Source organism: Limanda limanda, chromosome 11 (genome assembly GCF_963576545.1).
Source record: "Limanda limanda chromosome 11, fLimLim1.1, whole genome shotgun sequence".
Taxonomy (NCBI): domain Eukaryota; kingdom Metazoa; phylum Chordata; class Actinopteri; order Pleuronectiformes; family Pleuronectidae; genus Limanda; species Limanda limanda.
In genome coordinates, this window is record NC_083646.1 from 20,357,450 (window position 1) to 20,428,995 (window position 71,546).

Genomic DNA, 71,546 nt, shown 5'->3' on the forward strand with positions numbered 1-71,546 from the left:
AAAGTGGTGATTTCCAGACAAATTGTGATATATTTCTGTACGTGTGTGTGTGTGGGTGTGTGGATGGGTAAATCAGAACATCAGTCATATTTTCATGCATCCAGGGCTAATGTTAATAGTTACAGTCAATAGGCTCAGTTTTGAAAATGCAGCCTGTCATCCATTTTAGACAAACCTATCAACTGTGTTCACTTTGAATTAAAAGTGACACCTGTTGAGTCCCACGATGCTGCACATGCCTCTCAAAACATTAGAGTGCCCTTGAGCAAGGCACCAAACCCCAACTAAAGTGTGGAGCTGCCTGAGTGGAGGCAGCAGCCAGTGGCACGGAGGCTGATACAGCTGTTGCTCCAGCTGTTCATAAGAATGAACCCTCTTTCTCAGAGTCAGGCCACAGACTGGTCATCTGCTCCTCAAGACGCTGCTTGTCCTCCTGACCAGTTCCTCCAGCAGGGTGGGAGGGGGGGACAGTGGTGACGATGGAAGGGGGCAGGGACCCGTCCAGTTGATCTGGAGAGCTGGCCGAGTTAAGTTATTCATAAAAACCTGGAGTAAATGCGGAAGCCTCTGACTATGCACCTTCAAAATAAAAGTGAGAGGACTTTAATGAATGCCCATCTGTAAGTGAATACAACTCACTGTTTTTATATATATATATATATATATATATATTGCATTAATTATATATAAATATATATATTGCATTAATTATATATAAAGATATGTATATGCATGAATTATATATTAAGATATTTATATGCAGTTATTTTACGTAAAAATATCATTTAAAGTTATTGTCTGTAAGGATATTGATATAAAATAATTTAATATAAAGATAATATAATGTTATAATTATATATCAAAGTACTGATATGCTGTCATTGTATTTAAATGTGTTTACAGTAATTGCATAAAAAGGTATTCCTATGCCATAATTGTAAATAAAGGTATTCATATGCAGTCATTGAATATAAAAGTATTAATATGCAGCAATTGTAAATAAAGATTTATATGTGCAGATAATCCAGATTTATTTTACTCTGTCACTGTTACTGAAGGCCATTTGAAGAGGCACACGTGCAAATGAAAGTCTTAATTTCGAGAGTGACCGGAAGTGTCGTGTGTACTAACGTGTGTGTGGCTTGACTCGGAGCCTGTTCCGTGTCTTGTGTGGAAAACACCCAGGAGCAGGAGCGGCAGGAGCGGGACTGCGAACCCGCCGAGGCGACCGTGCAAGACCCGAGTCCCGGGTTCCCTCTAGGCCGAGGCAGCGGTGGCCCGATGACACCCCCCGTCCCCGGGTCTGTCCCCGCGGAGGAGCCGAAGCGTGGATGGAACGTGACGCTGCACCGTCAGGTAAGCGGACACATCTGCTCGCATCATGTTCACGATTCTCTCAGCATCTGGATGGAAGGGGGGGGGGGGGGGGGGCAAAATGTCAGCTTCCAGCATCCCGACCGGAGAGCAGGGCAGCGGCTGTGGAAACCAGAATCGGTTCTGTGCTCGCAGATGGAATAGGAAGGACATGTCCACAGGTTCGTCTCTGTGTCCCTCTGTCTCTGTGTCCCACTGGGTCTGTGCAGCACACTGGGAGAAAGTGTTTTCACAGCCTATTTTTCTACTGAGCGCAACATGTAGGCCTGCACGAACCGCCTGCCCATGTATGGAGAGACCCCCCCCCCCCCCCCCACAGCAAACCTGCCAATTTGCACTCGCCTCGCTTTATATGTAAAGTGTAAAACCTCCATCACAGACCACTTGTGAATTTATTAAAGCTTTGGTGTCGTTTTTTCAATTCGGTCGTTATAAAACGTTCGACATGGATTTGTGTCATTTGGCCACTCATCTCAGCAGCGGGATATTTTGCATTATGCCAGGAGAACCCCGTTACATTTTTATTAGGAACAAACCACAATGTTCGTATGGATCTGGTGCTGCTGGGTTCTGACAGATGTTGGCCTGTACATTGTCTCCTCAGCTGCAGCAGTCTGTGTTGCTCCTGCCCTGCTCACCAGGTGTTGCTGGATGCTGTAGTGAATGTCTCCCTCCTGTGTGTCCCTCTCTTTCCAGGCCATGTGAGATGCAACCATGGAAGGCAAAAAATCCGAACGCTGCCCCCCCGACCCTGTGGAAACGCCGGACGCAGAGGAAGCCGTAAAAATATCCACATACCTGATGCGGTGCTAATGAATTCAACAGCTCTGACACGGTCCACAGCTGCAGAGAGTACCACGGTGGAAAGGAGCCGGTGCAGCAGTCCCCCATGTGAAGCTGAATGAGGAAACCGAAAGGGCACGTTCTCTGGATCACGTTGCTGAGTAGGCGTGTGCTCGATCGGTGCCTGTGACACGGGACTGAGTGATTCCACTCACAGAGCTGGAAGCAGTGACCGCGGACGCAGCTATGTAAGAAGACATCTGTCCAGCGCAGAGGTCCAGACAATCAACACGCTGCTGTAATTCCTGCCACATATGTGGGCCCTCAGGGGAGCATGGTGGTTACACAGCAGTTGATGCATACGTGAGAGTTTTCTCAGCGTTGGGTCGACTCCCGTGGGACAACAAACCTCTTTTCACTTTTTGATTTGAAAGAAACAAACAAAGGATATAAGCAGGACACAGACGCTGTTTAAATGTTCGCCATGCCTCGGAACCGGGCCTTCTCCGAACCAGAGTACTCGGCGGAGTACTCGGCGGACTGCTCCGTGACCCTGCCGTCCGACCCCGGGCAGGCGGTGGGACGGACACACGAGGTCACGGTCCGGAGCTCAGGATGCTGCCTCTGTCTGCCGCGCTTTATGCGCCTCACCTTCACCCCGGAGTCCCTGGAGAACCTGTACCAGACCTACTTCAGGCGGCAGAGACACGAGACCCTGCTCGTGCTCGTGGTGTTCGCTGCCCTCTTTGACAGCTACATCATCGTCATGTGTGCGGTGGTCTACACCACTGACAAGCTGGCTTCTGTTCTTGTGGCATCAGTGGGACTGGCAGCCGATATCATCCTCTACCTGCTGTGCCGCTTCAGCGTGCTGCCAGACCGCATCTCCAGACGGGTGGTGCCCTACGCCCTGTGGGTGCTCATAGCGGCTCAGATATTCTGCTATCTGGGTTTAAACTATGCTCGCTTCCACCAGGCCAGCGACACGGTGGGCTGGCAGGCTTTCTTCAGCTTCTCCTTTTTCCTGACTCTGCCTCTGAGGCTGACGCCCATCGTGCTCATCACCTCTGTCTCCTGCGGGGTCCACACTCTGGTTCTGGGCGTCACCATTGCCCAGCAGCAGCAGGAGAACATCCAGGCGGCAGCACTGGGCAGACAGGTAAGAGTGAGAAGGATGGAAGAAAGGTGAGGTGAGGGTACATGGTTGTCCTGACATGCATTAACTGCCCAGCGTGTAATATCGTGTAGTCAACCTCCAACTCCTCAAGCTTCCAGAATGCTTGATGACTTTGAACACCAAGGCAGCTACATAGATGATAAGTGGCCCAAACCCCAACCTTTATGGGTTGTCAATGAAACCAATAAGACAACAGTTATTAGTAATGAAAGATGCCAATATCTAACATTTGGAACCAATTATACAGTAGGGTCTAGTTATTTCAGAATGTAGGACCCCACTGTACATTTACAGTAAGAATACAAATGACTTTGTATCAAAGTTTAGAAACGTTTAGAACAAACTTAATTTCAAAACCTAACTGAAATAGCCCAAAGCACATGTTTAAGAGAATGATTCAATATATAGAGCAGATTGCTGGATGTATTGCAGCCTGCTTTCCCCGGCGTTCAAAACCTAATTACTAAGGGTTACTACACTTTATAGTCCAACTTTTTCTAAAAGGCAGTTATAACACTGATGGAGCAGAAAAAACTGAAGCAAAGACATTTAATTCAACAAAAGTAATTTTCATTTAAATAAGATAACAAAAATAGCAAGGTTAACTGATAAGTCTGACAGGAGATAAATGCCACACCAACAAAAAAACAAACAACTCCAAACTTTGTGTGGTGCAGAGGAAGGAGCTCATCAGAGCAATACTCTATTTGAGAGGAATTGGCCACCGTCCACTTCACTCTACCTCCAGCTCCTCCCAAACCAGGAACCTGTAACACAAAACAGGAACCTGTAACACAAAACAGGACACACACGCACACTCAACAACACACACAAGACCTAGCAGATGCCCTCGGGCCATCACGATAATCAGTAGTCCTCTTATCATCTTGTTTTGTTTCATCATCTCCTTTTGATTGTTGTCGTTGTCATTAATACTTGTTGTGATCCATCACTTGAAGAAAGATAAAGATAATTCAAACAAAGGAATCAAAGAATTGGTAGAAATAGTACATTTTTGTCTAAACACCAGCAGCAGTGTTCATTACACACTTCTAGGGACACCAAAATTAGTTTGGTACTAAAAAATACTGTTTTAAGGTGAAATTCCCAACTCTAAGTTATTATTAGTTTTTGAGATTTTCTCAGCAGAGACTGTTTGACAAAAAGAGAAGCTGGATATATCTACTGTAAAAGACGTTTTCTCTGGTTTGAGTCTGATGAGACCAAAGTCTAAACTATACCAGTCCATGATGGAAAAACAACTTTAGTTGAAGCATGCACAGTGTTTTGCAGATCTAATGCTAATAGTTTAAGGCGTAATTCAGTGTTTCATTTTTATTCTGCATAGACGACACTCCTCATAACTTAGCAAGAGTAGAGCATCATGTACTTCCCTGTTTGGCTGCACATGTTTACTCAAGCAAATCAGCATCCGCCTCTGCTGCATAGACTAAGTTATCACATCCTGATCCTCAAAGCACAATTATTATACAGACCAGGCCAGACTGTCACAGACATATCTGTATTTCAGTATTTTACTTTACCAAAGTATGTTATGCATCTGCTTAAATTCATCGCTTCGTTTAAAATCAATGGTCATCAAAACATAGTCTAAGGCAAAGAAACTTCAAATTTCATAATTGGTTAAACAAAATAGCAACAAGAAAGGAAATCACTCAAAAGTCAGTTTTTGAAAAGGTAATTTATTAAATGTAAGTTTTGTTGTCACTTCATGAGGTCCGTTGAGATGAAACTAAGTCCGTCTGCTCCAACAGTCTTTAAGTGCATCCTCTTCATGAAGGATTTTCAGTTCACATGGTGTTCAGACTTTTACCTAAACCTGATTCTAACACTAACCCTAAAAGCAAGTCTTAAAAGTGAGTGCTTCTGTATCAGCAAAGTGGTTAAAGACAACATGTCTTTGTGAACAGATAAGATTAATTTGTTTATTTGAAAGTATTATTCGTTTCTAATTCAGGATGCGCTTTAATGCCAGATGTGAACAAATGTACTTATCACTGTCCATTTGTGATGGGATGGATAGTAATACAAGGTTTGAATATGAATTTGAATAGTAATACCATGGAATATGGTGACTTTAACAAAAATGTAGAACAAAGCCTGAGTTGAAAGGTGCTTTTAGTTGCATCTGTGAAAACAAGGCAATGATGGCACCCGCTCCTGTTCTGATAAGTAAACTTCTGTACCTGTAAATAGATATCACAAGTGTTTATACTGAGCAGAAAGAGAAACAATATGAGTAGAAAAATCAAAAAAATCTGAGCCCTAACATGCCATTCAACAACATACCTGGAGTGGCTCCTGTGTTCAACGACATGCACTCGATTGACATTGACATTTCACGCTGGTTACAGTTGTATCACTCATAGTGTTTGGTGGCAATATGCTTCAGTGTGACACTGCATCACTGAGCTTTTATCCTGGAAAGGCTCTTAAAAAAGGTCAGAGAACCAGTCTAAGTTTTCTGCAATCCGCGGTTCAAACTGACATGCATTCAATACACAGGATACTGTGTAGAAGGTTGGTAATCAGAAAAAAAAATGCCTGTTTTACTTTGTTATGAATGTAAAATAGTTAGATACCTGAGACTCAAAGGTTTGCATGCTGAAATATTGATGGTTTGTAAAAATTAATTAAAATTTGTACAGCAGAAACTTTTTTCCTACGTTTTTGAATGTGGGAAAAGTTTCCAACAAAGCTACACTCTTTAAAACATTCTTTTGGCCCAATCAGCACTAACTATGCTTGTACTATTTTCATATTGAGCCCTAACTGCTGCCTTCTCTTTGCTTTCAAGCTGCTGGCCAACATTGTGATCTATGTTTGTGCCATCACCGTGGGTGTCATGTCGTACTACATGGCTGACCGGAAGCATCGGAAGGCCTTTCTGGAGGCAAGACAGTCACTGGAGGTCAAACTCAACTTGGAGGAGCAGAGCCAACAACAGGTTAGAAGACAAGCAGTCCATTATTCTGGTGTTTATATGTCTAAGTGTAGATAAACATTTAAATTTTTAAGGTAGGTAACAGTATTAGCGCTGAGAGTAATAACAAGATCCATATTAATGTCCAAAGAACACCCACACAATACACTATCATGCGCACCTGAGCCAGTGCGTGGGAATGTGTGTCTAACTGCTGGGAACTGTGGGCTGGTCACAGCAACATGCACAGCGAAGCTAAATTGTAGCAGTGTCCAAAGGATGGTAAAAACTTTGTGGATGTTTTGACTGGGCACCTACATAATGAAAGAGAGATGAGGAGAGAGAGAGGAAACGCACAAAGTGCTGCACACAGAATGGAATCATTATTTTTGTCTCCTCAAAGTAGCACAGGCCACATGTTTTGCGCTGCTAACACAGAATCTCAAGAACCTCTCTGGGGAATCCTTAAAAACTTGGTACAAACATTCACATGAACTCATAGACGAACTGAACTGGTGTGGTCTGTCCTCTTTACTGATGAAGTGAATGCAGTTCACATGAATTGACGGAGGACGGGAATCATTACAAAGCACCGGAAGGCAGTCAGGCTTTACAACAATAACTGTCCCGTGTGCAGGAGCATCGAGCAACGTTCACAAACGCCAACTGCAGCTTGCAATGGTATTGATTTCTGAATGCACAGCCCCTAGTACAATCCTACATTTCCATCAACCTCATATTTTCTTTGTGGTACGCAGAATACACTCTATACCTGCGAGATATCATAAAGTTATCATGTGACTAAGTCTAGCAAACTGAAAAACTAACCAGACTACGACAAGGTTTCCATGGTAACTTGGGTCAGGCCAATTTTACTTGACTTTGAGACAGAATATTCTGAACTTTCTTGAAGAAATAATCCAGATTTTGGCACATGATACATCTGCAGTATACTGAATTTCCATCAGTCAGGGGCCATTATGGAAGCGAGTTAAGACGAGAGTGAAAGTGTAGTGAGACACCAAGTGGACTGATAAAACCATGAGTGTAAGAAACTCCCAGAATACTAAGTGAGAAGCACAGGCTGCTGGGAGATGAGTGCTGTCAACCAATCAAGGAGCTCCGGTCGCTGCTGGTAACCATGGCAACTGGCCTCCTGAGACATTGTCAGCTGTAATCACAGAGCCAAGTCGCTCAGCAGCTTGTTGCATTTCTGTTTCTTACAGGTTTTCGTTTAGAGTATTGAAAACTGCCTCACTGCCATCTGCCCTGCCCCCTCTCCATGTGCGCTTTGAGTTTACGTGACACCCTATAGGAAAATGTTTTCACAGGTCAAGTGTGTGCGTGCGTGATGGAGGCTTTTAGTTTTTTGTTTAGTTCGATACATCACTGTGGCCTGGGTCACTGTGTGCAGAATCTCTCAGCCATGATGACTGAGAGTATAGGACTTTCAGTCAAGTGAAGATTCTTCATCAAGCACATTTAAAAATAGATGGTAAAGATTAACATATAAAGATTAACATATCAAATAAACTTTTCGATTAAAGAACTGGAAAAAGAAGATACCCTCAATAATATTAGCATAGGCTTACTGAAATATACTGGACATTTCAAATCAACTCTATGCTAATGCTTACTAACATGATTGATAAATGGCACTTTTCCTTTCTACAGTACAGTCAGGGGAGGATATAGATACCGGTTATTTTCTAAAAATGTTGACCTACCTAATAAATCCTCAAGTGTCTGTTTGCATATCTCGAGAACCATGTCATGTTATTTTATTTTATATTATGTATTAATGGCCTAGGGCAGGGCAGTGTGGAATTAGGTAAAATTTGGACATGCTGTATGTTCAATATCAATCAAATATAAATAAACAGACGGGCAGCTTTCTCTAGCTCTTTGGTCTGAGCATTGTGTCCATTTCTTAACAGGCCTCTGAAATAGCAGACAGGCAATGTATGAAACGATAACAACAGTAATAAGGCAAACTCTGTTTCATTTTATAAAAAACACTAACTATAAAATCTTCACTGCAGATAAACCAGTCAGGATGAACATTTTCTAACTTCACTCTGCACCAAAGATGGTTTATAAAAAGCTCTGTACGCAACGTCCAGCACACAACGATACAAAAGTTACAATATATGGTAGAACTGTTTGAGGAGGACTCTCTAATAACATGGAATATTTCTGAAGTAGCTCAGGAGCCAAGTTAGTAGTAGTGTGTAGTGTTGTAAACCAGTGAAGTTTTCTCCATAATAGTAATGATACATATATCACAGATGCTGACTGGGGAGATGTATGGTCGCTGTGTGTGATGTCCTCTGTCTCTATGCTTGTCCTCCCCAGGAACGCCTGTTGCTTTCCATCCTCCCAAAGCACATAGCTGACGAGATGCTTCAGGACATGAAGAAAGAGCCCAGTCAGAAAGAGATGCAGCAGTTCAACACTATGTACATGTACAGACATGAAAATGTCAGGTAACCCGGAACCTTTATAAGCTTGTGACATTCTAGGTGCCGTTTGTCCGTCTGACCTGTTAAACCACCGGAACAAGTTGCTTTGTTTGTTACTTTGGTCAACTTTGTCTGTTGATTATAAATGCAGCGAGGCGCTTCCCACAGTGGGGATCAAGTTATGTACATGGATCCTTGCGAGAGTTCCAGAGGCTCTACAGCAAATTTGATGAGTTACAATATGGATAAACTAATCCTAACATAAGAGAACACACTGCTCTGACGTTGTAGACTGGTCACAGCTTCAAACTCAGATTAGTAACAATACGACATGGTGAAACTGTGAACATGTGCATGGAGGATGCTGTGAATGTGACGGATGTCCGTATTAATGCACAGTCTCGTTTCTGTCTCAGTATTCTGTTTGCAGACATCGTGGGCTTCACCCAGCTGTCGTCGTCTTGCAGCGCTCAGGAGCTGGTCAAGCTGCTCAATGAGCTCTTCGCACGCTTTGACAAACTGGCAGCGGTGAGTTTCACACTGTTTTCTAATAACAGTTATTTCATGACCTTTTCATGTTCCACTGTACGTGATTATGCAGTCACATTTACATATAAAGAAATGGTAAAGGGAGCCAGTGGTGCCAAAGCATGCATTTATGGCTTTTTCTGTTATGTATGTTGTGTATTCGTCCTCTTTCCCATATCTGATGCCATAACCATGAAATCCTGTATCAAGATAGATCCCATGTCAGACCTCTCTATTTCAACACAAATGTAACATCTGTAAACCTCTGCATTGAAGTGGTTAAGACACATTTGTCTATGTTTGAAGGAAACACAAGGATGGGCGAAGGGAGATGATTAGCCTAGCTTAGCACAAGGCCTATCACGACATTAAAAAATACAGCCCCCTCCTTCATTTGAATGTAATGCTTTTATAGCTTCATCTGCTCCTGCAACTGGACTTCCTGGATCATAAATTATTCCTCACCATCACATGTAGCAGTAAACTTCTACAACATAGCCTGTGAGCTCAGAAATCCCAGGCCGGATTCCAGTCGGAGCACCTGCTAAACTGCACTTAATGTGAAGCTTGTGAAGGAAGCGATGACTTGCAGAAGCAATTAAACACATCAACATTATTTCATCCACTAAAACCATCGTCAGATCAGATTTGTTCACAACATCTACAAATACTCTGCATTTTAGGCGAGAGGAGGAGCAGCCGGGTGCAGCAGGCAGACAGGAGACTGCGAAGTCTCAATCAGACATTTGTGTTCACATGTCACCTCCTCTGGAGAAAATACAGTTCCTGTCTGGAAGCAGCTCAAGTGTCTCTCTGACTTTACCTTGTCTACTCAGAAATATCACCAGCTGAGGATCAAGATCCTGGGAGACTGCTACTACTGTATCTGTGGACTGCCAGACTACAGGGAGGACCACGCTGCCTGCTCCATCATGATGGGCCTGGCCATGGTGGAGGCCATCTCGTGAGTACAGGGACGAGGCGGTCAGGGATTGGAGAAATATGCTTGTGTTATGGTTTTCTCTGATTTTATAGATCTATCAGTGTGAGCTCCGTTTTTTATGTGAAGCAGTGGAGCGATTCACTGATTCAATTTGTCTTTCCACTTACCCACATATTCATACAGTGCATTTATATGCAGCACATCCTCTTTCACATAGCATTCATACATTGCCGGCATAGCTTTCAGAGACAATTAAGGGTTCAGTGTCATGCCCAAGGAAACTTTGTCACTCGAATTGGGGATGCAGGGATGAAACCGCCAAACTTCTTTTTGGTGGACGGCCCGCTCTAGAGTCCCTTGTTGCTCTAAATGAGATATATCAGAGAGGGTGAGAATGTGTTTGTGGTGTCATGGTAGTCGAGGGTTTGAAACTCCTGCTTTTTATTAATTTTTCTTGCTTTTCAAAACAACCGCAGGTATGTCCGAGAGAAAACCCAGACAGATGTTGACATGCGGGTGGGCTTGCACAGTGGCACGGTCTTGGGAGGAGTGCTGGGTCAGAAACGCTGGCAGTACGACGTCTGGTCCACAGATGTCACTGTGGCCAACAAAATGGAGGCAGGAGGGATACCGGGGTAAGAACAGGCATTTACTCACATCAGATTTTCAAAAGAAATTTCCTTCAATCCTCTGTTAGTCAAATGTATAGCTTTAGAGTGTCTTTTAAATTCGGACTTTAATTTATTTTGTTCTATGTTGTTAAGATAATACGATTGCTTGATAAGGGCCTTAATCATTTTATATATGCCAATACTTACAATATCAATATATAACAATATCATGAGCATGAATGTCCTTCACAGGGAAATACACAAATGAAAATATAAAGTTGTATTAAATAGTGTTTTCCAGAGCTTCAGTCTGTCTGAGTGTAAACTGCTACATTATACCTAATTTTCAAATGGTTAGTACTAGGGATGGGGGAAAAAAATCGATTCTGTTACTAATCGCTATTCTTGTGAATGACGATTTTAAATCGATATGCTGCCTCCCAAATCGATTTTAAAAAAACAAACATATTTATTGGTTTATACCGGGGGGATATATGGGGGGAGCAACATCACCCCAGAGCATGTTGACGAGCTCTTGTTTTTGCACAAGAATCTAAACATACCCAAGCACTAGCTTTGTATCGCCTACATGCAAACAACAATAGCCTACTTTTTGTTTATTTCAAAGTTTATATTTTAAGTAAACTTTTATTCATTCTATTTAATTTACCTTTTATTAAATGTTTAAAAGTAGCCTAAGTGGCATACATTTCTTAATCTGTCAGTTTGTGTGCAGTTGACAGGGGCTATACAATAATAGGGCACATCTTATTTATTTTCTTTATTGGCTGCCCGGCAGTCATTAAGTTAATGTTAATATTTGAAATAAAACTGGTAAAGCACTAATTGAATTTGACTGTGTTGTATTTGAAGGTATGATTCAACATTTTTCCATGGTCCAGTATCTAAAAAAAAAAAATAACCAAAAGAAATCCCAGGAAATCGTAATATCGAATCGCAATACTTACAGAATCGCAATACCCACAGAAATCGCAATACATATCGTATCGCCACCTAAGTATCATGATAGTATCGTATCGGGAGGTCCCTGCCGATTCCCGTCCCTAGTTAGTACTCGAGTCATCATGCCTCCATGACGTCCTTTACTTGACCTGTCTAGTCTAAACCCCTTTCTCTGTGTGGACCAGTCGTGTCCACATCTCACAGAGCACCATGGAGTGTCTTCACGGGGAGTTTGATGTGGAGCCAGGGAACGGAGGGGACCGCTGCGACTACCTGAGGGAGAAGGGCATCGAGACCTACTTGGTGGTTCTTCCTAAAGGAGCTGTGGGAAAGAGTGGCATCAATGGTGTCGTGAGTCAAACCCGCCGCTCAATCACACTGCAGATGTTTGGATATTCCAATGTTTGTCTCATACTCAATCATTTCAAATGATTTTTTTTCTTTAAAATATCATTTGCTAAAGTAAAATATGTTCAGGAATGTGAAACGGAGTAAAAGAAAAGTCTGTTACCCTTTAATAAGCACTCAGTACTTTCTGTCTGCTTGTTCCACATCAGAAGCTGTCTGTTACCTCCTCCAATGGAAACTCGCCGCTGTTAATCAACACCACAGAGTGCAACGGCAATGCTAACACGGCCTGCACCACCCCGGAGGAACCAGAAGAGCTGGACGCAAGGGTAACCAACGACTTAGGCTTCATTCAGACCTGTTGTTAACCTGTGTCTCTGAGTGGCTTCAGAATGTGTCTGTGACCACGTGTGATCAGATCTCACTTCACCACTCTATAGGCAAATGTGTGTGTGTGTTTCGATTGGGCTGAGTGAATCAATGCATTTATTAGCTTTACAAAGAAATACGATTTTACTCATTTGGACCCATGTGTTGAGTAGCGTGTTGTTGCGTCAAATAAACTGATGTATGTGAAACACTGAGAAGTGTAAACAATTGCTAGAAGACGTCAGCTGAGAAAGCGCTTCTTTTACACTCGTAAAAGTTTGTGGCCACATGCTTCCCTGACAACCTCTCAATGTGGTCTTCATGGTCAGATCTTAATTGCGTCTTCAATGCATCTTGGGAAATTTCTTTCTGTGTTTTTTTTCCGGGGCTTCAGGTGGTGAATCCGTCATTCCCAAACCCACGGAGAAGGCTGCGGCTGCGGGACCTGGCTGAGAGGGTGATTGATGCTCAGGAGAATGAACAGGAGCTCAACAAACTACTAAACGAAGCCCTGCTGGAGAGAGAGACAGTGCAGGCGTAAGTGAACCCCCCCCCCCCCCCCCCTCAGCCTGAAGGTGGTCAGAGGAGCTGACACACTGACCCAGGATCATTCATTTGGCCTGTCTGATGTGACCTATAGACACTAATAGAGGCAAAAAGTTAAGAGTTACATATTTTGAATAAGATTGTCATTACATATTTGAGAAAAGTGCTATATAAATAGAGCTGTTGTTATATTATTATTATTTTTACTCTTTGGCTGCTGCTAGGAGTCAAACTGCTGCTCTGCCAGTTTCAGTATTTTATAGTTTTTGTTACCTGATCACATTAAGGGGATATTTTGCTTCGTACCAATACAACTTTCAAAATATATCAGTGTCGCAGTTGACTCCCATATTTGACTTGTTTGCACAACACACTGTTAGGAGTAGTTATGTCTTCCAGTCTGTGATTCAACCGCTGCAAAACTGCAACAATATTCATCAGATGTCAGATGAAGTATAGATGAAGAAATGCAAATATTTCAGATATGATGTAAGTGCTGAGGTGTCCTTGTGTTGTCAGTTTGAAGGGGAAGCACACCAACCGGCTCTCCCTGAGGTTTGTGGATCCAGAGCTGGAGACTCGATACTCTGTGGAGAAGGAGAAACAGAGCGGAGCTGCCTTCTGCTGCTCCTGTGTGGTGCTGCTCTTCACTGCGGGCATGGAGGCCCTCATAGACCCCTGGTCAGTTCACAAGGCCTGCACCAATCTCCTCACACCTCATCCTTCACAAAGTGGACATGTTTGATTGATGCTGAGTGAGACAACCACCCAAAAGAGAACAAGATTAAGCCAATAGAAACTAATTATAAAACTGCAAAATTGTCTTATTGATCCTATTTATTATTTACTCCTCCATGCATTTTTTTTGTCCATTACTGCTGCAATTTTAATAGTTTGTGCAGCCCAACTCATTTGAGTGCTCCCTGCCACCGTGTTTCCTGCTTGCAGTTGTTAATGACACAGACACACAAATGTTACATAGTCTGAATGAACATAGCATCTGCTGCTGTATATTTCTCTCAAGGTCTGCCTCTGTTCATGTGTTGTGTGAAACAGGCTCATTGCAAACTACATCACCTTTGCAGTGGGAGAGGTCCTGCTGCTCATCCTGACAATCTGCTCTTTGGCTGCCATCTTCCCTAGAGTGAGTCACAACAAATCTTTATCCTATTACATTTTGGTGTTTAGCACTTACTGCAGGTATTGCGACCGCCGAGGAATGTCAGGTCAGTGTGTTGGAGTTTCAGGAAGAATGACCCAACACACCTGGTATTAACATCTGGTTTTTGTAGGGTTGGGTATCGTTTGAATTGTATCGATTCCGATTGAGATTCTTTAAAGTAAGGGGTCAAAACTTTTCACATGCTTATTTTACAGACCTTCACAGACCTAAACAAGTCATGTTCATTATTCACAACTGACTTCAGTGCAAGGAACCTGGAAATGTATTTCAAGCATTTCAAGCTCTTATTAGATGATATGATTCAATAATAATTAGTTTTCATTCAAAGCAGTCTAACTGTAATACTGAAACCCACTGAAATGACAACACAGCGACAGTCGATTAATTTACAGTTTAGAGGGCTGCAGCATGTGGGTGTTGATGAGAGAGACGTAGGAGCGTCTGTGTGTGGTGCTGGTGCAAATGCTACTAAACCAAATAAGGACAAGACAAATGTTACTTAATGTTCACTTACCTGATTGTGACGAGGGGCTGGCCGTTGGCTGAGGGGTTGACTGAGGAGGACGACTGGGTTTATGAGGGAGAGGGAGACCGGTGCAACAAGTTCGAAAACGGTACACTTGTTAATTTGTATACCGTGCAGGCGAAGGTGTTTAGTCATGTTAGTTGTGCACGAGTTTGGCACTGGTATTGCACTGTGCAGACACCCCACTGTGTTATTGACGAAAATGAAATGCGACAGCCTAGTCACGCTGTTGTGACGCAGGCGGTCGTCAAATGCAGCCTCTGAGGAATGCGGCCCCTAAATTGAGACACAGCTTATCTGCTCTTAAGCCTAAACAAAGGATAAGAGTTGAACTTATGTTTTGAGTCGCACAAATGTACCTCAGGACGTGTCCTCAGATAGCTAAAGTGGCGATGTGTTTAGCCTAGCGTAGCTTAAAGAATATATTTTAGGGGAAACAGTTAGCTTGTCCTATGTTTCACCCCATCATGGAAATTTTGCTGTATTGATTTCCATCAGTTAGGCCAGTATTGACTTCTACTGTCACAGGCTCCGCTCAGTCCGGATCTGACTACACGCACACGGTCAGCCAATCAATCACCTGGACTGAGAGAATGCAGACTCAGTGTAAATACTGCTCAGGGCTCTTCAGTCCTCATATCAGTATGTCTCTGTGATGTGACCTTCCTATCCTGATAGAGGTCATCTCTTAGCCAGCTCACTAAAAATGTTACTCGTTACTCAAACCCTTTATTTTATTTTATTTGTTGATCAGCTAAATTTCCAGAGGTAAAAATTTACGTAATTGTTAAAAGTAATTACCTTTTCCATCCATAGATTTAGTATGGCTTTTCAATTTGAGCTGACTTCTAGCATTGACTTTTTAAATGGTCTGATCAGCTTCATAGATCTGAATCAGGAGGACAGCAGCGTTCTTGGTGATTTAAATGTGTAAGAGAGACGGGATTAGATAAGTTAATTTGATACTGGATGTTAAAACTGAGCCCTTCCTTATAAACTGGCAGACAGCTTTAGAGTGAAATGGTTTGGTTAATCGGTTGTACTAATGTGAATCCTTTGATGTTTGTGTCAGGTCTTTCCCAACAAGCTGGTGTCTTTTTCCACCTGGATTGACCACACCCGCTGGGCTCGCAACACCTGGGCCATGGCAGCCATCTTTATCCTGACCATGGCAGACATCGTGGACATGGTGAGCGGCTCTCTGCTCTGTCATACAGCCAGGCTAAACTAGTGTGGCGTCTACGAAGAGGGAAGGAAGTGCTGCATGACTCAGGCTCATCCGACAGGTGTTCTTTATTGAGGCAGTAAGAGATACAAGGAATGAGGAGCCTTGGCTGTTGAATAATGCAGACAGCTATGGAAAGAAATACTTAAGCTATGTTCACTCTGCAAGCATTAGGGCTCAATCCAGTTTTTTTTTCTTGATCCATTTTCTTAAAAAAAAAAGGAGGGGAAGTCGGGGAAAAGGTGTTTGTTTAGGGTTTCATTTTTCTCTCAAATGCTTTCAAACACAGACCAATTAGGATTCGATACAACACCTCAAGTTTTGCTTGTACAGACCTAGAGTGACGTAAAATATTATGGTGTATCCAGTGTATTCACCAGAGAAAGAGCAGATCAAAGAAACTGGTTGTCACGGGTATGGTGAGGACCCAAATGCAGCACAGGCAGACGAGATCTTAATTGGTAATGAACTTTATTTTTCACTGCAGTCTAAAACAGTTCTTAACAGTGGCAGGGTGAAAAGTCTTTGTTCCCAGTGATCTTCAGCGAGATCCGGCAAGGAGTGAGTCTGGTGTTGCTGAGTGGAGGCAAGGTCCACAGCAGGAGGATTACCTAGATGCAGACAGGTTCAGTGGTGAGCTGTGTAGCAGGCCGGAGCAGGTAGCAAGCAGGTAGCAAGCAGGTGGCAGGCAGGTAGCAGGCAGATAGCAGGCAGATAGCAGGCAGATAGCAGGTAGCAGGCCGGAGCAGGTAGCAGGCAGGTAGCAGGCAGATAGCAGGTAGCAGGCCGGAGCAGGTAGCAGGCAGGTAGCAGGCAGGTAGCAGGCCGGAGCAGGTAGATAACAGGTAGCAGGCCGGAGAGAGAAATGCTGGAGGTCAGGCATTTACGCAAGACAATCTGGCACTGAAGCAGAGACAGGAGCAGGCTTGTATGCAGCCAGGGCTGTCACAGGTGTGGAGAGTTGGCCTGATGAGGGGGCGTGGCTAACAGGTAGAGTGGAGCAGAGACAGAGGAGTGGAAAAATACCAGCAGACAGGAGATGAGCAGACTGTGACACTGGTCATAAAATCAGCTAACTTGAGGATGTTGCAGTTGAAGGACAGAGAGACCGTAGAGTGCAGATTTAGAAATAATGGTAATTACAATAATAAAGGTGCAGATACAAGTAGTTAAAATTAGCTCTTGCAGAAGGATGGCTGACTTTAGCCTTAGATAGAGTGAGGAGAGTGAGCACATCTGGAGGGAGCATCTGGAGGGAGCTCGGAGTAGACCCACTGCTCCTTTGTGTTGAAAGGAGCCTGATGAAGCAATGTCAGTTTTATTTATATAGCACATTTAAAACAACTTGGTTGACCTAAGTGGTTAAAAAATGAAAAGGTACAGCAAGAAGACAGCAACACTCAATACATCAACAATCCAAGCAGAAGCAGGGCATCTGAGTAGGGATGCCTCCAAGGTACTTTTCTTTGGAGGTCGGAGGAGACCCTCATTTGTCTGATGCTTCAATATCCTCCAGGGGGAGCTTGAAATCTGTGAGGAAGGACATTTTGAATACCTTCCTTTGCCCTGCTGCCTCTGTGGGCCGACCTCTGATATGCAGAAGAGGATGATTGCATAGATGAATGATTGACTGAATGAATGATCTATAGATTGGATGTTCATGACTTTGTCTCTCCACTGTGTAGCTGAGTTGTCTGCCTCAAGTCCCAGACTCAGGCGGCACCACAATGGCTCCCTCCTCCTCCTCCCCTTCCTCCTCCTCCACTTGGTCTGGGCCTCATGGATGCCTGAAAAACCCCAAATATTACAGCTACATTGCTGTGCTGGCACTGATGGCTACCACCATGCTGGTTCAGGTCAGTCACATGGTCAAGCTCACACTGATGCTGCTCATCACTGTGTCCACTGGCATCGTGAACATCTACAGCTGGAGGGACATCTTCGACCGCTACGACTCGGCCCGCTTCCAGGACTACAGGTCAGCCAGTATCATCTGTGTAAAGCACCACTCTTCACAACTCTGTGTAGTGGTACAAAAAGACAGCAACCTGCCTGGGTGTGTGTGTTTACACAAGTCTGTGTCCGAAATCCCACACTCAATCCCTACTTTACTATATAGGGTCTTCTTTGTAGAGGATATAGGGAGGTCATTAGCACAACTCAACACATTTTCTTTTCCCAGTTATTACGTCATTGTTGCAGGATTATGAAGTACAACAACAACAGCGTTGGTCAGTGGAAAATCAGACAATACATTTTAAATGATTATTTTACACTTAGTATTGATACTTTTAGGTAAAACACATGTTGAATGACCGTCTTTAAATGTAGAAAAACACTTGTTTATCTCAGTTTGTGCTATGATGCGCTGCTCTGCTCTCTACCGCGAGCGCAATGCATGATGTTAGATATCGCTTTGTTAGTAACAAACGATTCTATATGATTGAATGCATAGGGTAAAACAAATTCTGTAAAATAAAACATTCGGGCAGCACTACGAAATGGTGAATCCGCTATTTAGTGGACTACATGGGGATAAGTGAGTTATTTCAGACACAGCCTTAGTTTCACGTCATCATGTGGTCAATACTTTAACATACAATAATTCCAATGTTGGGGGTTTTAAAACACTTATTGTCTAGTAGCACAAATTACCAATATGCCAATGTTCTTCTCTGCAGGTCATACCTGGTGCCTTCCAAGTTCACAATGACAACTATGATCTTCATTATGATGGTCAGCTTCTATTATTTCTCCAGACATGTAAGTAAATGCCTGCTGCGTTCACTATACTCTAGCAGAATGAACACACAACACTTTGAGTAGTTTGTTTTAATGGTGTTAGAGGAGCCAAAACATTCATTCTGCTGCCAACATTGTCATCAGAGCAGCTTTGCGTGTCTTCACTATCCATCTGTAGTATAACAACTAAAGACCCAGGAACACCTCAGGCCAAAGTTTACACCTGGTGCAAAGAAGCCCATGTTTGTCTTAAAATGAAGTCATGCGATTGATTAATGCATTACTATCTTGAGGCAGTGGAAAACGATTGACCAATAAAAACCTGATCTAAAGTCAGTGGTACAGCTTCTTAATGTTTTTTTTTTACCATAAACAAAGTAATATGCACCTACAAAGGGCAGGTGCACAACAAGCATATACTAGAAAAACCTTTTCATTTGCAGTAAAGTGTTCACTCCCATTCCTTCATTCAATTCCAGCATCATGATATTAATCCACCAAGGTGGAAGCTCACCTGTCTTTTAAAGGGAATGGCAGTCTGACTGGTTTATTGTATGTTACACCCAAATAACTTTTCCATCCTCCTTCCTTAACATTATGCAAGAATAACTCAACGGAATTTCCTAAAACTTGGTTCAAATATTAACTTGTAATCCAGGAGAACCTCCAGACATTGTGTCTGAAAATGGCTTTAATGAGACAAATCCTCCATGCAGCATACAATACAAAATAAAGAATAATGAAAAGAGAAGCAGCATGCATTATACCTGTCTTGGTGATTTTTGTGAAAGCACTCGAAGAAACCCTAGGGGTGGGAGGCTGATTGGGAGAGGCCATTAAGAGAAATGGTGCCATATGGAAGGAGTCGTATGTGTATATGTTCATAGACATTTTTTAATTTTTTTGCATGTGCCACATTCTTTGGCATTTATAAATGAGATGCTCTTCTTAAAGCTTTTCACAAAATACCAACAAACATTTCATTGGTTTCTGCTCTCAAATTCATATACTGCTCAAATGCTAACACCAGTCCCTGTTGCTGTGTGAAGGTGGAGAAGCTTGCCCGCACCCTGTTCCTGTGGAAGATTGAGGTCCATGAGCAGAAAGAGAAAGTATATGAGATGAGGCGCTGGAATGAAGCACTGGTGACTAACATGCTGCCTGAACACGTGGCTCGACACTTCCTGGGCTCCAAGAAAAGGGACGAGGTAAGATCCTCGTGTATGTGTGTGTTACCTTTCCCTCAAGTTGTGGTACTATCATACAGAAGCTACGCATTTAGCTTAACTTAATTAACGGCTTATAGTAATCATTTTGGCCCGGGACAAACATCACACTAAAAGCGGTTTTCACTGTATTAGCAAACTCTGTGTGTTTATCTGCAGTAATCAGCCCATAACTGTATCATATAAAACCATATTGATGGATTTTGTTTAATTTCATAAACATTCAGTTTGGGTTCATCACTTCCTCAAGTATTCTGACCACCTTTTTGATGTGACCTGTTGCAGGAGTTGTACAGCCAGTCCTACGACGAGATTGGAGTCATGTTTGCCTCAATCCCCAACTTCTCTGACTTCTACACAGAGGAGAGCATCAACAATGGAGGGATCGAATGCTTACGCTTCCTCAACGAGATCATCTCAGATTTTGACAGTGTAAGTTGCTTTCCTCATTCTGTGTCTGTCCGACTGCAGGACCAAACATCCCACATTTAACAGTTTAACAACAATTTAATTGAGCAAGTTTAAATTTCTACTGGAGGTCAGCATCCTCCTGTTGAAAAGATTTTATTCATCCAAATGCCCGGAGAGGCTGTGTTTTACAATTCTCTTCCATTTTTCTATTTATATAACCAATGCATGCTGCCTTGGATGAACTTACATATCTTAGGTACAGGTTGAAGTGTGGTAAAGTGAATTAGCAGAGTAGGAGACTAGACCGGTCCAGGTGCATTATAGGCATATAAAAGTCCAGGTGACCCCTTACAATGACAATACAATAAAAGTTAAACATGCAAGAACCATGTTTTTTTCCTGGTTTGAATAAAGTCTTGGATCTTTCTAGTTTTACTAAATTTTATTGATTGTCTCATAAACCATGTTAGGTTTTATCAGTGTGGATCATCTCTCGACAAATGTTTGAATTTAAAAGCTTTTAATTATTAAGTTCTTGTTCTAACGCCTCTTTTCTCAGTTATACCTGTCTATCTCATTTTATACAAATCTCCCGAGACATATAGACATTATCTCTCACCTTAAACTCACTGTGCTGTGGAGATTTTGCTTATCCACAGTGTAATAGGTTTCATCGCCCTCTGCTGCTCATGATAATTAAAGTTACCATCCTTCCTTGTGTAACAAAACTTTTTAAATACAGCTTCCATACAACCAGTCTTAAAAGAACCGGGTCTAGACCCGTAACCCATTTATCTGGGACAGTGTTTAAGTGGTTCATCTCCTACTCGTCCAATTGTAAATGTTTTTTTGGGGTGGCAATTGGCATGACAAACTGGCTGTCTGTTAACTTTCTTCCCTCTGTTAAATCTAAATACACATTCTTTCACCTGTCTCCATGTCAGCTGCTGGATGAAACTCAATTCCGCTGCATTACCAAAATCAAGACCATCGGCAGCACCTACATGGCAGCATCAGGCGTCACCCCGGATGTCAGCAATGGCTACACTTGCATTAAGGTCAGCTTGGTCAAACCACTTTTGCAGGCCTCTCTGTCCTGGATTAACTCTGATTTTCACTGCTGTAAATTAGAACAGAAAGTGATAATGTGCTGATGGTTTCACCAGTTACGATTAGTGGTGGTGTGATGGTGTAGTCTGAGCTCTTTGGTTTTTGTCAGACAGAAGGAGGAGCAGTCTGACAGAGAGCGCTGGCAGCACCTGGCAGACCTGGCTGACTTCGCCCTGGCTATGAAGGTCACACTCATGAACATCAACTACCAGTCATTCAACAACTTCATGCTACGCATCGGTATGCATCTCTCTCTGTACTGTTGTACTTCTGTCAAAATGTTTTACAAGGCATTACATTCCTTTATCAGAATTGTGTTACCAAGAGCTGTTGAGATGTAGTGTTAAAAGATGCGCCTATCACCCTGGGCAAAGGAAATCCCCTCTTCAGGAGTTGGGTTCTAGAGCCCACGCTGTGCGGTGAGGTGAGCCCAACTATATCTAGCTGGTATTGCTCTACCTCTCGCACCAGCTCAGGCTCCTTCCCCGCCAGAGAGGTGACATTCCACTTCCTTAGAGCGAGTCTGTGATGCCGAGGGTCTGCACATCCAGGCTTCTGCCCCTGCCAGCTACCAGGCTTACACAGCACCGTTCCCTTATGCTCTTCCCCATGTTGTTGTTTTGGGCTGGGCCAGACAAGGCCCCATGAGTCAAGGCCCTCCCAGGCAGGGCTCCCCTCTCAGGTCTGGCCCCAGAAGTTGACCCTGGTTTCCCTATTTGAAAGACATGTTACTCCACTGTTTTGTTGTTTTGTGTCATCTTTTATAACTGCAGAAACTATTATGAGATATTTAATTTGTATTTATAAATAATTTCACTGGCCATATTCAGCCTGGTGGCCAGAGGTCCCTACCCCTGGTTTATGCGTTTTTACCCTGGAATTACGTTAGAAATACAATGGATTCAAAATATTGATTCACAGATTAACATTTTTTTGTGATTTATTTAACATTCATCTGTGGATTTGTAAGGAATTCAACTACAAACAATGTTTTGGGTTTTTTTAAGACTCATTTTCATGTGCATCCATCGATTGAAAGTCAGATCATCCTAACAGTCTTAATCTTACAACATTCTCCTTCAGGTCTGAACAAGGGTGGAGTGCTAGCAGGAGTGATTGGTGCCCGCAAACCCCATTATGATATCTGGGGCAACACTGTGAATGTGGCCAGTCGCATGGAGTCCACAGGGGTGATGGGAAACATCCAGGTACGGCACTGAGCGTTACTGCCAGCATCTGGATTAGTCAACACTTTCAGAATGTTGAAGATTAACCATGTTTCAATACAGGCTTATCATGGCTCATTTATCCCAGTTTAAGTTGTTCCTTAATCTGTGAGTGTATTCCTGTAATGATTAGAAAGAAACCCCTAACTACACACCACAAGAAATATGTGTCGGCACTTACCACACTGGCAGAAAACAAATCTTTTTGCTTAACATTACATTTTATAAGACATTCATATGGCCAGTCGTCACTTTTATTTACACAACGAATGATGTAAATGTGTCACATTTTGATTGTGTGTGTGTGTGTTGCCCCCAGGTGGTGGAGGACTGCTACAACATCTTGAAGGAGTACGGCTTCCGCTTTGTGAGGAGGGGGCCCATCTTTGTGAAGGGAAAAGGGGAGTTGCTCACTTATTTTCTGAAGGGAAGAGACAAACAAGGCTCATTTATCAACGGCTCCTCTGTCACTCTGCCACACCAGGTGGTGGACAGCTAAGGACCACACTCACACACAGCACATACTTGGCAGCCATCCACCGTGTGGTTAATGCAGAGAGGTGCCAGAGGACTTGGCCTGACCTGAACTTCTGTTTACAGCTTAAATATAAATACTACTCACTCACACACACACACACACACACACCAGTCATTACTGAACACATACATGATCACTGTCAGTGGAAAGATAAATGTGCCGGTAGAGATTGTATTTGAATTTATGTCATTTTCAAGTTGAACCACAGAAGTCCCAATATGGATCATTTGAAAGAATGAACTGAAAAGAAAACACATTAAAAGATAGGAGCACCAGATGTATAGATATGATATAAGATTAAACGCATACAAATTAAGAATAATATAAAGTGACCACTGGGGATAGGCTGTAACCTGCAACCTAGTCCAGTGATGGCCACATCTTTTCATTCATGTGCAGTTGCTCATAAATCCCAAAAAATGTATAATAAGCACCTTCGCAGAAATAAAACCTGGATATCCACTCGATAGTGATAATACAAATAGACCTAATGAAATGGCTTCAATTAATGTGGAGTAAGTTGGAAGCCTGTAGCATGTTTTCACATTCTGCTGTGATCAGCTTCTCCAATGCTCTATACCCCGCTGAGTGTTTCCTCTCAATTCAAAGCAAACGTCTGTCCTGAGTGATATGGTCACTGGTTGACAGCTCAGTCCCGGTGTTAACTAACCCGAGACACATTAAGAACCAAGATCCAAACTCTCAAACAACATTCTTACTGCTGTGTAAACGAGCTCTGTCCCACGTTTCATAATTAATCAAAAGTATTTTTACACTTCTCAGTGTTCTCCATACATTGATTTATTTGTGACCAGATCTTGATTTTCTACTTAGTTTATTTTCTTCAAATGGGTTAAATCTTATTCCATGGAAAGCTCTATTCTGGTTTGTCAGGCTTTCTAAAAACATCATTTGGTCTTTAAGAATATAAATGGAGTGCGTATGTATTTTAAGGGAAGTGAGATCGGTTCAGACACAAGTGGAGACTCACTAATGCCAGGTGTGAGCTGACAAACTCGGAGCAATCCACCTGTGGTTGGATAACTTGAAACACATGTATACCAGTACCAATACCTGTTGGAACACGGCCCAGTCCCACCCACACACACACACACTCACACTCAAACACACACATACACAGATGCAGCCTTTTGCTTTCAACTGTGCAGCAGAAAACCAGCCTCCAGTGTTCTCCTGTGCAGACTGAGTCCTTGACACAGACGGCATTTTTCTAAATGGGATTTCTTGTGAAATCACTAAACGTTAACACGATTTTGTTTCTTGTGGAATTTGCTCCTGTGCTTTGGTCACAACATTTTAACATAAGGACTAATTTGAAATCATATAATTTGAATTACAATGATGGGCTTCATCACTTTCCATAGATGCCTCTGAGACAAACACACACACACACACACACACATAGAGGCCCAACAATCTAAATTTAGGAGACCATTTCACATTTGTGAACTACTTCGGGATGCGTGACAGACAGATGTGAGTTCTGATGTTCTGTCTGTGATGAGGAGGAGGATTTTGAAGGGGATGATGTGCTGATACCGAGTGATCTCTCTCCTGCTGCTGCCTCGTTGTGGAAATCGTGCGCGTTAAATTGTGTGCATGGATTTTTTTCCACGGTGGTGGTTCAGATCTGTGAGTATTGTGAGACGATTGTGTGCCTTGAAGTTGTGTAACATGAAAGACAGCATATGTAAATGGGCTGTATTTATATAGAGCTTTTTTAGCCTTGACCACTCAAAGCGCTTTACGGTGCAGTTTTGCCATTCACCCATTCACACACACACATTCATACTGTGCATCTATGTGCAGCACTTTCTCTTTCATACAACAATTACACACACACCTCCTGAGCCACAGATGTCCCTCCTCTCCGTTTTGGGAGAGGGACAGATGACAGGTGGCAGATATATTTTCACAGTAGAATGATGGAAGTGCCTATCACAGCTGTGATCACCATCTTTTTACTCATTGAACTAATTGCACGGCCATCTACAGGCAGGGGAGAGGATACAGGTCCTCAGTGTGTGAAAAGGAACATTCTGGTTTATTACAACTTGGGTTTTATGGTTAATGATAACAGTGTAGAGTTGAAAGGTGAGATCGTGGTAACGTTGACATCACCACAAAACAGTCCAGGTTAGCAGTTTAACTGAAAAAAAAAGACAATGAAAGGTCACTTCCTGCTTCTGTCGTAGTCACTGCAGTGAGGGATTATTGGCAACATTCCAGATGAACCCTCTTTCAGTTTGACACCAAATAAAGGGTCTAAATTAATCTTGATAAAGGTCGTTCAAGTTTCTTTACCTATCTGAGCAATTTTAGTGATGTCACTGGAATATCTCATCTCAGTCATGAATGTGGCGTGTACAGTGTCAGAGAGGCCACGTAGGATACACCCTGTAATAAATTATAACCTTCTTTTGACTAGATGATGGTCATAATGTCGGGAATAACAGCAGCCACATGTACAGGGATGTAACCAGAATGTGATCCAGGCTCTGTGTGCTTTTACACCATTTACCCCTGCATTAAGATGTGTCAAAGATCCACATAAGGTATTCAGATACAGATCTCATGTTTACATCAGGTAGAATGTGGTCTCACCTATTTGTCACTAATCTAGTGAGTTCTGGCCGGAAGTTGTCTGTTGTCTGTTTCCTTTTAGATCCCATTCAGACCTGGTATTAACACCCGTCCTGAAATATCCCATGACAAGTGCAAAGCTCTATGTGCAAGTGGGATCACACCCCGATGTGTCCTCAATGTGTCCTGAGATGACCACATTAAAGGTTGTCTGGGACACATTCTTTTAGCTGTGTAGATACAAATGCATCCAGGCCACATTGAAGTGCCGTCTTGTCATGTGACGTTCTCCAACCCACTACGGGCTCCTAATGAACCAAAATAATTTTTACGCTTCTCAGTGCCAATATGTTTATTTGTTTGTGGCCAGCACAAACTATGATGTAAAATAATGCATGCAGCACATTAATTCCTTCCTGACTCTCTCCTGCTCTTCACACACTGACACAGATACACTGACAATGGACACGTCTTTAAAAACAGCATCATTCGGTCTTTACAAACAGACGTGATGTATGTGTGTATTTGCTTATAAAGCAGGGAGTTCAGATCTGATCACAATTGACAGGACACATTCAGGACAGATTTCAATACCAGGCCTGAACAGGGCCTTTGTCTCTCCTGGCTTATGTAAAGGGACAAAATAGACATGAGCGCGTACAGCAGGCATGCACATGGTCGGGCAAATGCTTAGTTCAAGCGTTTGCGGTTGGTAGATTGTGATGATGAAAACATCTATTCAAACCATGTGTCTATGTGGACACGGATAATTTAATCCACTCTCAAGAGGACACATCCTCTCACATGTTCAGCAGGTCCGACCTCTAATTTAATTATCTGGCTCCCGATTCTCGAGGTGGAAAGCCTTGCCACCCAAATCAGCAGGCACACTTGAAGAGACTGACTTGTCATTTGAAGCTTACAAAGCTGAAAGATAGTTAAATGGGTCTGATCATGATATTTTGGTCAAGTTGCAGGCAGCGATTTGCTAGTGACAATGCGACAGATTTAATTGCATTAGAGGAACTTCATACATTATTCCCTGAAAAGTTTGTATTTCAGATGTAGGAGGCATCAATGCCACAGCCGTGACAAACCCACGGCTGTGGGCAGCAGCTGCACTGTACATTAGTTTTGGCGAGAAGGATTTAAGGAGCCACTGCTTTTTTCCTCTGCTGATTGTAAAACTCATGAGTGTCTCTGTAGAATGGGATGAAAGTGCAATAGTTTCTTCTACAATCCTGATTCTCTCCTCTCTTTAGGAAAGTGTCAATCATTCCTACCCCTTTAATTCATATTTTTATAATGTAATGTTTTGTTCGGTTCAAAGAAAGGGAAAGAGGACAGAACGTCCTTATTGTACATAGAGTTTAGACTCCGTTTATTGGTCAGATTTATTTATTAGAAATGACAGGGATATTGACTTTTTTCTTACACAGATGTGAAAGTGCCAATGATAAAGGAATGGCTTTAGATGTAAAAGCCACAACATGGACCACGGCTGTTTCCTTATTTGTATTTTAAAAGAATCTCAGGCTTGGGAACAAAATAGCACATTGGATAATGTGTCAAATCTGTATATGATTCCAGGGTTCGGTTGCAACAGAAGTATTGAGCTAAGTACAAACACAAGAACACTTGCGTGCCATCCGAAGAGCCCACGCCAGCAGGGCCAGCCAATGGCGTCAAAAGGAATCAACATTCACTGCTGTGCTTGTAGTTGTTACTGCTCAGATTCTGCCAGGTTTTAAAACAGAAATTTGATTTCTCCCCACAACTTTGTGGGCTGAATGAGATGGACTGTGACTCTACTTAGCCTGCTCTGAGCTGCTGATCCCAGTCCTGGATTTTTTGTTGAAGAATTTCTCAGTCAGTGTGCTGTCTTTCATTTCAGTTGTTTGTCATCATGCGGCGAGTTGATTAAAGAAATCTAATAAAAACAAGAATACGTGTCGTGATTACTACAGAGGTATTGGGAAAACTGCAACACACTGATCATGGAAGAACTCCTCAGCTCACATCTCTGCAGGGTGCCTGAAAACAAACAGATGGACAGGAGCAGCCACAGTAAAGACTTGAGCTCTGACATCAGAGCTACTGCTCCTGTGTGATTGATTTTATCATTAATTGGAATAAATTGAACTTGTCATCTACAACGAAATAGGGGACCTTCAAGAGACACACAGAAACCTTTTTTTTAACGTATCGTATAAAATTTTACTGTTATATGTTGCATAGCAAACAACAGAAGGACACTTGCAAAGATCATAAATACAGGTATGCAGCACAATATGAATACATGAAGACAAAGGCGTCACATAATAGTATTATACGAAAAAAGGGGTCTAAAAGTGAAGTAAACAAAAGCAGATGAGCAGAAAAATCTAATCAAATGCTATTTTTTTCCTATAAAGAGATAAGCACCGACATCTAACCATAAAGTTCAACAAATGACTTGTTTTAATCGGTAGGCATCAACCATTCACTCCACAGCATTACACCATACTGAACTATGCTAAATTCTGGTGTACTGCTGTTTGTGTCCTCTGTGACCACATGATTGTGTGTAAGTACAATGTCAATGTTCTCAGACACCTTCAATACATATATGAAGATATAATAGATTCTTGTTGCTGACCATGTTCATCCCTTTATAGCCACAGTTTGCAATCTTCTATCAGATACATACATATATATACATACATATAGCAGGAGTCTCAAAGACGAACAAAGACCGTTTGAGAGCAGAGAAAGAAACAACCCAGTGTTAGTGGGCTGTTCCTAAAAAAGTGAGCATATACCTGCTTCATTCAGGGCGTTACTATGACATCATAATTAAAAAGGATACCACAATGTTATTAAGATTTTCTAAATAACCTAACTTTGTTTTGAATGAACAGGTTACATAGTAATTAAAGTCTGTCCTCACATTTATTTACAAGTCTGTGTGTGTGTGCGTGTATGTGTGTGTTCCTGTACTCATATGGTTTTTTTGACTTTTTTAATCATAGACTCTACAGAGTGAGGACATTTTTGGAAAGTGAAGACATTTTGACATTCCCCACTTTTTCAATGGGCTGTTTGAGGGTTAAGACTTTGCTTTAGGGTTAGAATTAGATTTAGGTTAGGCATTTAGTTTGGATGGTTGAGGTTGGGGTTAGTCTAATTATGTCAATGAGTGTGCTCACTAAGTTGCACAAACGTGTGTGCGTGCGTGCGTGCGTGCGTGCATGTTTGTGTGCGTGCACGTGTGTTTTAATGATTGCAGTGAGCAATAAAAACAGAGAGCTGGCGCGCTGTCGCCCCCTGTCGGCGACGCAGAGCTCACGCAAAGCGACGTGAAGGAATTTCAGTGTACGTCAGCACGTCGGTCCATAACAGGGCAGCTCTGCAGCTGTCTCAGAGCAACAATAACAAGCTGCACTGACAACTTCCCCGCGACACTACCGCCTCCTGACAGCGCCGCTCGACGCCGAATCTCACACAATGACGCCGTCTACATAACTCCGGCCTCCGTGTCTTCGACCTCCGAGCCGGAAACCGGGTTGTCCTCGCCGCTGCCGCCGCGACACGAGCACGGAGAGTCGGCCGCAGGGGCAGCAGGGCAGGTCGGGGCTGCATCTGGGTCAGTGGGCCTGTCGGCGGACCAACGGCTGCCTGTCTTCCCCCCGCAGTGTCCCCGCGGCGGTCCTCGCTCTTCCGTCCACACGTCGTGTCCCCTCTGTACCCGCCACGGTAACATGCAGGCCAACGGGGCAGGACAGGACCGAGACTCCGAGCTGTCCTGCCGAAACGGAGCTGCACAGAACGGGGAGTCCTCTTCCTCCTCCGCCGCCGACGGGGGGGCTCACTCCAACGGACTGGTGTCAGGTACCAACAATGGGAACACTGTCAGCAACAACAACAAACGGAGTGTCCGAGGAGCCCGCGGCCGACGACGACGACTGCAACACGCCGGACATGAAGAGGAAGACGCGTCTGTCGCAGTCCGAGGAGGACGTCATCCGGCTGATAGGACAACACCTCCACGACCTGGGGCTCAAGTAAGTGAAGCGTCTGAGCAGCTGTCAGGGGGAGTCTCTCTCTCTCTCTTTCTCTCTCTCTACAGATCCGTCCTCTGCTCTCTATGGAGAAAACAAACCAGTGCTGCACATCCTGGTTCACTGGGAGGAAGCTGGAGGCCTCTCCTCTGCTGTACACAACACAGCTGTGTTTGGAACGGGGGGTTTAAACTGTAAAATACCAAAGAACACACACAACACATACAGAATGCCGTCATCTTTTATGTAGAAGTTGTAATTATTACACGAGTATCAAACTTCTTGTCCATTACTTTTCTGTCATATGAATCATCAGCTGGTTGGCGAATGGCTTCAAACAGTGAGAGTCTTGCGTCTGTGCTCATCCCACCAGTTTCCCCTCATCTCCATTTCACCGCTCACAGAAAGAAATCAGAGAACAGTGAACAAAGAGTGGCCTGAGTCCCACAATGCATGGTGTCAGACACGCATGTTATTAATCAGTAGCTCACATGACAACACTGAAGATGCCTCAGTTCCAGGCATCATTTCAGAGATTTCTACATTCCCAGGTCAGATAATATGATGTTGATTTATTTCGGTCTCTGTTCTGTCTCGTGTACGTTGTTGCAGTCAGACGGTGGACCTCCTGATGCAGGAGTCTGGCTGCAGACTGGAGCACCCCTCTGCCACCAGGTTTCGCAATCATGTCATGGAAGGAGAGTGGGACAAGGTGGGATATTGTTTGGAGTCTAGTTAACAGTAATCTGTAATCTGTATCTAATACCTGTTTTTGTGCTCTTTCTGTCAACCTAACGTAACACAACCTCCCTCTCGTACCTTGCCCCTTTCTTTATGCAGGCGGAGAGTGACCTAAATGAGCTGAAGGGAATGATGCATTCTCCCAGTGCTATAGTGGTAAGTGGCCAGTCTAGCAGTCCTCAAGACACAGGCAGACCTTTTTGTCTCTGGAGCTGTGTTGTCGGTCTACTTGTTAAGTTGCACAACAGCCAGGATCACATGTCTCTGAATATAGGGACCAATTCAAAGGAAGCAGCAGAAGGTTGCACTGATCAATTCAAACATTTGTGTCAGTACCACAGATTAAAACATTCAACCCTTTAGCAGTTTCACATGACAGCCAGTGAAAAGAGTACAACTAAAACCTGATGTTTTGCTCGTGGCAATGCAGCAAATTTTGATTGCATCTGATAGACATTCATCATTCATTATTCCCCGTAAAGTTTGTTTCGATCTAGGAGGCATACGACAACATTACTTGACTTAAATTCTGACCTGACCTGTGAGTTCTTTATACCTATAGGGAGAAGAAAATATATTGAACATGCCAAGACTACTGATAAATTGACTAATAACGCATCCTGAGATCAATGATCTGCTTCAGTGCTTTCAGTTTGTTCATTGTCTACACTCTGTTTGAGATGAGAATAGCAGGTCGGATATACAAAACACATAATGAGCCTCAATCAGAACTGAGAGAGGCCTCACTTGTAAGGAGTCCAAAATGAAATGCTGGCGCCATTAAACTTTAGAACCATAAGAAAGGAAATTGGTTTTCAAAATGATGGAGAATTTGACAAGTGGGAGAAGGTACATATTGACTAGAAGTGGTTCTAACACTGAACCCTGGGGAATGCCATGTGTAAGTGGTGCTGATCAAGACTGAACATTTTTTCTATGTACAAATTGTCTACTGTCAAATAGGTATGATGTGAACCAGAGGAGTGCAGAGCCATTGACCCCAATACGTATACTTATATTTATACTAGTCAGGTGCCCCACTAGTATTGAATTGGAGATGTTATCAAAATCTGCACTGAGGTTGATGAAGATGGTGAGGAGGCCTTCATCTGCTGTCAGGAGGATTTGTCATTTTCTGTTCTATGTTTTGGTCGGAAACTGGACTGAAATGGCAAAAAAAGTATTCCTATGCAGATGTGCCTACAGCTGACCTGCCACAGTCTGTTCTAGATTTAAGTTTAATAATAATAGTGTGTGTCCCTCTCTTCGAGGTTAATAGTAGAGGTTAAATCATTCTTATGAGTTTAGATGATTCAGATGAATTAGTTGGTAAGAAGCCAGTCTAGTCTTCTTTGACCATTTTAAATGTGACTATGCAGGTTTTCAGGTGGAGCCAAGGAGTCTAGTGCACAAAGTAACTTATCATTATAGTGATCTACCCACTCAGTAGTAGGGAAGGAGGCGGATGATTAAGTTTAATAGAGGTGTTTAGTCTGTCAAATTCCAAGTATAATGTTTTTAACATTGTGGAACCATATAGAGCATTTGTAAATTTTTTACTTTTGTTTTTAACAGTGACATGAAAACAGAACTGAGGTTATGTGGTGATGACTCCAGCACAGCAAACTAAAATCTGGCCTTTGTAAGGGGTTACAAAATTCTCATTATCCAAGGCAGAGATAAAATCTTAAGTCTGTGTGGCTGTGGGTTTATTTAGTTGAATATTTAAATCATCAGTCAGAATAACATCAGGGGACTTAGCACAGAGATCAGCAACGATGGATGTCAGTTCAGCAATAATAATGGGAGTACGAACGATGGTCACAATGAGGGAAGGGGTAGAACCAATAAGCTGAACAGTCAGGATCTCAAAAGATGATGGTTCTGTCACTGTGACCTTCAGATGTTATGTGTATCTTGGACACCGGGGGTTGTCCCGATAAAATAGTAAACTGATCGGGAGCAGGTGGATTTCCTCAGCTGTTTCTCAGTCATGGTAGGACAGATATGATGGTCGAGAGCAGGATAATTAAAAACAGCAGCTTGACAATCCACATGATAGAACTCCAACAACATTGAGTCTGAATGACATTGGCTGTGAGGCACTCCACATGGCAGGCTATCCAATTCCTGTGGTCCATTAGCGACACGAGAAGTTCCTCAGAGGCTGGGAGTTGGTCAAAAACACTGACCACGTGACAGTTCATTCATAAGCATGTTCCAAATGTACTGAACACAATCGATGTTTCAAGCGTATAAAACGAAACACTCAATTCATTCACATGAAACTTTCTATCTTGATGTCGTATGAATGTTGCAGAACACACAGCCTGCAGACATTGTGATGACTACAGTCCCTTTGTGTTATTTTTGGCCTTGTCCTCACCCTGTCCTTCTTTACAGCGGATGAAGTTCCTGCTGCTGCAGCAGAAGTACCTGGAGTATCTGGAGGATGGAAAGGTCTTGGAGGCCCTGCAAGTCCTCAGAGCTGAGCTCACTCCTCTCAAGTACAACACGGAGCGTATCCACGTCCTGAGCGGGTAAACACAGCAGCCGACATGGGAACCGTCAATCAAAAGCAGAGTTGGGATTTACACAATTTCCCTTAACTTACAGTGTCAAATGTTGCTCTTTGCTTTTATGTTAAAGTAAAGCGTTTTCCATGTTGCAGTAGAACATGTATGTAATCCCTTGCAGGTACAGTAGTATTAATAGCAGTGATTAAAACATGCACTTTGATTGATAGGGCCATTGTGACTGTAAAAAAAAAAAATTGTCAGTCATTCACTTACAATTTAATAAACTTTGTGTGTGTGTGTACCACCTGTCAGCTTTTTTAATTATCCTTATTGTGACTGTAGACCTCATTCAGCGAGTGAGACAAAGAACAGTGCAGTATATTTAAAAAACATTTTTATTTGATTTTAACAAATGCCATTCGAAAAAGAAAAGTTTTCAGAATTGAAACAGACCCATCAGATCAAAAATGCATTTTGACCTTAAACTGGGAATTTTTGAATTCAACAAACAGGAGCTGAAACAGCTACTGCAAGCTTATTTTTGATGTAGTGGTTGTGAAGGAGGAGTCTTTACAGAACACACACAGATCACCAGATGAAGTGAATCATCTTTGTGAACTCAGTTTGAAATAAGCCACGTGCGTGTCTGACAGAAGCTGAGAAATGTGTTTCATGTGTTTTGAAGGTACCTGATGTGCAGTCACGCAGAGGACCTGCGAGCCAAAGCAGAGTGGGAAGGCAAAGGCACGGCGTCTCGAACAAAGCTGCTGGATCGCCTCCAGAGTGAGTGCAGGCTGACTTCTTCTTTATAACATCAACACCCCCCTAGTGTTGTCATCGCCATATACTTTATTCTATTTACGCAGGAGTGGTTTATTCTCATGCATAGTACGTGATGACAACTGTGCTTTACTTCACTCTGACATCCTGCAGCTGTCTATTACATGACACTTGTTGGTTCAGATAAGATTAAATTGGATTATATGCGCACGTTGTGATAATAAGAATATCACTTTGTTCAATATAAATAGTTTGCATGAAAAGAAATTCTCAGTAGGGTGTCCAAGTGTCCAGCTCTAGGAAGAGTCGTTCCAAACTACAAATTACATTTGACATTGTCTTATTGATGTCTATGTTTTTACGAATGGTCAGCTGTGATAGACTTATCATAGAAATGTTTTTATATATATATAGAGGGAGAGGGAGAGGGAGAGGGAGAGAGAGAGAAATATGTAGACTATAGTGTGTGCTAAATAATACACTGTACAGCGGCAGTTTATATATTCTAAATACGTGTGTGTTTCTGTGTGTGATTGTGTGAGCGCAGCCTATCTGCCTCCCTCAGTGATGCTGCCCCCCCGCCGCCTGCAGACTCTGCTGAAGCAGGCCGTTGAGCTGCAGAGGGAGCGCTGCCTTTATCACAACACCAAGCTAGACAGTGGACTCGACTCTGTGTCCCTGCTCCTGGACCACGCCTGTAGCCGGTAAGGATCCACATGCTCTGTACCACAACAGGGCTTGAGCCCAGGGTCCTCTTCTCCAGTGTCTCTTGGGAGGGGAAATGAAGATACAATCAGGGATCGATTGAAATAAATATGAGAACAGAAATGAAAATAAGGCACTTTTTTTTTAACATCTAAACCAGAATTTGTTGATTTTTTTTTCCTACCCCTCAATTATTACCCAGTCCAGAACTGAGAATACAGCTGACTGACAGCACCATACCATCATTTTGTTTCCGTGCAAACATAGTGACTGAAAAAACAGTTGTCTTTGTGTCAGTTTGCATTACATCAAATAGTGGGACCTCACAGTTAGTCACCTGAACGGTGTTTTGTGTGATGTAGTGTAACAGTAGATCAGACAAATGTCGTGAGATTCTGAACTGGATCAGTTCGTCACACAAATCGGCAGATATCCTCAGATCAGATCTTTTAAGCCCTGCATAATACAGACCAGATCTGTTTTGTAGGTTGCCTCATTCAGGACTCGTTGACAAAGTCCCAAATATATACAGAAACAGTTCCTAAGCACATAAATGCACAGCATATTTGTGTTAATGCAAATAAACATTTACACTTAAACATTGTTTAATACTGACGAACATAATGCGCACAAGTGCTGGGAAAGCTTCTAATTGTTAAAAACAAAAACAAATTATAGTATGCAGAATGAAATGTGATCTGCCTGATGTGTTTGTGTGTGTGTGTGTGTGTGTGTGTGTGTGTGTGTGTGTGTTTCTAATCTTTAGGAAACAGTTCCCCTGCTACACCCAGCAGATTCTTACTGAACACTGCAACGAAGTCTGGTTCTGCAAATTCTCCAACGACGGCACAAAACTGGCAACCGGGTCCAAAGACACCACAGTCATCGTGTGGCAAGTTGACATGGTAATCATTCATTCTCATCAGTTCCACTTTGCTGCAGGAACAAATCCCTCAAAAGATCTGCGTGAGAGCTGATATAACTGGATTAATGAGCGGTCTGTCTGTTGGTCAACAGGAAACCCAGCAGCTGAAATTGTTAAAGACTCTGGAAGGTCATGCTTACGGTGTGTCATACCTGGCATGGAGCCCTGATGATACCTATCTGATAGCCTGTGGTCCTGATGACTGCTCCGAGCTGTGGCTGTGGAATGTGCAGGTACAGCATTTCTTACACAGTTGCAAAGTGAACATGCATGTCAGCTGCTGACTGCAGTGCAGAGAGTCACACAAAGAGGGAACCATGCACTAAGAAGAAAGTCATTTTGGAAGCTAAACATTTGATCAATGTAATTCAGACTACTGGAGACTCATAAGGGCCTTGGCTGAATTTCAGATGTCATAAACAGAAGAGGACCCATCTCTTACACTATAGTTTCATTCACTGCCAGTGTAAACAGCAGGAGTGATTTCTGTGACCCACATTGTTCAATATTTTACTGTAGCTGTAGAGTATTGTATCAATACAGACACAAAACTATACTTTATATCATAATAGAGGGATTTATCACTCATCTTTGTAGCTCTACCCCTCATTTCAATCAGTGTGATTAAAATTTTGCCACCACTGGGTTTTAAACTTTTATTTTATGTCATTTTACCCCATCCAAGTGCGATTGTTATGACTGTATAGTGTGTTTACTTTGTACACGTGACCATGGTCCTGAGTCTGTAAAGAAAGAGAAAAGAAAGAGCTGTCACTGAAACCTGCTGCTGCTGCTGCTAGGAACCGGATTGACCACAATGTGTTGTTTTAACCCTATGAACTATAATTGGTTGCTTTGTATCTACTTATGAGTCATTTCTCATTGAATTTAAAACGTAAAGCAACAATGATCAGACAATGAATTAGTGAAGCTTTAAACAAGCCCAGCTCAGTGTCTTACCAGGGCAGAGTGGCTGCTGATGATCAATCTAGTCCCCTTTGTGTAAGAGGCACCTGGACCCTGTGGATGCTGACACACTTTAGTCCCATCCCAATTAATCTTTCCGAAACCCTTTCAAACCTAAAGGTCGAACAATGTTGTACAGTGTGTTAATACTTTTCAGTGATGTTCTTCCCTCCTCTCTGCTCCGCTGTGTAGACGGGGGAGTTGCGGACAAAGATGAGTCAGTCTCATGAAGATAGCCTGACTAGTGTGGCCTGGAATCCAGATGGCAAACGCTTCGTCACTGGCGGTCAGAGAGGCCAGTTCTACCAGTGTGTGAGTATCTTTCACAGCACACAGTTTCCTGTCAGCGCCCACAAGCGCTGAGCATTACACACAATGTATTTAAATCACTGTCATTGATTCTTTAAACACATTTAATAGAGGTGCACAAGCCAGTGGCCTACTGCTCCAGCTCATCGTTTACTTGATACTGATACTGTAATTACATGCAATTAAAACATCTTATGTAGTTGTCCTGTCTTTTGCTGAAATCCTAATTGGTCGTTAACAAAAGCACTTTCAATATGTAATTAAAATGACATCAGCTTCTTGAGCTGAAACCAACTGGGCTGGTATGTAAAGGATAAATATAAAAAAGGGTCTGTTGTGATCCTCATGTGGTGTATCAGGACTCTAAATGTTTGTTATGTGTGTGTGTGTATGTACACTATGTGAATATGCATTTATGACTGAGGGGTTCAGTACAAAAAAGAAAAAACTGCGCTCAAATCAGTTATGGAAGGATCTTGAAATACACTGCAGCCTTGAGCTTTTGATGGTGTTCCTGAATTCACTTCATGTTCTCCTGACCCCTAGGACTTGGATGGAAACCTGCTGGACTCATGGGAGGGAGTTCGGGTGCAGTGCCTGTGGTGTCTGAATGACGGCCGGACCGTACTTGCATCCGACACCCACCAACGCATCCGAGGATACAACTTTGAAGACCTGACAGACAGAAACATGTACGTCACTTCCTGACTGGGCTGAGTAGCCTCACCCACTTTCCTGCTCCTTTTGTAGATGCCTGCACAAAAGTCAAAACTATGTCATTTTTATTTAACATAGGAAATTGATTCCTTTATATTTCCTAAATGGTTCACATGACAATGAATACACGTATGTGTGTGTGTTTAATATTTAACCTCTATGTGACGCAGTGGGCCTCTCTTTACAGCAGTATTTACTGTGTCTGTGGATCATGCTGTTTGTCATCTCATTCCAGAGTGCAGGAGGACCATCCCATCATGTCTTTCACTGTTTCTAAAAATGGAAGGTTAGCTCTGCTCAATGTTGCTACCCAGGTGAGCAGCTGGTTTGTTTCTCACTTTTCACACCTCTACTCTTTCATTTGAATTGCGACAGTAGCAGTTCTGTGGAGTGTTGATTTTGAAATGTGTCCCAGTAAAATGTGTTCATTCCTAGGGAGTGCACCTATGGGACTTGCAGGACCGGGTGCTGGTGAGGAAGTACCAAGGGGTCACCCAGGGCTTCTACACCATCCACTCCTGCCTGGGAGGTCACAATGAAGACTTCATCGCCAGTGGTAGTGAAGGTAAGACAACATCACGTTTAGCAGAAAACTATAGAAAAATAGAATGTGATTGTTGTTTGTTCAGATGTTTAGAAACCCAACTGAGTCTGTACCTAATAACAACAACCCCCCCTCCTCCTCTGGTGACTTTCAAACATTTTTGTAGCAGCTAACAGTCTCTCTGCTCATCAATGATACACAGTAGGGCTCTCGTGCAGTGGATTTTAAGGTCTGCTTTGGATCATTATCTTGTTGTCAGAACCTTTGTCACTTTCACTTTCCTGTTCGACTGCAGAACCTTTGCCTCCAGAATCTGTGATAAAATCTCTTCCTACAGCAGAAACCTCTCGTATATATATTCCCAGCCCTAATGCTGAACAGTTTGCGAGGTCCTAAGCTCCCTTTTCTCTCCAATTACACCTGCTGTTTTAAACTTTTTCTGAGAACTGAATAGAAACATTTTCCTCAAACCCATACAGAGAGTGGTATTATTGGTAACCCTTGATCACTAAACGTCCTTAGTCCCAACAAAATGTCATGACGACGCACGTCAGGCAAGTCAAAAGCAAATGTTAAAAAAGTAAACAAGGTGTACTGTGCAGTTACAATAAAGCACCAGGTTCACCTGTTCCCCTACATGCACCCTGGTCCAATCTGACACATGATTGTAAAAAGGTCTTTATTTGTAAAATCTGTGGAGTTGCCCTTTGAATTTGGCAGCAGCTGATGAAGTCTCCTGTCTCCTGTCAGACCACAAAGTTTACATCTGGCACCGGCGTAGTGAGCTGCCCATTGCAGAGCTCACTGGTCACACCCGCACGGTCAACTGTGTGAGCTGGAACCCCATCCTGCCTGGACTACTGGCCAGCGCATCCGATGATGGAACCGTCCGAATCTGGGGGCCCGCCCCTTTCCTGGATGTCCAAGATGCAGAAGGGCTCAATGGTATGAACGTGTAAACTAGCATGAATGGTTGTCAGAGTCCTAGTGCTGAAGGATGCACATTGCAAACTGCTGTCTTCAGGGTACACAACACCCGAGTACACCACCAGAGATTGAAATAAAGCCATCAATATATATTTAAGTGTATAAATTCAACTGAAATTCAAGGGAATAAACATAAATCTCACATTTACTGTTTAAAATTTACAACCATTGTTATACATTCAAAAGTAACTGGACAAATTAATATACGAATAAATATAATTCTGTAATTATGGAGTTTCTTACATCTGCCTTCACGTAATACTTGATAGTGTTTTCTGCTTTCGGTTCCGTCTTTGAGAAATGAAAAGCTGCTCATTTCAGTTTAGGTCAGATGACTTGGTCATGTCAGAGCTACAGAAAGAGATTTCTGGAATTATTAGATCAACTCTCTGGCTCCGATGGAGTTGAAAAATGGTCCAGTTTTCAATTCTAGACGTTATAAAATGATCAGAACTTGATGAGTGTGTATTTAGGCTCCATGATGTCAGTCAAAGAACATATCTCTGAAATATACATGATTCATGGTTCAAAAGTTGGAGGCTTCAAAAACTATACCTGAATGGTTCGTGGCTCTAAGAAAATCTGCAGCCATTGAGTTTCTCTGAGTCTGTTTGGACCAACAGCCAACATTCAGTCGAGTGTGTTGTGTTGTGATGAGTGTGTGTGTAAGCACAGCAGCAAAGCTCTGAGATGATGTGATATCTGTCTTCTTTTCTTACCCTGTCAGAATGCTGCAGTATGGACAGCTGATGATCTTCTGGTGCTCTGAACCCAAGGAGCGCTAAGACTCTGTAGACACTTGAATGGATGAAGTGGGGGGAAGCTTTATGATTGGACAGCTGCCTCCTGGAGGCGGAGCTGCTTGTGCTCCATGTCAGGATGTCACAACTCGTCAGCTATCGGACTCCGTCACATTATTGAGAGCAGATCCGTTCTAGTAATAGCTGGGCTCGAGAACATCCAGAATCTGACCCATCACCCCTTCCTCCTCCTGTATGGACCCATTCCCTCAGCACCATCCAGGACCACCTGGAGCAACCTGCTCTTATTTATTATCAGCTACATTATTTAATTTATTCATGAGTAGTGCTAGGCTGTGACGTAGCAGCACCAGGTGGAGGGTGAGTGTTCTTCTTTCGGTCCTCAGTCTGAGCTCCTCACATTAAGAATTTTCAGCTCTTTCCCCCTCCCACCTCCTGAACCCATGAAGAAATTTAACCTGCAGGAACATTTGAAGGCTGAACTAACCACTTGAAGAGAAGGATTTTTTTAAATGCAAAATTCTACGTTAACTTGTCTTTTTTTTAATGAGGAACACATTGTTTTTTTCCCTCTGGCTTTCCCACGGTTAGAATAGAAAGAATAGTCTTTGACTAGCATGTTACACAGGACTGCACATGACACCATGATCAATGGCAACTTCATGCAGTGTCAGTGGATGGCTGCATACAGCTGCTGATGTGTTGAGACCTACAGTATAGCGTTAGAAGGATGATCTGTCAACCCTTACCTCTGCATATGGATTATCTGAGTGTTGTCTCCTGTTGCTCTGCGTGGATTTCTTCTTGATTTTTGATTCTGGCTTCACTTCCATTTCTGTTTCTGCTTCCTGTACACAAACCGCACTCATTATATCAATTTATTTGCATTTGGTTTAGTTGTCACTTGTTCCAAGTTTCATTTACCACACCGTGTTTGTGTTTTTATTTACTGTATGTGGAGCTATAACATGTAGGAAGACACTACCTGATTTATTTATGATCCCAGTGGAGCCCCAAATCCCAGTTCAACTGTTTCAAAAGATAAGGCTGGTGTTATTCTCTGTATTCTATTGACAAATAATTCTGTAAAAATAGACCAGAAGCAACCATATGTTTCTCAAAACCTGACATCTTCCTCCCTCTGTCTGTGGCTCTCCAAGCCAACTTGTTTCTCCTGTCGATGTGAACTTTTTAGAAACACCTCAAAAACATCTGCTTGCTAGTTATTTTCAAACAAAGTTTGCTAGGGTCAGAATGATCATTACATCTTCAGAATCCACATGGACTCATCTGCAGGATGGTCTGTGTGACTCAAAATAAACTAGTCTGTGACAGTGTGTACGTGGTGATGTAACAGTGTGGCTCACTGATGTGTTTTAACAGTTGTTGGAAACAACGGCGCTCTGTGGTTCAGAGAAGTAACTATCAGGTCATAGAACACACACACACACAGATTCAGTGACTTGTGGTCTGCACCTGACATTTTCTTTCGGGATGAAACAACAAAGAAAGCAAGAACATTTGAGCCTCATCCTCTGAGGTCAACACATCACAGTGAGCTGAGAGGACGATATCAAATTCCTGTTTAATCACACAGTCGGTGTCTAACACATTTGTACACAAGTGTAACATAAAGTTATTATGTACTTCTACAAAGTGTTTCAGAGAATCAAAAGAAAAAACTTGCTTGATACAATATTCAATGTAATATGTGCTGTATATTTGTATGTTATGGCATGTATTATGAGACTGTGTACAATGGCAGACAGGATGACGTGTTTTTCAGGGTTCCCGCACCTGCTGTTGTTTTTTTTAAGAATCCAGCTGCTCTTCATCAGCAGTATTTTTCATCAGATTTTCTTAAATGTACGACTGTTGTAATATAAAGCACTGACTTCACATTTACACCTGTACACCAACTAACACAGGTGTTTTGACTTTCATAAACCAGAGTGCACATTCACATTTCAGTCTGCTCATGTTCCCAAGATGTCCCCAAAAGACTTGTTTTTCCTCCCAGTCCTGGATGATACCTGCAGGATGGAGAGGACTGAGGGGAGCCTGTTTATCTGCCCAGGCACCATCACAGCCAGCACCAGCTTCTACTCTAACACAGAACATGCACACACAGTGGCCCTCAACAATAGATGTCACACACACATACACACACTTACATTTGGGTGAATCACAGTTGTGGTGTTCTAGCTTCTGCTTCTGCTACTTTCTTGAGTTGGTTTATTCTTAGTATTTCAGGCGTCTCTTCTTTTCTCTTTTTGCTGCAAGAAGCCAAAGTAGTAACTTTTTGCTTGCAGGCAGTTTCTGCCAGGAACCATTTTACATTTTAAATGTGTTATTACAAAAGGTGATTGAACTGTTCTGTATTGTTCTGTAGGAGACATGCTACGTATGCATATTTTAAATAAAGCATTCAGGGTTTTAAAATGTGTTTTACTTCATGTCCTTTAAGGACACTAAGTCAAGACACTAACAGAAAAAAATAGGATATCATATACTGTATATTATGGAATAGAATGGAATAATAAAACTTGGATCGGACTTTGGGCATGTCTAGGCCCTGAAAAAGCCCAAAAAAGGGAAATAGAAAACCATCGAAATACAATAGGGCCTCCCACCGTAGGTGCTCGGGCCCTAATAAGTGCATTCAACCATGAGGGTACAAACCCAGAACAAGAATCAAGAAATAACTATTTTTTTTAGGAAAGCCAAACCATAATGTGCTATAAGTAAGTGCCATTTAAGTGGTACCACATTTTTTTGTTTAAACTGAAGTTTTTTGTTTTATTGTGTTTTTTTTATTCAAGGTGTAGTCGGAAGAGATGCGTTTTTAGTTTGCGGTGGAAGATGTATTGACTTTCTGCTGTCCTGATGTCGTAGGGGAGCTCACTCCACCATTTATGAGCCAGGACAGCAAACAGTCGTCAGAAATATTGAGAAAATCCTGTTCTATTATAGCAAAAATACAAATTATTTTCATTTCTCGTTTATGTAGGATCATATCATTCGAGGGTAGAACCAATTGTTCTACGAAATAAATATTCCTTCAGCGCTCTTAGAACATGGAGTGAAAAGTGACTTTTTATTAACTGCTGTTTTAATTCTCATATTTCTTTAGGTCACTGAAAAACTTAGGACACCTCTGGCTGGATGTTTATTTCCCTAAATGAAAAACGTTGTTCCCCACACTGCACCTAACAGGAATCCTGTTTTTACTTCTTCTGCATCATGAATTGATTGTATCCGTTCGGTTTTATGATCCAGTGAAGTGTGGGAATGGTTTCTTTACATTGGTTAAGACTCTGTGCAGGATGTATTCAAGTGTTCATACTTAACAAATCATCTCACAATTACAGTATCATTCAGCAGCAGTATTATGCTGTTTTACAAAATAATGGAAACGGAGTTATTTAAAAATATTTTTCCCTTAATCTTTAATCTGATACTGTCGATAATTCTTCTGCTGCAACTCTTTTTTTATCTTCTGACAATAAATAAACTGTGTTTATCTTCTCTCCCCCTCCGCTACCATTTTGGCAAAATCACTCAAATTACGCACAACAAATGTGTGATATGTATTATGAGGACGTCTTAATTTAGATTATAAATACTACTTTTTACATTAATGCTGGTTGTCAGTCTCCAATCACAATGAGGACTGTATTTCTGCTATTTGCAAGGAGAATGTATTATTTTTCAGAGCTGTAAACAGTGATATGAAATATTTATCAAAAGATGTGTCACATAGGCAGCAATAGGGTTGTCCACTAACCGGGTCTGTGGTTCGATCTCTCGCATCTCTAGTCTGCATTCAAAAATGTCCTGAACCACAGATTACACCTGAAGGTTGTAACTGGTGATGAAAAAGCACAGAATAGATTGTGGATGCTACTTACTACACCATAAAGGACTGACATTAATACAATCAAACAACCACAAACAACTTGTCTTTAATGTTTATTTATGAAACAAATTTCCCTCCCAAAAAGACATTGATGAGACATGAAGTCATTGAAGTGCAGTTCCCCAGGATCCCTGCACCAGTAGCTCACACTACAGCCTCTCATAGTTCAGAACAGTCATGACAGAGCAGTGCACACGCCCATCAGCCGAGTGAAGAACTGAGACACCTGCTCACCCACGGAATGTCACATTGTCAGTATAAAAGTTGTTCAGTAAATACTGCTTTGGTGCGTGACTGAAGTTGAATCCAAACTGCCACTCTCAGTTCAGACAGCATTCAGCCGAGATGTGACGTTTGTCAGATACAACAGAAGAGGAGTGCATGGCTAGTGTGATTGTCTTTCACTCTGCCCAGAGTTGTGTGTGAGTGGGTGTGTGTCGGTGGGGAGAATAGTGGTGTGTTGGTGATCAGTGATGGAGTGTGATGCTGGAGGTCATAGAAAGGCTAAGAATAGGATCAGGCAGGAATCCACGGTTTGATCATTGCCCGTGTTGTCACAATAACAGAGTTTTCACAAAACCTTTGATCAGAACTTTTGTGCAAGCTTCAAGTCCGTAGTGTTACAGTAAACTGGGAGAATGTTGGAACTGTGGGAGTTTAGAGAAATGCAGGAGCAACAAAAGCATTGGATAAGACCGACGAGTACATACACAACACAAAGACAAATGCAGAGGCTACCCAATCGTTCAGAGTCCTCAAACCAATGTAATCAATGTTTGACTGTTTCTGTTGAAATGATTCACTGCTGCAGATAAAAGCTGAAGAAAATTAACTGACGAGCGTATTCCCTAACAACAGAATTTTGTAATGATGGCACTGAAGTGCTAAATGGTTCAATATCAAGTTATTATCGTGTCAAAGTGAACACACTGGGATTGTGACAACACAGATGACAGCATGAAGCTCAGTGCAACTGCAGATACTGTAAACTTGTTCTGGAACAGTTGATGCATACAGTGGAGGATGTGAGGGGTAAAACAGAACAACCTGACGTTTGGAATTTGACGGCTTTGGAATCTGAGAGCTCGCCGAGCGCTTCAGTCGTTGATCAGAGCCAAGATCATGCTGGAAAAAGAAGGTGGGAAAGTGTTAATACAAAACTGCCAATGTGCAAACAGACTATTATCATACAGGCAGTGTGCTGACGCCAGCCTGTCATTCTATGTCAGTGTGTCTGCAGTGCTGACGCTCCCACCTGTACAAATAGATGAAGAAGCAGAGCAGGTGGTAACCCAGTTTGATCATGGCCTCCTTCATGTGGGACTTGAGCTGACCTCGGTTGTGGATCTCAGTTGGGTCAAACACACCCATGTTTCCCAGCGGAACCTTCACGTGCCTGCAGGGACGGGAAGAGCATTCACCAAGGAGCCTCACTGCACCATGAACCCTGGCCTCTTAGCTACAGTAAACCAAATGTGTGTGATGCTCTTTTTCATCCTGAGATAGCTGTTTTCTATTTTGTGTTTTTCATTTTGTTGACTTTTTACCAGGGGGCTATCCGGAGAAACTCTGCAGAAAGTCTGGAGGCTTGAACGCTGAAATTTACATTCACATATCCAGCCCCTCCAGAGAATGTCCAGAGATGAGTGCATGTCTGGAAGCAGCTTTGGATCAAATAAAACCTTCACTCTCTATGTCATGTGTGTGTTGCAGAATCAAGCCCTGCTCAGAGCTTTCAATGGCCCATTTCAGCACGAGATAATGAATGAGTTCCTATGGTAAAAAACAAGATGACCATCTCATGACTGTCTCACACTGTACTTTTGTTTTTCATATTAACCAAAAGCTGCAGGAGAGTCTCTGTTATAACAGCACGTGTGGAAACAGACCTGTAAATGTTCCAGACTGCTACAGGCAGGTTGAGGAGGAAGATGAACCAGTGCATGGACACCAACATCAGCATCGTGGAGAGACACTGGCTGACCATCTCCGGAATTACCCACTGGAAACACAACATATCAAACACACAAACATACATACAACAGCTACATCAGAATGATACAGCCAAATAGTAATATTCTGCAGCTGTTGAAAAAGATGTGATAATAAGGCACAACAAAAGGCAGCATACATGTATAATTATAGATTTAATTGTGTTTGTGTTTGAGTGTGAGTGCGAGTGTGTGTGTGTGTGTGTATCAGTGATGATCCAGAGTACCATGACTTACTTTGTTCAGCTTGGAACAGCAGGCTCTAGCGTTGATGTAGTCACATTCTAGATCAGACAGGGTGATAATCTGAGCTTTCAGTCAAGGTCAAACACAATGTAGCTTTTCATTCTGTTTCTATAGGCTCCGACCAACCGAACAAAACAAACGGATTTGAGACATCACAACAAATGACACAAGCAGGCGTGGGCACAGGGGACGACCAACTTCTTCACGTGCTGCTGGTTACGGGTTTTGGTCGAGTGCACACAACAGTTTGATGCCTGAGAAAGTCTTTGACTTCAGAAGCTGACACAAGAGAAGGATGCTCCTTCCAAATGCTTCCAGAGTTTACAGTCTCTATGTTATTATTAAGATGCCTTCATCCCATTCTCAACTCTAACTTCCATCTCGAGAAACGCTGCTTTTGCATCGGTGGCTCTTTGCCAAAAGCATTTGATAAGGCCAGTGCTGTGAATGATCAAAGTTCCGTAGTCAATAAAGGTGTAAAAGGCAAACACACCCAACCTTTGAAGTAAGGTGGAGACTTTCCAAAGTTTAGGAGAAACCCAACGGTTCACACGACAAGCAGTACTTCCTGTTAAACTCCCTTTAAACAGGAAGGAACCTCTAGAGTCAGTGTGGGCGAACATCTGCCTCAACCGGTTTGGGAGGAGAGAGGTTTATAGAGTTATGACGTTAATAATGAACACCAGTTATTATAATTATTAACCATGATAACGACAAGCAGCTCTGGAGTCAAAGAAAGAGAGAGAAGAGAGAGGGAGAGTGCATGAGAAAGATAGAGACAGAAGAAAAGCTAGACAGAGGTAGAGAGAGACAGATGGAGAGAAATACAGAGAAAGAGAGATATTTAGAGATAGATAGAAAGAGAGATAGAGACAAAGGTAGCGAGTGACAGAGACAGAAATATTGAAAGAGAAGACAGACAGAGAGAGAGAGAGAGAGAGATAGTAAGATAGATACTTAGATGGATAGACATACAGACAGACTGATAGATAGAAAGAGGGAGAGATATATAGTTAGTTAGATAGATAGATAGATAGATAGATAGATAGATAGATAGATAGATAGATAGATAGATAGATAGATAGATAGATAGATAGATAGATAGATAGATAGATAGATAGATAGATGGGGGTTGATAGACAGATAGATAGTGGAAGAGAGAGAGCGAGAGCAGGAGAGAGAGAGATAGTTAGAGATAGGTAGATAGACATACAGACAGGCTGAAAGATAGAGGGAGAGATACATAGCTAGAGAGATAGATAAAGACAGATAGGCATAAAGGGGGAGGGGGTAGATAGACATATAGATAGTGGGAGAGAGAGAGCAGGAGAGAGAGACAGTTAGAGATAGGTAGATAGACATACAGACAGGCTGAAAGATAGAGGGAGAGATACATAGCTAGAGAGATAGATATAGACAGATAGACATAAAGGGGGAGGGGGGTAGATATACATATAGATAGTGAAAGAGAGAGAGAGCAGGGGAGAGAGAGATAGTTACACAGACAGACAGGTTGGTGAATCTGTATCTGTGCTGACTCACTGTCCTCCTGACCTGTAGGACCGTGTTGTTGTGAGTACACCTCCACCTCCACCTCCACCACCGGGAACACTTCATCACTCCACCCCGGGCTCACCGACCCCCGGCCCGCGGCTCCACCCGGGCCCGCTCCGCACCCCCCCCCCCCCCCAGCAGCGCACAGACAGGAAGGATACAAAGTAAACCGAGAGGAAAATCAGGGCACAGCAGTCCACGAGCGACAGAATGAACACTGCCGCCTCCATTTTCTTCTTCCGTCACTAACTCGCTGAGTCCAGTGGGCCCGTCACTCTGAGTTCTTCCGGGCGGTGCTGCCCCCTGGTGGACGGAGAGGAACAGAGTCACTGCTTAATCATAGACCGTGTATAAAAAGTAAAATAGAACCACACCTCTCCTTTACTAACATGACGGTTCAGGTGGGAGAGCAGATGATTGGATGATTGGGAATCAGTGAGCTGGCCAAAGCGGACAGATTTAATAGACACACCAAATCTCTCGCTTCCGGTCCGAGCCTAAGACATAAACACCTGCCGTACAGCTGCGTCTTCATGACCAGTGGTCCCCAACCCCCGGGCCTTGGGTCATTTGGTACCGGGCCGCACAGAAGGAATAAACAATTTACATGTTTTCTGTTCTATCTATTATCCGGTCATTTTTCAAAATAAACTGGTGTTTTATTTCGGTCACGTAACTTTTTCGCTGAACACAAACCAACACGGTATTTGTCGGACCCATTTGTCAACAAACCAGGTGAACCAGCATGTCTGTTTAACCCTTTGATACACAACATGGGTCAAAAGTGACCTGATGGAGTTTTAATTGTAAATATCTTTGCAATAAATTTATTTCATCATTCAGAATCCCATGAATTCCTCAATTAACCTGTTTTTGATCATCACAAATTCTTATTTTCATTTGTCCTTTTTTACTTTTTTAATAAAAAATCATTTTTGTATCACTACCCTTCTAAGGCACAACATGGGTCAAAAATATCCCGTATTCATTTCATATGTTATTTCATGCATGGGTGTGCTTCTTTGCTATATCTTTTAAAATCTATTTATTTAATCATTTACTATAACAAAGTATTTATCAAAATATCTTGTTTTTGATTACCAAAAATCATTATTTTCCCTTTCTCTGTCTTAATTTTTTAACTAAAATAGTTTTAATATTACTACATCAAGTTTACACACATGGGTCAAAAAAGCCCCATGTATGCAAGTGTGAATTTGATAGGAACCTTTGATTTGAAAATGTTTGTAGGAACATGTTTACTGTGGACAACTTTTCACATGACACACTTGTCAGAACTACTTGTCAGAACTAAACGGGCTACTTTTTCACATCTGATTCATGTTAGTCTTATTTTACAATTGTTTTACCTAAGAAAATATTTGATATCATGTGAAAAGATAACTGCACATAACATTTGAACATTACTTCCCTCTACTGGTGGGAAAGAGAAATATGTCCAATATTATTAGCTAGCTGTTAACATATTCTCTTTTAGCTAGCTAATGTTAGCTTATGTAAGCTAGGTCAATTCTAGCTAACGATAGCTAGGTCAACATGACATTCTCTAGCTAATGTTAGCTAATGTCAGCTAAGTCAACAAAATACAACTTGAAATAGAACAGTATACTGTACTGTATACTTTATCAACTGATAGTTGAAAATATTATTTTGATTTTCTTTATCCACAGTGTTAGTATGGCTCGTCACAGTCATTCCAGATTTACAGCTGAACAGGTAAGAGCTGCTAAATGAAGAACAGGATGAAGATGAAGCAATTCTTAATCCTGATTCTGAGTCTGACATCTCTGATGCTGATGACCTAGACTATGTGCCACAGGGTCAAGCTGGAGTTGTGGGCGTGAATAGAATTCAAGCTCTCCTAGATATGTTTTCATGCCGCTTTTTAACGGCAGAAAAGTTGTCCGTTTTCATGCCTCTTTTTAACGGCAGAAAAGTTGTCCGTTTCATGCCTCTTTTTAACGGCAGAAAACTTGTCCGTTTTCATGCCGCTTTTTAACGGCAGAAAACTTGTCCGTTTTCATGCCTCTTTTTAACGGCAGAAAACTTGTCCTTTTTCATGACACTTTTTAACAGCAGAAAAGTTGTCCGTTTTCATGCCCATTTTTGACGGCAGAAAAGTTGTCAGTTTTCATGCCACTTTTTAACTGCAGAAAAGTTGTCAGTTTTCATGCCGTTTTTTGTCCGAAGATGTGCCGCTTTTTAACGGCAGAAAAGTTGTCCGAACATGTGGGTTAAGAAAAATAAACGCTGCCACCACCCAGTCACAGGAGGACATCAGACAGGAGGGCCAAGTGAAGAGGAAGAGGTGCAAGATCTTCCCAGCTGCCTTCCGTAGTGAGGCTCCGTAGCCACACCTTAACGGCCGGTCCGTGAAAATATTGTCTGACATCCAACCTTGTCTTCTTGTCTGCAAGTGTTCATTTTTCACTAAAGAAAGTAGCGCGAGTAACAAACTCATTTAAATTTCATTAATTGTAACTGCGATACTTGATTTAAAAAAATACTTTGTTACATGCTTGTTACCGCCAAAAGTAGTGGAAGTAGTGGAAGTGTTGGGAGTAATGCGTTACTTTGTTCAACAGTTACTTTGTAACGCGTTACTCCCGACACTTCTCGTACCTAACTACATTTTGGAACTTTTGACCTCATACGTGCCCGGTCGTAACCCTGAGGTCCTCAGTGAAGACCCTGCTCACCATCCCACAGACCAGGCTGAGGACCAGAGGAGACTGGGCCTTTTCTGTTAGGGATCCCACTCTGTGGAAGAATCTCCCTGAGAAGATGTGTCTGATAAACTCCTTATTCTCTGTTAAATCTCTACTAAAGACAAAGACAATACATTAACAAAACAGAACAGCTGAAATAACTGGAACAGTGAGAACAGGCCAGTTAACAGTATGGAATGACAAGAGTGTGTGCGTGCATGTGTGGTTGTGGTTGTGGTTGTGTGTTTGTGCGTGTGTGTGTGTGTTTGTGTGTGTTTTATATAGAGATTGAATTCTGTAATTTGAGTAATCATTGGGTAATGTGGGACAACTAAACTTCAGTATGTCTACTTCCTTTTCTAAAGAAAACTTGTCAATGGGACTTTTACGATAAGTTATCATGGATATCATGCAACTGAAATCACATGACTTTATTGGTTAATGTCACAGAAAGGGGAGGGACAAGTGATTCAGAAAAGATTAATGTAAAGGATATAGATGTCTTTAAATTGATAATGTTCCCAATTCTTATCAAATTTGTGATGTATTCAAGCAATAAAATAAGCAAAATAAGTTTAAAATATGTTTTGGTTTGTTTTGTTTTTTTTCAAACAATTGTAGTTGTCCCACTTGCATGCTTTGGGTAATCTGGGACAGTCACTTACGTTCTTTAAATAGTGAAATGGGCATTGAGGGATTTCATGAAGTAAAAAATTAAAAGTACAGAGGTGTTGTCAGACAGGAGTTGATGGTAAATACAGTTTGCCTGAGATAATTATATCAGAAAACTTTTATTTTTATTTGATCTTTTCTAATTTTTTTATTCTTCAACAGTCAGTGCTCTAGTGTCGGTGATCTTCAAACTGCTTTAACAATTGTTTTCATTGTTGTTACGACCCTGACTAGGGGTAAAACAGTCGCAACATGATCAAAGAGTCCCCCCCCCCCTCCTTCCACTCTCCCAAGAAACCAGCCACAAACAATTATCAGCCCGTTAGTGTTTATTAAAAACACCTTCTCCTTCAGGGTGGGCTAGTAGCCAAAACAATAAACAGAAAACTACCCTAAGGCGAAACAACCTAAACTTCCCTACTCAAAATAAAGGAAAACAAAAGACAGGTTACTGACCTAATTCCTCAAGTAAGCAAAACAGGAGAAAACATGGATCAAACAAAAAGGCTACCCACCCCTACCATGAACAGGCTGGTACAAAAAAAAGAACAGTTTGATAAAGTGCTGCACAAGCTGAGTGCAGCTGGACGTCCGGCTGGCAGTGGCAAGGAGAGAGACAGAGAGACATACACCCCGAGAGAGAGAGAGGGAGAGAAGGAGAGGGAGCCACACAACCTCAGGGTTGTAACATTGTTTACTTAAAAATGTTCATTGTTAACTTGTGAAGCACCTTGAAACTGTGTTTTGAAAGGTGCTATATAAAATATAAATTCTTCCAAGTACTACTTCTTCTAAGTAAACTTTTAACTGTTCATCACCCTCAACAGTAATTGTAATGATGGATTCATTTGTCCAGTTGAAGCTCCTCTAACGTGGGGGTTTAATCTTTTTCTGTGGTATATGATGTAAACGGATGCATTTAGTTTATTGCACAACACAACATTTGAAAATGTGCTGTGGGCTGCGACATGCGTAGGGACAAGAGCAGATATGAGTAAGCTGCAGAACAATGACTCCCTCACTGTCAGTCATGAAGTGGGCAGGGCTGCAGGACAGAATGTGAGAAGACATAAGTGTGAATGAGGAAGCAAGAGAGAGTTTTCTTTTAGCCTTGGGAAGATGCTTAAAAAGGAGAGTCTCACTCTGCCAGAGGTGAAAAACCAGCGACAGCTCAGACAGCAAACACAGAGGATAGTGATATGGCCTGGGCTGTTCCTATAATCTACTTCCATGTCACAGTTTTCCTTATTATTATGGATACAGGACATGCCACTGAAAATTATACCAGGAGGATGGAAGCTACAGCTGCAGGTGATATCGTCATCGCAGGACTCTTTCCCATTCATGAGGATGTAGAAGAAAAAAAAACCTCTTTCACACTACAACCACCACAGCCATGTATCAGGTATTTCATCCAGATAAATGAAATCAATTATCCAAACGTTTGTTTCTCAAAGATGTTATCAGAGACTTGAAGTAGTAACAGGATATTTTCAAACGTGCAATAATAAATATGTGTAACAATCATGAACTCAAAGTGATCCTCCAAATGTAGTCAAAGTCTAAAAGTACTAAAGTTGTCAATGTGTATATTTAAATATTGATAATAATATTGATAGCACTTAAATGTGAATTATTATCAGAAACAGCTACACAGTTACAATATACTGTACCAAACTTTGGGGTCAGGGTTAAATTCATATTTTTGTTAATTAACTATTTGCATAGTACTTGCGAGTTGTTGCTCTCATATAAATGTGGTGGAATAAAAAGTTATATTTCCCTCTAAAAAGTCGTGTAAAAAAAGAAAGAAGAACATGTATTATGACATGGTAATACTCAACTGAAGTAAGGCAACAAATTCATATTAGGAAACGTACAACAATTTTGTCACTGATACTTCAAGATGTGATTTTGTTCACAGAGTCGAGTCAACTTTTCCTTCTTATTGTGTGGATTAGACTCATTTGATGAAGAACACACCCTGCAGAGACTGGGCGTTAGATAATTCATATGAAGAGATTTCAAGTAAAAGAAATATATTTTTTAGTTTTAGAATAATTTTATTTGTCACACAGTTATTTGTTCTCTGTCTTCTTGTCCCTCACAGTCTCGATTCTATCACATACATCCTGTATTTATTATTGGAATAACAAATGTATTGTTCTCACAGGTTTGACGAAAGAAGCCTGATTTTGGCTCTGGCTATGATCAATGCTATCGAGGTCATGAATAAGTCGCCTCTGCTCAAGGCTGTGAACCTCACTCTGGGTTACCTAATCGTGGACTCTTGCGCTGATCCCAGCACAGCTCTAAGAGTCACAGGAGACAGGTTTTCAGTGGTAGCTGATGAACATCAGCAGCCGAACCTTTTATGATCAAAGTGAGGAGCCACAGATAAAGCAGCATCCTCTGTTGACGGAGATCTTGAAACTCCTCCATAAACCAGACCATATAATTTCAATTTAGTCTCCACACGGACCTCCTCTTTCGTGGTCCCCATGTGTCCTCCGTAAGATGCAGCCCCTGAATTGAGACACATATGCATCTTAACCTGTTTGCTGGGAAAGTTACAAGTGAAGCAGTTTTGTGCGTTACCAAACAAAACTATGACCAAACTAAAAAGTTTGAAACTTACACATAGGAACAGTCGCAAAGACTTTATTAGAGGTTGTTTACTCAGATCTACTCAAGATCTCAGTAGATACATATTACAATAGATAACATATCATTTATGTGACGCTTTTATCAAAAGTGACTTCCAATAAGTGTATGCATTTAACCCTGAAGTCACATCTTTAAAAATGATATCATCTGTTTTTTTCTCCAGATCAGTTATTCATCAACTGCTGTCATTCTGAGTGATAAGAGCCGCTTCTCTTCGTTTTTGAGGACTGTTCCTAATGATGAACATCAGACAGCTGCCATGGTCAGACTTCTCCACACCTACGGCTGGAACTGGGTGGGAGTAGTTACCACAGATGGAGATTATGGCCGAGCAGCTCTGGAAAGCTTTGTGTCCCAGGCCTCTGAAAAGGGGATCTGTGTGGCTTTCAAATCGATTCTACCTCAATCTGTGACCAGTCATGATGCCTACTCTGAAATCCGGGCCGCTGCAACAACCATCCTCAACAATCCCAAGGTGCAGGTCATTGTGTCATTTGCCAAGTCGACTCACATGAGGTATCTTTTCCAGGAGCTGAAGCATAAGGTACTGAGAACAGGACAAAGCATGGAGTCAATGAGAAGAGTTTGGGTGGCCAGTGACAGCTGGTCCTCCAGCAACTCTGTGAAAGTAAACGCGACTCTGAGGGACATAGGACATGTTGTGGGCTTCACCTTCAAGAGTGGAGACAAGTCATCAATTGAGGACTACCTGAGCAGGCTGAAGGCAGCTGGCCATGAATTTACAAGGAATTACCCCTTCATGAAGGAGTTCTATTTGCAGCTAAATGCCAGTAAAGGTTTTGAAGACACTAAGCTTATTTCAGAAGCTGTGAAAAATCTCAGGAAACACACTCATGCCGCCACTATCCTTAGTGTTGAGATGGCTGTCAGCGCCATTACTCAGACTGTGGCTTCTGTCTGCAAGAGCAGAGACTGCAAAACACCAGGCACGATGCAACCCTGGGAGGTAATTACACACATATGTGTGTGTGTGTGCTCTTGTTTTGCATTACAGGGTCCACGTGGGTTAATTTCAGTCGCAGAATGAGGGTTTAGATCTGTAGGAAGGAAGGATTTGGGGTAAAATAAAATACCTATAACAGCTAAGGATTTATTTTTGGCTGCGGAGACAGATCCTTGCCTCACTAAAAACGATATCTAGATAAACTAACCAGAATTCCAGGGTTGAGACTATTTACAACCTGTTCCTCCAATGAATTTTACTGAAGGCTGAATGCAAATGTATGCATTCAAGGTGTCCAGAAGGTGTATAGAAAACAAGGCTGTGGAGGAACCCAGAGGTCTCTGGCTCCGGTGCTTTTCACCAACTTGGCAAGAGGCCTGAGTTGAGCTGAAGTGCAACAAGTGAGCAGCAGACCCCACAGCCAAAGGGAAAAGAGATGGATATATGGATTATATGCACAGTGATATTTATCATTGTCACATCATTTTAATATTTTCCAAGGTACTGAGCTGATAATGAAATGTCTTCTATCCTGTAGCTGCTGAAACCTCTGTTATTCCAAGAGTTTGAACTTAGAGGAAAAACATATACGTTTGACAGCAGCGGTGACATCAACCTGGGCTACGAACTGAAAATGTGGTGCTCAGAAGGAGGAAATAATCATTTCACTGAGGTTGTGGCTGAATACCACCCATCCACCAACGACTTCACTTACACCAATGTGAGCACCAAGCACCTCCAGGACTTTCAGGTAGGCCCTAATCCTGCTGCTCTTAGGAACATTACACACGCACAGACACACATGCAATACTGCAAAATGTGTTTACTGAAAACATGCAGACCATTAAAGCTGAAAACACTAATTCCAATTCTACTTTTTGTATATATGTATATACAAAAAGTACAATTCAGGAAAAATCGAATAGATTTGTTACAAGAAATATAATACGAAATACGAAAAAGAATAATGACATGAGGGGTGTTGAATGTATCTCTCTGATTTCTGCAGTACATCATCTCCAAGTGCTCCAACAGCTGCGTCCCTGGAGAGTTCAAAAAAACAGCTGAAGGTCAACACACTTGTTGTTATGAGTGCATCAACTGTACTGAGAACTACTACTCGAATAAAACAGGTACGTCACCCCTGAACACATTGGATTCACTGGACACATTCACTGCATGTGCACAGTAAATAAAAGCTGTCATTTAGGGGTGTGTACCGTGTACTTATAAATACATAAACCCAGGTGTTATCACATCCAAGGAGCAAAGAGGAAGGATGTCAATAATATTAATGATTAACTTTATTTATATATCACTTGCTTCAATAGCAAATCAAGAAATGTAAATGAAAACTTATACACATAAAAGCAGTAATATGACAATAAAAATGAACAAGTAACATAAAATGTATAATGAAAACGAAAAAAAAGCACCGTAAAACCTAACATCACATGAAAGCAAGTCTATAACATTGGGTTTTAAGATGTGTAGTTTATCAGTTTATCAACAATCTAGTGTGGCATTAGAATGTAACTGCATCTACCTTCTTCTGCCTTTGTCTTCAGAGTAAAAGCACATTCCCTGCTTAATTTACAACAGATTAATATTCTTAACATTAATCTTGTCAGAATCCGATTTCATTGAGCTTGTCATGCAATTACAAGGGGGAGCCTCGGATTAAAACTGGCCCTGCCCCTTTCTATTACCCCACATGAAGTCACATGATCTCAGTAACATGATGTCCATGGTAACCTATGATAAAAGTCCTGTTGACTAGATTTTGTTAGAACAGGAAATGAACAGACTGAAGCTTAGGTCTCCCACATTACCCAATGTCCCAGATTACCTGAATTCACCCTATTTGCAGACACACATTGCAGTATAAACAGAACATTAGTGTGTCTGGTTTCTGTATCCGTACTGGAGTGTATCCAGTACGTCCCTGTGTCAATGATCTTGTGTCAGCATCATACTGCATGACAACAAACCATGGAACAAGATGTCAGGTTAGTCCCCTAGCCATTAGAGAGTGTAGTGACCTGCAGAGCAGAGACTTTCAGGAAGCAGGAACCAGGATTGCTGGACTTTATTTACACCCAGTTTCCTCTGGTTCTAATGCAAGTGCCCTGAATAGACAAATCTCTCAACATAATCAGTTTTTTAATTAAGTAACCACAATGGAAAAGTTCTGTTCCTAATTTTTCAACAAGCATACCAGTTCACAACAATATACTTACAAAAAACCTTAATTAATTAAGTAAAACCTTGTCCCTTAAAGAAATACCAAGAACCACAAAGTGTGAGCTGGTGTTACACTTGTTATTGTAGAAACTGATGTTCCTTCCCAGTCACGCTTCATGTGACGACAATTAACTGCCAACAACGTGATAAAGATCTGAATGCCTGGGAACTTCCTGCTCGGCAGTAGAAGTGATGTAAACTGAAAAACATCTTTTAAAATAAACTAAGCACTTCTCACTTACCTGGTTATGCTTATCGTGCTTATGTTTACCCAGAGCCAAGTTAGCTTAATCACCAGGATGGGTGTGGGATTCTGTTGAGTCAGATAGGATCTTTTATTGTTTTAATCCGCACCTGTGCTTGTAATCCTCCATCCCTGCAGATATGGATCAGTGTCTGAGCTGTAACATAAGCAGAGAGTGGTCGGCAGAGGGCAGCTCCAGCTGCACCCCCAAAGTCGTGCTCTTCTTCTCCTGGCAGGACAGATTTGCTGTGGCGCTCCTCACCTTTTCTGCCCTGGGCATCCTCCTGGCTGTGATGGTGTCAGCTCTGTTTTTACATCAGCGCGACACTCCTGTAGTGAAGGCTGCCGGAGGGCCACTGAGCCAGGTCATCCTATTCTCTCTGGTCATCAGTTACATCAGCGCCGTGCTGTTTGTCGGTCGGCCCAACAGTTTCCAGTGTAAGGCACGACAGGTGCTCTTCGGTATCAGCTTCACTCTGTGCGTCTCCTGTATCCTGGTCAAGACCCTGCAGATCCTGCTGGCCTTCCAGTTCAACCCTGCACTGCAGGTGGTTCTGCGGAGGCTCTTCAAGCCTTACGTCATGGCCAGCTTCTGTGTGGCCTTGCAGGTGATTGCTTGTATCTGCTGGCTAGTCCTCAAGAGCCCATCTCTCCAAATCGTCATGCAACCAACCACTTTGCTGGAGAAGTGTCACGAGGGCTCATATTTGGCCTTGGGGGTGATGTTGGGCTACATAGCTTTCCTAGCGTTGGTGTGTTTCATCTGTGCCTTCAAAGGCCGCAAACTTCCACAGTTCTACAATGAGGCAAAGTTCATCACCTTCAGTATGCTGCTCTACCTGATCTCCTGGATGCTCTTTGTTCCTGTCTACGTTTCCACCTCAGGAGTTTACCTTTCGGCTGTGGAGATGGTGGTCATTCTCATTTCCAACTACGGCATCCTCAGCTGTCATTTCATACCAAAGTGCTACTTTATCATTTTCAAGAAGGAACAAAACACCACAACTGCTTTCAGGAACAATGTGTATCTATATTCCAGCAAAACCTCTGAATCTATCTCCGTATCTGGGAGTTCAGTGTCAGAGAAACAGTCTATTGGTCAGGACTTCATCTGTGCTCTGCCACCCTCTCTACCTGCAACTGGTTACCTTGAATATGGAGTAGTGACAACGGGAACGAGCAGCACAAGTTTACACAGAGGTCCAGCAACACAACACTTCCTTAGAAGAAGCAGCATATAACTGTCATTATTTAAAGTGGGTTGTGAGGAGGGACGCAGCTATTTGACTTTTACATTTTTCTGTCCCGATAGTGAAACTGAGGCCTGGCCTTTGGGTAGGGGCCAATAAACATTAAAGATGTTTAATTAATCCTGTATACGTAATTGTGTGAAAGACACTGGAGCAGTCTTCATGTGTAATGCAACATCAGGCGTGGCTTGAACATTGCTTTCCTAACTTTGTAAAACAAAATGTAGGGTGAAATCTGTTTTTCACATCAGACCAACAAATTATACCTTTCTGTAAAGCTTAATATGTTTTCTAACCACATCAGAATAAATCACGGAGATATCATACTCAGAGGAGACATTGGACACATTTTTAACTGCTGTTAAAAAATTAAATTCTGCCGGAATTTGATCATGTGGGAGGGGTCACTTTGTAATGGGACACTTATATCAGGCTTTTGTCACCATGCGTTATGCTTGTCAAGCTCAATATGATCTATTTTAAAAAGCAATATTAAAAAAATGGAAAACAAAATAAGAAAATGTATATTTTTATAACATGTAAACATTTTCATAAAGAACCCTAGCCTAAAAAAGGCATTATAACATGTATTTAAAGCGTTCTATTTAAGGTGTATCACATTTTTATAAAATCAATCAAAATTTAATCAACAGCAAGTAACAATAAAGGATTATTTTTCAGTAATTTGTCATTCAATTTGGGCGACTCAGGGAACAGACAGTCCTGGCAGGTGAGAGACTCATCATCATCGATCATCCCATTGTCTTCTCCACATTTTTGGTGAAACCAGTGGCTGCAGAACACAGGACGGACTCTTTTTGGATCCTCACTGTTCTGACTGATAATGGTCTAGTTTGTTAACCAGACAATCAGTTTAAACAGACAGGGACAAACTGTATTTACTATTAACTCCAGTCTGACAACTGCTAAAATTACGCTACACCTCTACACCGACTTTATCATGTTTGATAAAGTGGGTCAACTACAAAATGTTTGAAAAAAAGGGAACTTAAAAAACATTTTTGACAATGCATATTTTGTTGCTTGAATGCATCACAAACATAATTTCATAACTTTCAGGAACATTGTCTTATTTATATCCTTAACATGAACCATGGTCTGAAGTTCTATTCAATACGACTTAAGTAAATAAATAGAGTTCATACATAATACTTAACTGTCAATAGTTTTTCCAGTTAAAGGCTCATCATGTTAATTTGGGGCTCTAAACAGGTCATTTGTAACTCACCATCTCGATATCTAATTTATGACTGCTTCTGCTAGTAATGCTAAACTGGTGACTTGGTCAAAGTAGTGGTGGAATGAAACAGACTGTGGTTAACAACAAAGGACGGAGAATGTGAATAACAAAGACTTTTGCTTTTTTTTTTCAACCAATCTTTTCCCCACAAATTTAAATGTCTTTAAATACACATTACCATGCATCCAACATGTTGTGAGGCTGATATGACCTTCTGCCTGACAATCTCCATCTGTCCAAGGTTAGATAAGTTGTGTGCTACCCATCAGCGTCAGACATCTCACTAATGTGGGAGTATGTGTGCCATCCACAGATGGCTTGAGGATTCAGTGTCCCTTCTACATGTATGTTTAAAATAAAAATATGAATCTGTGAATTATTTTAATAGCTTAGTGTTGTATGCAAGATGTGTGTTTATGAATGGCAGTGGCACGGCCACCCTGTACCTTGCACATGTGTTAATTAAAAACATGAATATATGAACCTGTGTAATATTTGAATAGCTTAGTATTGAATGCATAATAACAGGGTAGCTATGTGTTGTGCAATAATGGTTAGGAGTGATACCATAAGATGGTGTGCCTTTTGGCATTCAATAAATGTTATCAAAATAAAATATAAAACATTAATATTTAAAATATTAATATTAAATCATAACTTTAGTTTGTTTAAAGTTATCTCGGGGCACCACCATTCACAGAAGAGAAATGATTGCCAATTTATTGATTAAGATCAGTCTCATTTAGATCTAGTTCAATTAGAAATCTCAATATTTACTATTAAAGATTATATAATGAGCCGTGAAGGTTTATAGAGTTCTTGACAGTGTAGAGGTTGGCAAAATTCACTTATGCAACATTAATGAAGGAACATTTTTAAAAGAAAACATTTATTATGAACATTATAAAGTATAAAAACACAAATTACTAACAAAATGTGCTGACTAACAAAGATGTGGGTGTGTGTGTGTGAGTGAATGAGGGGCTTTCAAAATGGTGGTTAACAAAGAAAGTCACACCTTCCTGTGGACTTTTAAAATACAAAGCTCTCTTGAAAACATGGGTCTATCCCTAGATCATGTTTCTGCATTCAAAAAAAAGGCCCTGGACACGCTTTCAGTGGATGTGGAAAATATTGTCCTCAAGATGTATAGTTTCTTTTCCAACTCTGCCAAAAGGAGAGAGTCCCTAAAGGAGTTTTGTGAATTCCGTGATGTTAAATTCCATGAAATCCTGCGCCATGTGGTGACAAGATGGCTGTCACTGAACCCTGAAATCACCCGCCTGCTGCAGAACTGGGTCCTGCTGAAGTCATATCTCATCAGCTTGGGTGAAGAATGTCCAAAGCGCCTGAAAGATTTGCTGAGGTTGACAGAAGATGCTGCTGGAGTTGAGGAAGAGGCAGACATTGTCAGAGTTTACCTCCTCTTCTGTAATAATGTCCTGTCCTTGTTTGAAGAGGTGGTAACAAAGCTGGAGAACAATGTAACCATGTCTGTTGACCTCTTCTCAATCATGGACTCTTTCCGGAGAAGACTAATTCAGAGAAGAGATGATGGGTTCTATGGGTACGTAACCCATCTTATGCTGATGTTGCCAGGCAGGAATTCACAGCCTTCTTATCCCTTGTGTTGTCCCTGCTTCCCCATGCTGTTGGCTGTGAGCGTTTGGGTAGCGATTTAGCTAACGCTTGTTGTGATACCCTGCTTCAAACACACAGACGCACGCGCACGGAGGGCAATAGAAAAGCAGTCAGCCCTTGCATATGTATTTGTTACGTAGGGCCCGTCTCTTGTCGTTCGGGGTCTCCCTGACCCTGAGAGTCGCGACGTCGGGCCCGCTCGGCTGCCCACGTTGAGGGGCCGTCTCTCCGATCGGGGTCTCCCTGACCCTGAGAGTGGCGACGTTGGAGACGGTGTAACGTAGGGCCTGTCTCTTGTCGTTCGGGGGGTCTCCCTGACCCTGACACTCGCGACGTCGGACCCACCCGGCGGCCCGCGTTGTGAACTCGAGCCTGTTCTTGCCCGGTGATGCGAAGAAGAAGAAGGAGAAGAAGAAGAAGAAGAAGAAGAAGAAGAAGAAGAAGAAGAAGAAGAAGAAGAAGAAGAAGAAGAAGAAGACTCTTGGGCAGTAATGATCACAAAAAAGAAATTTATTTTTCAAATTTTTTTTATAGCTGCACACGACACACGCAAAGACGTAGGACATGTCTGTTGTCGGTCGGGCGCCCCGTGACCCTGAGACTCGCGACGCTGGGCCGAGCCGGCTCCCTCCGTTGTGTACTCGAACTTGTTCCTGCTCGGTGATGCGAGGAAGAAGAAGAAGAAGAAGAAGAAGAAGAAGAAGAAGAAGAAGAAGAAGAAGAAGAAGAAGAAGAAGAAGAAGACTCTTGCGCAGTAATGATCACAAAAAAGAAATGTATTTTTCTTATTTTTTTTTATAGCTGCACACGACACACGCAAAGACGTAGGACTTGTCTGTTGTCGGTGGGGCGCCCCGTGACCCTGAGACTCGCGACGTCGGACCGCCGACGGCCGCCCGGGTTGCGTACTCGAGCCTGTTTTCTAGCTCGGTGATGTGAAGAAGAAGAACAAGAAGAACAAGAACAAGAACAAGAACAAGAACAAGACGAACAAGAGGAAGAAGGAAACTCCTTTTTATAATTTTTTATAGCTACACACGACACACGCAAAGACGTATGGCCCGTCTCTTGTCGTTCGGGATCACCGTGACCCTGAGACTCGCGACGTCGTACCGCCGACCGCCCGGGTTGCGTACTCGAGCCTGTTTTCTAGCTCGGTGATGTGAAGAAGAAGAAGAAGAAGAAGAAGAAGAAGAAGAAGAAGAACAAGAACAAGAACAAGAACAAGAACAAGAACAAGAACAAGACGAACAAGAGGAAGAAGGAAACTCCTTTTTATTATTTTTTATAGCTACACACGACACACGCAAGGACGTATGGCCCATCTCTTGTCGTTCAGGATCCCCGTGACCCTGAGACTCGCAACGTCGGACCGACCCGTCTCCCTCCGTTGTGTGTTGTAACCTGTCCGACCCTGAGACTCGCAACTTCGGGCCAGCCCGGCCGCCCGCGTTGCGTACTCGAGCCTTTTTTGTAGCTCGGTGATGTGAAGAAGAACTAGACGAACAAGAGCAAGAAGGAAAATAATTTTTATTGTTTTTATAGCTACACACGACACACGCCTCGAAGACGTATGGCCCGTCTCTTGTCGTTCGGGATCACCGTGACCGTGAGACCGGCGACTTCAGACCGCCGACAGCCGCCCGGGTTGCGTACTCGAGCCTGTTTTCTAGCTCGGTGATGTGAAGAAGAAGAAGAAGAAGAAGAACAAGAACAAGAAGAAGAAGAAGAACAAGAACAAGAACAAGAACAAGAACAAGAACAAGACGAACAAGAGGAAGAAGGAAACTCCTTTTTATTATTTTTTATAGCTACACACAACACAAGCGCGAAGACGTATGGCCCGTCTCTTGTCGTTCGGGATCACCGTGACCCTGAGACTCGCGACGTCGGACCGCCGACGGCCGTCCGGGTTGCGTACTCGAGCCTGTTTTCTAGCTCAGTGATGTGAAGAAGAAGAAGAAGAACAAGAAGAACAAGAACAAGAACAAGAACAAGAGGAAGAAGGAAACTCATTTTTATTATTTTTTATAGCTACACACGACACACGCCGCAAAGACGTATGGCCCGTCTCTTGTCGTTCGGGATCACAGTGACCCTGAGACTCGCGACGCCGGGCCAGCCCGGCCGCCCGCGTTGCATACTCGAGCCTGTTTTCTAGCTGGGTGATGTGAAGAAGAAGAAGAACAAGAACAAGAACAAGACGAACAAGAGGAAGAAGGGAACTCATTTTTATTATTTTTTATAGCTACACACGACACACGCCGCAAAGACGTATGGCCCGACTCTTGTCGTTCGGGATCACAGTGACCCTGAGACTCGCGACGCCGTGCCAGCCCGGCCGCCCGTACTCGAGCATGTTCTTGCTCGCACAGCCCACCACACATCAGCACGCGCACGAAGGGCAATAGGAAAGCGAACAGCCCTTGCATATGTATTTGTTACACCCGCGGCACATTGTGTGAGTTTTACAGTCCTTGTTCCTGGGGCATATCTGACACCTCTTCCTCTTGCTCGCCGCGAGCGGGGCTGCCACGGAGGCTGTGGCGGCGGCGGCGGCGCCCGGGTCTGGACCCTGGGGTTGTTGTTGTTGTCGTTGTTGTTGGACCCGAGCGTCGTCTCGGTCGCTGTCATCGTCTCTCGGCTCGGCGGTGGCTGCGGTGGCGGCAGCGGCCGCTTTCACGGCCTTCACGACCGCGGCGGACGCCTCGGTGCGTGGGACGCGCTCCCTCCGCACGATGTACGGCGCCACGAGAGCCTTTCCCAGCTGCTCGAGAAACACCCTGCGCTTGTTCCGCTTGCCCGGCATCCAGTCGGGGTTGACCTCTCGCCATATCACAAAGGCGTTGTAGGAAGAGACGTCGAGGATGTTGTGGAAGACGACCAGGGGCCAGCGTGCGGTCTTCCTCCGGCAGCTGTACGTTCCGATCACCTTGTCCAGGTTGTCCACGCCTCCTTTGTTGCGGTTGTAGTCCAGGACCATGACCGGTTTGCCGTCCGCGCGGTCGCTGACGTCGGCCTCCGAGTGCCGCGTGCTCAAGAGCACCACGTTCCTGCTTTTCTTCTTCGGGACGTAAGACACCAGAGTGGCGGCGGGCGTGAAGGCGAACACGGAGGAGAACACCGCTCGTCCCTTGATCGCGAGCAGCCGGGCCGGGAGCTCGGGCTTGTTCTTACGAACCGTGCCGACCACGGTGACGTTCCTGTCCAGGAGCTGCCGCGCGAGTTCGTAGGAGGTGAAGTAGTTGTCGCACGTGACGTTGCGACCGCTCAGTCCCTCCGTGACGTCGAGCACGACCCGCAGCCCCAGGTTCTTCTCCGGGAGCCCGCCGCTCGGCTTTCCGGTGTAGATTTGCATCTTCCAAGCGTAGCTGGAGACGGCGTCGCACGCCACCCACGACTTGATCCCGTATTTCGCCGGCTTGCTGGGCATGTACTGTCGGAAAGGGCACCGGCCTGGCGTGTGTGCGATGGGGGAGGGAGAGGAGAAAAGACAAGACGTGAACGTCGACAGGGGAGAAGAGGGGAAGAAGAACAAGAACAAAAAAAAAAATGACTCTTGTGCAATAATAATTTACAAAAAAAATACAAACTAATTTGTATTAGAAGAAGAAGAAGAAGAAGAAGAAGAAGAAGAAGAAGAAGAAGAAGAAGAAGGCTCGGAGTCGCCGGCGGACAACTGACGAGGGCTAGCCAGTCGCTGGTGTAAAAAAAAAATAATAATAATTACCTCTGAACGGAACCAGTTGCTCGTCCACGGTCACTTCGGGCCCCGGGTTGTAGAGGAGCGGCAGCCTCGCCGCCCAAGCGTCCCAGACCTCTCGCACGGCCGCCAATTTGTCGGTGGCGCGTCTCGCGCGTCTCGTCTCGCGGTCGTCGAATCGCAGCAGTCTGGAGTACGTGTGAAAGACCTTGAGGGCCATCGTGGCGCGGAATATCGCGCGGCCGCTCTCGGCGTCCCACAGGCTGGCGGCGGCCTCGCCCCGGGACCTGTACACGCCCGCCAAGATCAGCAGCCCCACGTAGGCGCGCAGGTCGGTCGCGTCCATCCCTTTCCAGCCGTCGCCGTATTTCCGACGACCCTCCAGATTGGTCATCTCCAGGACGATGTTCTCTACCGTCGGCGTGACGAACAGGCCGAACGTCGAGGCCGCGTCGGTGACGCCGCCGGACGTCGCGTGCGTCGTGGGGCCCGGGGAAGGGACCCCGACGGGCGTAGCGGCGGAGGAGGAGGAAGAGGAGGAGGAGGCGGAGGCGGATCGCCCCTCTCGGGCGTACGGCGTCGAGGACCATGTTATTTCTCCGTTTTTTGACAGAAATGTCTCTCTTTCCACGTGTCCGTTGGCGGCGGCGTTGGCGCGGCAGCGGTCTACATCTTGTTCTTGTTCTTGTTCTTGTTCTTGTTCTTGCTGTTCTTCTTCTTGTCGTTGTCCTTCTTGTTGTTGTTGTTGTTGTTGTTGTTGTTGTTGTTGTTGTTCTTCTTCTTCTTCTCCTTCTTCTCCTATCGAGGATGTGCACGACGAGGAATCTTCAGCAGCGGCGGTGTCACGCACCGGGTCGTAGTCTTCGTCGTCGACGCAGTCGTCCGAGTCTTCGTCTTCGTCTTCGTCTTCGTCTTCATCTTCGTATTCGTCTTCGTCTCGGTCCTCTGTCCGTTCAGAGGACGTCGACCAGAGCTGTTGGAGAACCTGTTCTCTGGTGAAACGCTGTTGACGTGACATCGCTTGACCTCGTCAGGGAGAACGGCACGGCTACGCGACGGGGGTCGGGACGGTGTCCCGACTTGTAACACCGATGCGTTACAATCAGTAAGGCTCTTTGACCCAGACCCGTCTTCGTGCCGACCCCGGCTCCGCGCGCGTTGTGTTCTGAAACCTGTTCTTGCTCAGTAATAATAATAATAAATAAAAAGAAAAGAAATGACCATACTCGACTCGTTGTTTGTTTCTTCTAAATCTCTGCACGTCACAGACTCCAAGTTGGACGCCTCGGGACTTGCCCGGTCGCTCAAGTTGAGGGCCGTCTCTCCGATCGCGACGTTGGACAGGGTGTAACGTACGGCCCGTTTCTTGTCGATCGGGGTCTCACTGACCCTGCGGCTCGCGACGTTGGAGACGGTGTAACGTACGGCCCGTTTCTTGTCGATCGGGGTCTCACTGACCCTGCGGCTCGCGACGTTGGAGACGGTGTAACGTACGGCCCGTCTCTTGACGTTCGGGGTCTCGTTGACCCTGAGCCTCGTGACGTTGGACCGACCCGGCTCCCCGCGTTGTGTACTCGAACCTGTTCCTGCTCGGTGATGGGAAGAAGAAGAAGAAGAAGAAGAACAACAAGAACAAGAACGAAATTATTGTTATTTTTTTTATAGCTGCACGACACACGCGAAAACGCGAGACGGTGTAACGTTGGGCCTGTTTCTTGTCGATCGGGGGATCTCCGTGACCATGAGGCTCGCGACGTTGGAGACGGTGTAACGTACGGCCCGTCTCTTGTCGATCGGGGGGTCTCCGTGACCATGAGGCTCGCGACGTTGGAGACGGTGTAACGTACGGCCCGTCTCTTGTCGTTCGGGATCTCGCCGCCGACCCCGGCTCCCCGCGCGTTGTGTTCTGAAACCTGTTCTTGCTCAGTAATAATAATAATAATAATAATAAAAAAAAAGAAAAGAAATGACCATACTTGACTCGTTGTTTGTTTCTTCTGAATCTCTGCACGTCACACACTCCAGGACCCTGAGAGTCGCGATGGCTGCCCGAGCCTTTTCTTGCTTTATAGCTGCACGACACACGCAAAGACGCGAGACGGTCGGATAATTGAAGTTGTGTACTCGAACCTGTTCCTGCTCGGTGATGGGAAGAAGGAGAAGAACAAGAACAAGAACAAGAACAAGAACAAGAACAAGAACAAGAACAAGAACGAAATTATTATTATTTTTTTTATAGCTGCACGACACACGCGAAAACGCGAGACGGTGTAACGTTGGGCCTGTTTCTTGTCGATCGGGGGGTCTCCGTGACCATGAGGCTCGCGACGTTGGAGACGGTGTAACGTACGGCCCGTCTCTTGTCGATCGGGGGGTCTCCGTGACCATGAGGCTCGCGACGTTGGAGACGGTGTAACGTACGGCCCGTCTCTTGTCGTTCGGGATCTCGCCGCCGACCCCGGCTCCCCGCGCGTTGTGTTCTGAAACCTGTTCTTGCTCAGTAATAATAATAATAATAATAATAAAAAAAAAGAAAAGAAATGACCATACTTGACTCGTTGTTTGTTTCTTCAGAATCTCTGCACGTCACACACTCCAGGACCCTGAGAGTCGCGATGGCTGCCCGAGCCTTTTCTTGCTTTATAGCTGCACGACACACGCAAAGACGCGAGACGGTCGGATAATTGATTGAAGTCTCCGTGACCATGAGGCTCGCGACGTTGGACACGGTGTAACGTACGGCCCGTCTCTTGTCGTTCGGGATCTCGCCGCGCGTTGTGTTCTGAAACCTGTTCTTGCTCAGTAATAATAATAATAATAATAATTAAAAAAAAGAAAAGAAATGACCATACTTGACTCGTTGTTTGTTTCTTCTGAATCTCTGCACGTCACACACTCCAGGACCCTGAGAGTCGTGATGGCTGCCCGAGCCTGTTCTTGCTTTATAGCTGCACGACACACGCAAAGACGCGAGACGGTCGGATAATTGAACACGAATGGTCCGACCGTGCATTGTCCGTCCACATTCGACGGTCGGATAATCCGTCCAAATTGTCCGACCGTGCGTTGTCCGTCCACATTCGACGGTCGGATAATCCGTCCAAATTGTCCGACCGTGCGTTGTCCGTCCACATTCGACGGTCGGATAATCCGTCCAAATTGTCCGACCGTGCGTTGTCCGTCCACATTCGACGGTCGGACGATCCGTGTTCAATTGTCCGACCAGAGGATTATTTTTCTCCTCTTCTCTGACTCGACACGTGAAGGCAGCTTTCCGTCCAGCAGCAGTTCTGAAGCCCGGTGCTCAGATAGTGCGAGATGACACTGGGTTGTGTCGTACTGTTACGGGCTCCTCCGATGGTTACCCACTCCCACCCACTCACACACATGCACACTTTCTTTCTGCTGTATATCACACACAAGGCAGTGTTGTGTGCTCGGACGTAATAAAAATAATAATAACATGAAGGCGAAGAAGATGATGAATAAAACGCGACGGCGCACGTTTCGCTCGTTTATTTTTAAAAAATAATTTGTATTGCCGCGCGCCACGCGCGGAGATCCGAGACGGGCTGAGGTAGGGCCTGTCGCTTGTCGGTTGGGGTCCCCGTGACCCGAGGGCACGTGCCGCGAGCATGCCCGGCTGCCAGTGTTGTGTACTGGAGCCTGTTCTTGCTCGGTGATGATAAAAATTATAACAATAATAGGAAGAAGAAGAAGAAGAAGAAGAAGAAGAAGAAGAAGAAGAAGAAGAAGAAGAAGAAGAAGAAGAAGAAGAAGAAGAAGAAGCAAGAAGAAGAAAATGCGGTGGCTCACGGTTCACTCTTTTTTTAAAAATAATTTGTATTGCTCCACATGACCAGGCGCGAAGACGGGAGACTGTCACACGCACACAAACACATGCTGGGTCAACCAGACCCTGGGACAACACAAGGGTTAACAAGGCATGTCACTTTACCTTGAAGTCTACACTGCCGACTAGGGCTAGGGACGTATATTCCATGCACGAAAAAAGACGCAATATGACACGCCGACCCAGACCCGGCTTCCCCCAGGCTGTGGACTAGAATAAGGCGTGTTGCATGTGTGTTAAAGAAAAACAAAGTTCCAGGTACACTTGTTTTTTTTTATTCAAAGGTCAGTTGAACGCAAACTATCAGGACACACTTTGTTATTCAAAAAGCCGTGGAAAGGAGAACACTGAACGACCTCCAGTCTGGCCATGAGCTCCAGGTTCCTGTCTGCCAGTACTTTATTCTCCGTTTTGACACTGGCAATGATCTGATCCTTTCCCCGGATGATCTCCTTCACCTTCTTCTGCTTCTTTTCATTCAGTACATCTTTGGCCTGCTCGGCATGGAGTCGAAGACGAGCGTTCAGCAACTTCACTTCTTTCTCCCGCTCTGTCAACCTCTGCTTGATCTCCGTCCTCTCCTCTTTCAACTCTTTCTGTACGACTCTTGCAGCCTTCAGCTGACTGTCAGATTCATCTCTGGCCTTGACCAACCATGACTGTAAGGTGTAAATCTCTTGTTCCATATTTTTGCTACTGGCTTTAACCTCATCCGCGTCCTGGGTCATCCGATCCACCTCCTCCTTGTGCCTTTGCGCCTCCTGAGTGACATGCCTCCTATGCTTTAAAATCAGGACGTCCATCTCAATCCGGTTTTCATACAACTTATTTTGTAAAGTGTCATGTAATAAACGTTTTTCCCGATCCGCCTTTCGTAACTTCTCCTCGAGATCATCCCCTACTGCATCTTGCCATTGTCGATTATGCAGTTCCCTGTCAAGCTCATTCCAGACCCTGATCAAACATAACTTCAAAGAGTCAATCTCATCCTGCATCTGCTTTTCCCTTCCATTGAGTCCATTGGTAACCTTATCATCTGTCGCCGACCCTCTTGCCAGTAATGCGTCAATTTCATCCTTCAAGCTCCTCTCGTCTTTTTTCCGCTGGCTGTCCCTCATGCAGGCCCTTAGCGTGTTGAAAGCCGGCTCCATGATTTTTGGTATTTTAGCTCCTGAATGTCTCCACGGAAGATCCCCACTATTTTTGGAAGGAGATGTCCATGTGGCGCAAATGACTGAAAGACACAAAAATGCACAGAACAGTTTTCAATCACAGTCTCATCGCTTTGGTTTCACACATAACTACCCACTAGCTGTTGCTGGTGCATTAGTAATATAATCTATGGCGGCAGCAAGACAAACCTTGCTTCCCCTTTGCGTGTTGGCTGATCCTGTTAACACACGTAACGCCAGGTAATTGTAGACGGGGTGGTTAACACTCGGGTTACTTAGGATTCAGTACAATGTCAATATTCGAATAGACATCTTGCAACACGTCACATCGCGGACGAGCTGGGTTGCAGCAGCAGAGGTACTTGTGTGTGCGTTGAGGTAGATCCTCTGAGCTTTGCACGACCCGTAACGATCAGGAAGCTTCCGAATTGCATCGTGACCACCTTGGACGTGTGCTGGAATACATAGCTGAAATCTTTAGTCTCCACTCCGTGCAACACGATCGTGTCGTATGTGCCCCTCTGAGCCTCGAGTTGAGTGGTATCAAGCGGTGCATCCCTGAGATTCTAAATCTTGTGTGTTCCCAGTACGATGCGCTTTCATATATATTTGTGTGTGTGTGTGTACGTGCACTGCCTCTGGGTTAGGCGCCTGCTGGAAGCTGGGCAGCGTATCACGGTTCCGCGTTACGGGATAATCTAACATGTCCAAGGTCTGCACAAAAAACAGTGAAATCTCAACAACGCGTGACCGAAACAACACAAGAGAGACAAAAGAGAAACGCTGAGTACATATTGGTGACGGGTTTTTTATTTCACGCAAACACACAGACACGTTCCCAATTACACAATAAAAAGATATCCCCACTGTGATGATAAAAATTATAACAAGCAGAGGAAGAAGAAGAAGAAGAAGAAGAAGAAGAAGAAGAAGAAGAAGAAGAAGAAGAAGAAGAAGAAGAAGAAAATGCGGTGGCACACGGTTTACTCTTTTTAAAAAAAATAATTTGTATTGCTCCACATGGCCACGCGACGCACGGGGAAGACGTAGGGCCCGTCGCTTGTCCGTTGGGGTCCCCGTGACCCGAGGGCACGCGAGCATCTCTGCGGCTGCCAGTGTTGTGTACTGGAGCCTGTTCTTGCTCGGTGATGATAAAAATTATAACAAGAAGAGGAAGAAAAAGAAGAAGAAAATGCGGTGGCACACGGTTTACTCTGTTTTTTAAAAATAATTTGTATTGCTCCACATGGCCACGCGACGCACGGCGAAGACGTAGGGCCCGTCGTTTGTCGGTTGGGGTCCCCGTGACCCGAGGGCACGCGAGCATCTCTCTGGCTGCCAGTGTTGTGTACTGGAGCCTGTTCTTGCTCGGTGATAGTAAAAATAATAACAATAATAGGAAGAAGAAGAAGAAGAAGAAGAAGAAGAAGAAGAAGCAAAAAGAAGAAAATGCGGTGGCGCACGGTTCACTCTTTTTTTAAAAATAATTTGTATTGCTCCACATGACCACGCGCGAAGACTGGAGACTGTCACACGCACACAAACACATGCTGGGTCAACCAGACCCTGGGACAACACAAGGGTTAAACCATGCCATCGGTTA

At 43.4% G+C, this 71,546-nt stretch overlaps 4 protein-coding genes across 6 annotated transcripts; 3 read left to right on the forward strand and 1 right to left on the reverse strand.

The window, feature by feature from the left end:
• The first annotated feature begins 2,641 nt into the window (after positions 1-2,641).
• Positions 2,642-23,255, forward strand: adcy3a (adenylate cyclase 3a). Of its 3 annotated transcripts, none has more exons than XM_061081554.1 (20): positions 2,642-3,316; positions 6,153-6,302; positions 8,634-8,764; positions 9,157-9,268; positions 10,105-10,232; positions 10,688-10,846; positions 11,971-12,136; positions 12,343-12,462; positions 12,897-13,039; positions 13,568-13,729; positions 14,105-14,192; positions 15,830-15,946; positions 17,668-18,038; positions 18,664-18,745; positions 19,774-19,932; positions 20,236-20,382; positions 21,306-21,419; positions 21,585-21,711; positions 22,555-22,679; positions 23,017-23,255. In XM_061081554.1, exons 1-20 carry the CDS (start codon positions 2,642-2,644, stop codon positions 23,194-23,196), a joined length of 3,456 nt encoding a protein of 1,151 aa, XP_060937537.1. In that variant the 3' UTR covers positions 23,197-23,255. The 3 variants fall into 3 exon arrangements, with proteins under 3 accessions (XP_060937537.1, XP_060937538.1, XP_060937539.1); XM_061081555.1 differs by having other exon boundaries at positions 17,668-17,960; positions 18,628-18,745; XM_061081556.1 differs by having other exon boundaries at positions 17,668-17,960.
• A 5,975-nt stretch (positions 23,256-29,230) lies between these two features.
• Positions 29,231-42,275, forward strand: wdr26a (WD repeat domain 26a). The gene is given in 15 exon segments (XM_061081276.1): positions 29,231-29,743; positions 29,745-29,882; positions 30,492-30,591; positions 30,720-30,776; positions 33,024-33,160; positions 33,825-33,922; positions 34,467-34,623; positions 35,391-35,529; positions 35,642-35,782; positions 36,708-36,827; positions 37,371-37,516; positions 37,777-37,855; positions 37,977-38,106; positions 38,836-39,030; positions 39,800-42,275. Coding segments are annotated over 15 exon segments (1,824 nt in total). The 5' UTR covers positions 29,231-29,579; the 3' UTR covers positions 39,823-42,275.
• A 1,517-nt stretch (positions 42,276-43,792) lies between these two features.
• cnih4 (cornichon family AMPA receptor auxiliary protein 4) lies at positions 43,793-47,779 on the reverse strand. The gene is made up of 5 exons (XM_061081309.1): positions 47,705-47,779; positions 45,981-46,049; positions 45,642-45,754; positions 45,008-45,148; positions 43,793-44,877 (listed from the first exon to the last, which is right to left on the reverse strand). The coding sequence occupies exons 1-5, from the start codon at positions 47,771-47,773 to the stop codon at positions 44,850-44,852; spliced, it is 420 nt and encodes a 139-aa protein (XP_060937292.1). The 5' UTR covers positions 47,774-47,779; the 3' UTR covers positions 43,793-44,849.
• A 4,364-nt stretch (positions 47,780-52,143) lies between these two features.
• LOC133014582 (G-protein coupled receptor family C group 6 member A-like) lies at positions 52,144-58,304 on the forward strand. The gene is made up of 6 exons (XM_061081848.1): positions 52,144-52,349; positions 53,118-53,286; positions 53,775-54,578; positions 55,114-55,326; positions 55,585-55,708; positions 57,202-58,304. Exons 1-6 carry the CDS (start codon positions 52,144-52,146, stop codon positions 58,302-58,304), a joined length of 2,619 nt encoding a protein of 872 aa, XP_060937831.1.
• Positions 58,305-71,546: the final 13,242 nt, after the last annotated feature.

Excerpts from the sequence above, each read along its gene's own strand:
- cnih4 (XM_061081309.1), bottom strand. The coding sequence starts at position 47,773 with ATGGAGGCGGCAGTGTTCATTCTGTCGCTCGTGGACTGCTGTGCCCTG. Across the intron at positions 45,149-45,641 it reads GCAGTCTGGAACATTTACAG|GCACGTGAAGGTTCCGCTGG; the intron begins GTCTGTTTCCAC and ends CCGTCCCTGCAG. Across the intron at positions 44,878-45,007 it reads TTCTTCATCTATTTGTACAG|CATGATCTTGGCTCTGATCA; the intron begins GTGGGAGCGTCA and ends TTCTTTTTCCAG.
- adcy3a (XM_061081554.1), top strand. The coding sequence starts at position 2,642 with ATGCCTCGGAACCGGGCCTTCTCCGAACCAGAGTACTCGGCGGAGTAC. Across the intron at positions 13,730-14,104 it reads GAGGCCCTCATAGACCCCTG|GCTCATTGCAAACTACATCA; the intron begins GTCAGTTCACAA and ends TGTGTGAAACAG. Across the intron at positions 22,680-23,016 it reads GGGTGATGGGAAACATCCAG|GTGGTGGAGGACTGCTACAA; the intron begins GTACGGCACTGA and ends TGTTGCCCCCAG.
- LOC133014582 (XM_061081848.1), top strand. The coding sequence starts at position 52,144 with ATGGCCTGGGCTGTTCCTATAATCTACTTCCATGTCACAGTTTTCCTT. Across the intron at positions 54,579-55,113 it reads GCACGATGCAACCCTGGGAG|CTGCTGAAACCTCTGTTATT; the intron begins GTAATTACACAC and ends TCTATCCTGTAG. Across the intron at positions 55,327-55,584 it reads AGCACCTCCAGGACTTTCAG|TACATCATCTCCAAGTGCTC; the intron begins GTAGGCCCTAAT and ends TGATTTCTGCAG.